This window comes from Solanum dulcamara, chromosome 4 (genome assembly GCF_947179165.1).
Source record: "Solanum dulcamara chromosome 4, daSolDulc1.2, whole genome shotgun sequence".
In the NCBI taxonomy this organism is placed as follows: Eukaryota; Viridiplantae; Streptophyta; class Magnoliopsida; order Solanales; family Solanaceae; genus Solanum; species Solanum dulcamara.
Genome location: NC_077240.1, coordinates 10760542 through 10814221, shown reverse-complemented (window position 1 = coordinate 10814221; position 53680 = coordinate 10760542). Strand labels below are relative to the sequence as shown.

General features: G+C 34.2%; 5 protein-coding genes across 8 annotated transcripts; 3 read left to right on the top strand and 2 right to left on the bottom strand.

Annotated features, from left to right (window-relative positions):
• The first annotated feature begins 14966 nt into the window (after window positions 1–14966).
• Window positions 14967–29813, top strand: LOC129886171 (acyl-CoA-binding domain-containing protein 4). Its single transcript, XM_055960745.1, has 18 exons — window positions 14967–15339; window positions 15776–15846; window positions 17918–17981; window positions 18058–18129; window positions 18247–18441; window positions 18520–18597; window positions 18887–18985; window positions 19170–19239; window positions 21043–21104; window positions 22207–22346; window positions 22719–22845; window positions 22941–23055; window positions 24473–24561; window positions 25325–25408; window positions 25574–25756; window positions 27603–27758; window positions 28404–28463; window positions 29302–29813. Exons 1-18 carry the CDS (start codon window positions 15178–15180, stop codon window positions 29482–29484), a joined length of 2010 nt encoding a protein of 669 aa, XP_055816720.1. The 5' UTR covers window positions 14967–15177; the 3' UTR covers window positions 29485–29813.
• A 2770-nt stretch (window positions 29814–32583) lies between these two features.
• On the top strand, window positions 32584–43171 carry LOC129886169 (PWWP domain-containing protein 1-like). The gene is made up of 2 exons (XM_055960744.1): window positions 32584–33819; window positions 40852–43171. Exons 1-2 carry the CDS (start codon window positions 32766–32768, stop codon window positions 42846–42848), a joined length of 3051 nt encoding a protein of 1016 aa, XP_055816719.1. The 5' UTR covers window positions 32584–32765; the 3' UTR covers window positions 42849–43171.
• Window positions 43172–46030: 2859 nt separating this feature from the next.
• LOC129886168 (protein SRC2) lies at window positions 46031–47054 on the top strand. The gene has a single exon (XM_055960743.1). The coding sequence runs from the start codon at window positions 46134–46136 to the stop codon at window positions 46947–46949; it is 816 nt and encodes a 271-aa protein (XP_055816718.1). The 5' UTR covers window positions 46031–46133; the 3' UTR covers window positions 46950–47054.
• A 460-nt stretch (window positions 47055–47514) lies between these two features.
• LOC129886167 (SART-1 family protein DOT2-like) lies at window positions 47515–50412 on the bottom strand. 4 transcript variants are annotated; one of them, XM_055960740.1, is made up of 3 exons: window positions 49403–50412; window positions 47973–48034; window positions 47516–47888 (listed from the first exon to the last, which is right to left on the bottom strand). In XM_055960740.1, exons 1-2 carry the CDS (start codon window positions 50189–50191, stop codon window positions 47975–47977), a joined length of 849 nt encoding a protein of 282 aa, XP_055816715.1. In that variant the 5' UTR covers window positions 50192–50412; the 3' UTR covers window positions 47516–47888; window positions 47973–47974. The 4 variants fall into 4 exon arrangements, with proteins under 4 accessions (XP_055816714.1, XP_055816715.1, XP_055816716.1 ...); XM_055960741.1 differs by having other exon boundaries at window positions 47973–48031; window positions 49403–50411; XM_055960739.1 differs by having other exon boundaries at window positions 47515–48034.
• Window positions 50413–51024: 612 nt separating this feature from the next.
• On the bottom strand, window positions 51025–52078 carry LOC129886166 (protein SRC2-like). Its single transcript, XM_055960738.1, has one exon. It carries the CDS (start codon window positions 51941–51943, stop codon window positions 51026–51028), a length of 918 nt encoding a protein of 305 aa, XP_055816713.1. The 5' UTR covers window positions 51944–52078; the 3' UTR covers window position 51025.
• Window positions 52079–53680: the final 1602 nt, after the last annotated feature.

Here is a 53680-nt window from a genome sequence, read left to right as displayed (position 1 = left end):
ATATTAGCCAAGCCTAGGATGGATCAGTTGGTGTGGGAGGGTGACTGTCTTTTCGCCCTAGTTTGGATTATCTCTTTTCTTCGTGCTAAGAGGTTGGTGAGTAAGGGTTGTTTAGCCTTCCTAGCAAATCTCAGGGATGATAGTTCTGAAGTGCCATCAATTGAGTCTATTTCGATAGTGCGTGAGTTTATGGATGTTTTCTCCGCAGACTTACCTGATATGCCACCTGATAGGGATATAGATTTTTGTATCGATCTGGAGCCCGGCACTCGCCCAATTTCCATTCCACCTTATATAATGGCCCCGGCTGAGTTGAGAGAGTTGAAGGCCAAACTTCAGGAGTTATTGGGTAAAGGTTTTATTAGATCGAATGACTCTCCTTGGGGTGCTCCAGTCTTATTTGTAAACAAGAAGGATGGTAGCCTTCGTATGTGCATAGTCTACAGGCAGCTGAACAAGGTGACTATTAAAAATAAGTATCCCCTTCCTCGCATTAATGACTTCTTCGATCAGTTGGAGGGTGCTTATGTTTTCTCAAAAATTGATTTGAGGTCTGGTTACCATCAGCTGAAAATACGGGCAGCAGATGTACCGAAGACGGCTTTCCGAACCAGGTTTGGTCACTATGAATTCTTGGTAATGTCTTTTGGGCTTACAAATGTGCCTGCTGCTTTCATGAGTCTGATGAATGGAATCTTTAAGCCATATTTGAACCTCTTTATTATTGTTTTTATTGATGATATATTGATCTACTCAAAGAGCCGAAAAGAACATGAAGAGCATTTGAGGACTGTTTTGGGATTGTTAAGGGAGAAGGGATTATATGTCAAATTCTCCAAGTGTGAGTTCTGGTTTGATTCAGTGTCTTATTTGATATAACCCCTCTCCAAATCATTTTTAATACCAAGCCTCTAGAGGAACAACCTCAGATATATCTACCACCAAATATATCACCAAATGTACCTTAAATATCAATCCTTCTTTTTTTGTTGATATAGATGAATATGGGGTTATTGAATCTGAAAATGAAATGGATAGGGATAACCAGTTAGAAGAAGAAAAGGACGAGGATGATGAAATTAGTGAACAGCCAATAAGAGCCTTCAGCCCCTCTAGTTATATGAGAGTTGATGATGAGCTTCAACAAATCACCAATAACCAGGGTCTATCACCTAGGGGAATTTACATAACCAGATTCAGTCCCAAGCCAGTTAGCCCTACAAATTCTACCCCTATTGGTAGACTAAATACTAGGCTCTTTCTATCCAAAAAATTTCAATGATTAGCACCATTATTTGGAATGTAAGGGGTATCAATACCCAAGGGGCCATGGAAAGACTCAAAAACCTTTAAAACATTCACTAGGTCTCTTTTATTACCTTGCTTGAACCTTTTTCAGATAACTCTCATCTCAATAATTATAGAATTCAATTCAATATGGACCATGCTGCTCATAATCCAAATGGTAAAATCTGGATCATGTGGACTAAGGATGTGGTGTGTGAGGTGTTAGACAAGAATGATCAATAAATAACTTATGAGATTAGCCATGTGTTGTATCTTCACTTATGCAAAATTACTTTAGTATATGCAAAATACAAAGACCTATTGAGAAGACCCCCATGGGACAAGCTACTGTAACACTCTAACACTACTCTCCCCTAGGAATCAGATGGTGACCTTAATGTGATCACAACTCCTGAAGAAAAGCTGGGAGGCCTTCCCTACAACATGAGAAAAAGCTTTGAAATCATCAATGTAATTAAAGCCTGTGGATTGATGGACGGTTTTAGTGGTCAAAAATTCACTTGATCAAACAACAGAGGTATTATGTTTAGAGTTTGGAAAAGATTAGATAAGGCTATGGTTAATGACAGTTGCTTAGAGATCATGCCTCACACTTCTATGACTCACCTACCGTCTGTGTGATCTGATCATTGCCCTCTTCTAATGGAAATGGAAAATCAGCATAATATTCCCATTAAATATTTCAAGTTTCTTAACTGCTGGACAGATCGAACCTCTTTTTTGGAGAAAGTGAAGGCCTGTTGGAACAAAAATATGGAAGGAGGTCCTATATGGATCTTTCACCAAAAGTTGAAAATAGTGGCCTCCATTCTTAGCAATTGGTCTAGAAATGAATTTGGGGACATTTATGCCAAGGTTAAGGAGTATAAGGATAAAACTAGAATGGCTAGGAGAAGCTCATCAACATGAATAATGAGGAGAACAAGATTAACCTCCATGCCTTAAATGCTGAATATATTAGATATCTAAAGTTGGAGGAGTCTATGCTCAAGCAAAAAACTCAGCTTCATTGGTTTAAAGAAGGAGACATGAATTCCAGATACTTTCATGTTTTGATTAGGGGGAGAAGAAGGAAATTATATATTCAAAAAATTCAAAATAAAGATGGTAACTGGATATAGGGAGATGAAGTTATAGCCAAAGCAGCCTGTGAGTATTTTCAGAATATTTTTACAGGGGAAGAGAATTATATTAAAGAGGATGCCTTACAATGTATTCCTAGATTGGTAGCTGAAGAACATAACAATGTCTTAAAGCTATACCTACTATGGAGAAGCTAAAGATAGTGGTTTTTTCAATGAATCCACATTCTGCAGCAGGGCCTGATGGGATGGATAGCAAGTTTTTTCAAGTTTGCTAGGACATTATCTGTAAAGACCTGCTAGCTGTTGTTCATTTATTCTTTTGTGGATGCACCATGCCTAAATATTTTTCTCATGCATATTTGGTTTTACTCCCAAAAGTGAACCATCCTAATAAACTATCAGAATTTATACCAATAAGCCTCAGCAACTTCACAAACAAAATCATTTCTAAGATCCTGAGTCTGAGATTAGTCCCTATTCTTCCCAATCTTATCTCTATGAATCAGTTTGGTTTTGTGAAGAATAGAAGTATCTCTGAGAATATTATGCTCTCACGAGAAATTATTCATCAGATTAAAAAACCAAATGAAGGTGGCAATGTTGTGATTAAACTGGACATGGCCAAGGCCTATGATAGGATATCTTTGTCTTACATATGTCTAGTTCTGAGAAAAATAAGCTTTGGAAAATAATTTATTGACATGACTTGGAGGATAATGGCCAATAATTGGTACTCAGTCATTGTCAATAGGGTTAGGCATGGCTTTTTCCATTCTATAAGGGGCCTTAAACAAGGGGATCCCCTTTCCCCAATTCTATTTATCTTGCGTATAGATGTGTTATTTAGACTTATGAATAGACTGCACTCACATCCTCAGTATCATGGTTTCTATATGGAGCAGAAGAGACCTCAAATCAATCCTTTATGTTTTGCTGATAATGTGATCATTTTTACATCTGGTAGGAAAGCTTCTCTGAAACTTATCATGAAGACCTTTACTGTGTATGAAGAGGTTTCTGGGCAACTCATTAATAAGAGTAAGAGTCATTTCATAGTTCTTTCAAATTCTTTCAGAGCCACTGTGAGGAGAATTCAGAAGGCCACTAGCTTTATGCAGAAGAACAACCTCATTAATTACTTGGGATGCCCTTTATACATTGGGAGGCAAAGAGTGATCTACTACTCTAAGTTAGTATCCAAGATCATAGAAAGAATTACAGGATGGAAATCCAGGATCTTAAGCTATGGAGGAAGGGTGACCTTGGTGAAGCATGTCATTCAGTCTATGCCTATACACCTTCTTTTTGCAATTTCACCCCCAGCACCATCATGAAACAGATTTAGGGCATAACTATATACTTTTGGGGGGGTTGGACAAATGATAGAAAGAAATATCATTGGTCTTTATGGAAGAATCTTAAGTTATCCTTACAATGAATGGGAATCTTACTGATACAACTTTTTTTCCCCAATACAAACAATGGTGGATATTTAGAACCAAGAAGTTTTTATGGTGTGATTTCTTAAGAGCTAAATATTTTCAAAGAGCCAATCTTATAGCCAAGAAGTGGGATACTGGTCAATCTCTGGTTTAGAAGTACATGATGAAAAACAAACACCAAATAGAAACTCATATACAATGAAGGATACATTCAGGTTCTAGCTACTTCTGGTGGGATGACTGGCTAGGGAATGGTCCCTTAGCTAGGCACAGAGAGGACAATACTAGGCCTAATAACATCAGAGTTACAGATTTTCTAATTGATGGCCAATGGGATGTAGAAAAAATTACTAGAATAGCTCCTCCTCAAATGGTGGCCAATATTCTAGCCTTGCAGGTCAACTATCAACCTGGTCTAGATGATCAACCCATGTGAAAACCTAATTCTAATAGAGAATTCACCTGGTCTTCAGCTTAGGATCAAATCAGGAAGAAGAAAGTTGGAACAATCACCAACTCTAACACTTGGCATAATCTGATTCCTTTTAAATGTTCCTTCCTCCTATGGAGAACTTTAAGAGGGAAGCTTTCTACAAATGAGAAGATGTGCAGCTTTAGATACAACCTTTTCAATTGTTACTATTGTTATCAACCAGGTCTGGATACCATTGACCACATATTTGTGGCTGGACACTTTGCTAGAAACACCTGGAGTTTCTTTGCTGATTCAATTGGCATGAATAAAGATTATACTTCTCTCAGAAACTTAGTGATGAGAAGGTGGAGTTCTAAGGCTAAAAATGCAGCTCACAAGCTTATGTTTCATGCTCTCCCCATTTTTATTTGTTGAAACTTTTGGAAGAATAGATGTCTTGCAAATATGGAGGGAAAAGCTCTAACCTCACTAGAGTTAAATACTCTATTTAGAGGGACATCAATAACCTGCTCCATACTGCATTCCCTTATATCAAATGGCCTAGTTGTTGAAAGGAACTGATGATACTGACTGAAAGATGTGTACATGTAACTAGGATTATCACTGTTAGTTGGAGTGCACCTTTAGAAAATATTGTGAAGCTCAACACTGATGGTAGCTCCTTAGATAATCCTGGAAGAGCTGGAACAGGAGGTATACTCAGAAATAGTCATGGTGAGATCATTTTTGCCTTTGCTGTACCTATGGGGTGGGACTAATAATCAGGCTGAAGCTCAAGCAACTTTGTTTGGTCTCACATAGTGCCTTCATGTTGGATACAAGAAGGTTATCTTGGATATAGATTCTGAGTTACTTCTTGAGTGGATTAAATAGAGTGCTAAACCTCCATGGTTAGTTAGAAGCCATCTGGATAACCTACATAAGACCATTGATCTTTTTCAATACTTTAGATGCTACCATGTGTATAGGGAAGCAAATTTTTTTGCAGACCTGCTTTCTAAACAAAATCACAAATGCACCAGTCCACAGATTTACTTCAATTCACATCAACTACCTAAGGAAGCCAGAGCATACTATGAATTGGACAAAGTTGGTTTGGCCAATTTCAGAAGAAGAAAACTCAAAAGAATAAAAGAACCTCCATGATTGCCTCTGCGGGATGCTAGAACTCTTCACTTAATTATCTCTTAGTTATACCTTTTATGAAGAGTTTATGGTATTTAAATTTTTTGTATTATAAGGGGAGAGTCTCCCTTATTTATGTATTCCTAAATATTTTGTATTGAGAGAAGTCCTCTCTTTAGAATCATAGTAGCTAAGTTTTTCTTCTTTGTATTGTAGAATGATTTGTCCCTATTCCTTTAGGCTATTTCTTTCGTGAAAATTATAGCTTTATAGAATTGGCCTTTTGTATTTCTTTCTCACTATTGTAAGGGGAGAGTCTCCCTTATTTAAGCATACCTAGATTCTATGTATCGAGAGGAGACCTCTCTAGGTGTTTAGTGTATTGGTTTGCATTTTCTAGTTTTTGAGGATAAGTCGGTTGACCGTAGTAGGTCGACAGAATTATGAACCATCATAGGGTCGTAGGCAAGATTTATGCCCCCTTCTTTGTACTTTTGCCTTTTTGTTATTAATGTTAAGGCCTAGGGTGTTGCTCAGCCCCTAACCCCCCCCCCCCAAGGGTCGTTAAAATAATAATAAAAAAATCTTGAATATCAACCCCATTTTGAACCCTAAAACATTTAGCCCTAACCTTAAATATCACCCTACCTTAAATCTCAAATATTAACCTTTTAAAAAAAACTAACCCTTAACCCTAAATATATTCTAACCGTAGAACCTCAAACCTAACTCTAAATCTTAAACTCTAAGCTTTGAATTCTGAATTCTAAAATTTTAAACCCTTAAATTGAACCCTAAATCTCAACCCTAACCTTAACACTTAACCTTAAACTCCAACCCTAAACATCAAATTCCAGCCCTAAATCTCGAACACCAAATTTTAAATTCTAAATCTTGAATCCTAACTTTTGAACCCTAATTTTTAACCCCAAAGTCCAAATCCTAACTTTTGAACCCTAAACTCAATCCAAACTACTTAAACTTCACCCTTCACCCTAACTCTAATGCTAAATATCAATCCTTTGAACCTTTAAATTCTGAACCCCGAACCTTAAATTTTGAACCCTTAAACCTAAAACCCTAAATATCATGTCTAAGCCTAAAACCCAAATCCCCTAAAAAAAGTTTTTGATGAATGACCTTCCTTCCACTTTAAAAAGAGTAAAAGTACTTGGTTGTCCCTCTACACCTCAAATGTCTTTAAAAATCTCTCCATGCTGAATTATTTTTCAACTTTTGTTTTTTTAAAATAAAATCTTTCTTTATTTTCTTTTATTTATTATTTCTTATGTTCTTTTTTTAAGAAATAAAAAATAAAAAATTCTTTTTTTCATTTTTCTCAAACTTTTTTGTATTTTTTTCTTTTATTTATTCTCATTTTTTTAATTTATTTTCTTTCATTTATTATTTTTTCTTGTATCTATTTTTAAAAAAAATATTCTTTTTTTCCTTTTTTTTCTTTTTGCCCATGAGACTTGTCTTGTTGTTTGAAAGTTCTTGGGCTAATAATTCTTGCCTCTAAAGCAGGAGTTATAGAACATCGAAATAATGTGTTAGTGTCAAGTCTTGCCCATGAGGTGTAAGTTATTGTTTTAAAGTTTTTCATCTAACTCTTGCGTCTATAGAGCATCTCATAAATCAAGACACAATAAGTTAGTGTTAACTCTTGTCCGTGGGACATAACTTGTTCTTTGAAAGTCCATGGGCTAAATAGTATTGTCTCTAAGACAAGAGTTATAAAGTATCTGATGAAACAAGACACAATGATGTAGTGTTAAGTCTTGCCAATGAGACATAACTTGTTGTTTTGAAGTTCTTGCCTTGAAGGTAAGAGTTATAGAACATCTCATAAATCAAGACATAATGTGATAGTATCAGGTCTTACTCGTCTTGCCCATGAGACATAACGTGTTGTTTAAAAGTTCTTGCCTCAAAGGTAAGAGTTATAAAGCATGTCATAAATCAAGACATAATGCGATAGTATCAAGTCTTGCTCATCTTGTCCATGAGATATAACGTGTTGTTTAGAAGTTCTTGCCTCTAAGATAAAAGAGTTATAGAGTATCTCATAAATCAAGACACAATAAGATAGTGTCAACACTTGCTCATGGACGTAACTTGTTCTTTTAAAAAAACAAAATAAAAAAAAGGAAAAAAGGAAAAAATATTTTTTTAAAAAAGAATGAAATAAAAAAATAAGAAGGAAAAGACAAAATATAGAAAAAGTAGAGAAAAAAAGATAAAAAGACAAAAAAAAACGAATTAATAGGAAAAAAGTAAATAAAAATTTAGTTCTATTTATTTATCATGACTATGATATAATATTAAGTTCTCTTTAATTTTTGTAAACTTTATCTAAATCCCATAATGAAAAGGTCTAATTACAATGTATCTTTTTTTTTAAATTACCCGATTTCCCCTTTTTTAAAAAATTTCTGATGCATTACTTACTATGCTGATACATCAGGGTTTTGGTGTAAAATAATTAATTTTGTTGGATTATTTATGGGTAGTAACGTAAATCAAGTTATAATTGGTTGTTTCAATTAATTACCGTGCTAATTAAGACAAAGAATTCTTTAAAAAAAAAAGAAACAATTCTGACTATGAAGGAAAACTCAAAAACAGAGCATAAGTTCTAACAAAAAATTCAATCCAAATTTTGAGTTTCATCAAGCGAATCCAGATTAATATCGCGATACTACTGAGACATTCTGGAGTTTGGCAATCCGAGGTGAGTTATGAACTATATAAAAGTTCTGACTATGAAGGAAAACTAAAAAATGGAGCATAAATTCTAGCATAAGTTCTGGGAAAATAATTCAAAAACTTGCTTTCAGAATGTATTAGATACATAACAATCTCTGTGTATCTGATACAGGTTAATATTTTTTTTATTTTACATGTCAAGATACATCATAACATTATGTATACAAGTCAATTCAATACGTTTTCTAGATATACTATTGATTTTGTAGAGTTAATTTTTGTTGGTTAATATTCACGATACATGCTGATACATACTAAGTATTATGTATCAAGTAAAACAATTCAAAAACTTGCTTTTGAAATGTATCAGATACATAACAATCTTTGTGTATCTGATACATGTTAATATTTTTTTATTTTACCTGTCATAATACATCATAACATTATGTATATAAGTTAGTTCAATACTTTTTCTAGATATACTATTGATTTTGTAGAGTTAATTTTCGTTGGTTAATATTCATGATACATACTGATATATAGTAAGTATATCTGATACATGTTAACTTTATTTTTAAAAAAATTAATGGATATCACTAAGAAATAAATATGCAAAAATATAATATTTACTTTAAAATATACAAGTTAGTTACATATATACAAACATCAATGTGTTTAACAGTCCTTATGCCTTAGCCCGAAAGTCATTAAGACTGATTTAGGCAAGTTAAGATTTTACACCTAAGGCATAAGGGTTGTTACACACATTGATCAGTAATTCAAGAACTGAACGATGCTATACCTAAATTTGTGTGTGTGTGTTTTGATCCATCATCACTAAGACAAGCTAATATTTCCAAAAGTGTGTTAGCATATTCATATATATAGTTTGAGATAGCTATCGACCGTAAAAAGTGAAAACATTGTTCTCCAAACGAGAGCTGACTATAATTGACTTTTTGGAGCAAACAAAATTGTTATTTGGTGCTTGGAACTGCAAAAATATGGAAATAGCAGCTTATACAAAACATACTTTGAGTAGGAAATTCAAAGATATTCTAGTATCAAACACAATGAAGTGTTCGCGAATGAAGGTGCACACCAGTTATTTTTTTAAGTAGATATCTACTTGATACATAGTTGCTTAATACATAGCTATATGATTCATTACTTCTGTATTTCCTGTGTTCATTATTTCCTGATACATCAGTTCTGTATTTGATACATTAGTTCTAATACATATCCGTGATAATTATTTACTGCAGGTTGTTGCTTCATCAGAATATCTTTATTCTGTTTATGAGTCGGGTATAAGATACATTGTGTCTTGAAAGAAAAATATGTAATTGTGGCAAGTTTCAACTAGACGAGATACCATGTCCACACACAATTGCAGTGTTGAAGAGCAAGAACATTATAGACATGCACCCATACTGTTCTGATTACTACAAGTCAGAGGCGTTGGCAAATACTTATGAATTGACAATGATTCCAATGTCAGATAAGAAAGATTGGTCTATTCCGAAAGAAATTTTAGAAAAAATTGTCTTGCCACCAAGATACAAAAGGATGCAAGGAAGACCAAAGAAAGGAAGAAAAAAGTACTCTAGTGAGAAGATAAGAACGAGCACAAATTCTTGTAGTCGTTGTGGCCATGAAAGCCACAACATAAAGACTTGTAATTTCATTCCCAAAGAGAAGTGATATTTTGTTATGCCATGATACATTCTATTTGGATCATGTACTTGCATCTACATAGTTTTTTTTATAGTGTGGGTTGTATTTGATACATATATCAAATAACCAGAATAGTAATTGAATATCAATAATTGATACAAGGATGGTTGGTAATTATTTTTATTATAAATTACTTGACATTGATAGTAATTTTGAACCTGATACATGAGAATAGCGGATACATAAACATTCAACGTATTAAGGGTTGATACTTTAAAGATGGTTGTATTAGTTTTCAACTGAATTGTGATTGATACATAACATGTTGTATTGATATAGGTTGTAGATGTATCAAGAGCTGTAAAGCTTGAAACATGATAATTTGGTACATAAATGTGGATGTATCAGAAGCATTATAGCTTGATACATGAGAATCTGATACATAAAGTAGATGTATCAAGAGCTGTAAAACTTGATACATGATAAACTGGTACATAAATGTAGATGTACCAAAATTATTATATCTTGATACATTATAATCTGATGCATAAACAATGTATCAGAAGCTGTAAAGATTGATACATGATATTCTGATACATAAATGTAGATGTATCAAAATCATTAAATCTTGATACATTACAATCTAATACATAAAGTAGATGTATCAAAATTTGTAAAGATTGATACATGATACAGAATCATTAAATCTTGATACATTACAATCTGATACATAAAGTAGATGTATCAGAAGTTGTAAAGATTGATACATGATACAGAATCATTAAATCTTGATACATTACAATCTAATACATAAAGTAGATGTATCAGAAGTTGTAAAGATTGATACATGATATTCTGATATATAAATATAGATGTATCAGAATCATTAAATCTTGATACATTACAATCTGATACATAAAGTAAATGTATCAGAAGTTGTAAAGATTGATACATGATATTCTGATATATAAATGTAGATGTATCAAAAATCATTAAATCTTGATACATTAAAATCTGATACATAAAATAGATGTATTAGAAGCTGTAAAGATTGATACATGATATTCTGATATATAAATGTAGATGTATCAAAATTATTAAATCTTGATACATTACAATCTGATACATAAAATAGATGTATCAGAAGCAATCAAGTTTGATACATGAGAATATAATACAAAAACAAGATGTATCATAAGTATTAAAGATTGATAAATGAAAATCTGATAAATAAATAAGAAGTCTTAGAAGCATTCAAGTTTGATAAATTAGAATAACAACAACAACAACAAACCCAGTATAGTCCTACCATGTGGGATCTGGGGAGGGTAGAGTGTACGCAGACCTAACCCCCACCTTAAAAGGTAGGACAGTTGTTTCCGAAAGACCCTCGGCTTAAGAGAGAAGAACAAGGGAGGAGAAACAAGGAAAACAAGACATAGGTCAGTAGAGCTAAGCATATAGAAAACAATATAAAAATATGAATAATGAGAGCGATAAAGTCCGGGTAGGAAAGATTGGGGATAAATGAGCATTAACTACTATAGATAAAATAGGATACCCAAAGTAAATTGGGCCAACTAATATAAGCAGTAATCTCATGCAAAAATCATATGTTAATAAACAAATGAGCGCAACTACGACTACTATGGAGAAAAGATAGGCCATCTAGCCCACTATCTTAGTCTGAGTCCTCCACACCCTCATATCTAAGGTCATGTCCTTGGTGAGCTGCAACTGTGTCATATCATGTCTAATCACCTCTTCTCAATACTTCTTCGGCCTTCCTTTGCCCCTCCTGAAACCGTCCATAGCCAACCTCTCGCACCTCCGCACTGGAGCATCTGTGTCTCTCCTCTTCACATGCCCAAACCATCTCAGTCTTGCTTCCCACATCTTGTCCTCCACCGATGCCACTCTCACCTTGTCTCGGATATCTTCATTCCTAATTCTATCCATCCTAGTGTGCCCACACATGGAGAAATTAGAATATGATACGTAAATATGAGAAAAACTTAAAAGTCTGTTAAATTATTGAATAGCCAAAAAAATATTTACTATTGGTGCAAAAACATAAGTGTACATTCTACTACTACAAAATTAAAAAAAAACTACACGACGTCCATCGGTTCTCCTTGACCAGGGGATATAAAATCTCTCTTAGATTTTTTGGATCGTCATTGTCGCTAACATAACCATCTTTGACCTTCCGACAACCATAATTTCACAATAGTGCAGCATATCTTGAACGGAAGAATTCGGCATGTAGTCCAGTAGTTAGAATAGAAATTCCATCACTAAGATATTCAGCGAAAATAGCCATGAAAACACCACAATCCCTGCAAAAAAAATGAATACACAACTTTAAAAAAATTTAAATTTGACACAGTAATGATTTAAATATGCATATTTGTTAATACTCACAAGCTATGCTTATAGCTTGATAAATGAGAATCTGATACATAAACAAGATGTATCAGGAACATTAAAGTTTGATACATGAGAATTCGATACAAAAACATGATGTATCAGAAATATTAAAGCTTGATATATACGAATCTGATACATAAACTAGATGTATCAGGAATCAGTAAATCTTCAAAAAAATGACATTTAAAAAAAAATAATATAAACAGGATGTATCAAATTCTCATGTAAGCTTGATACATGAGAATTTGATACATAAATAAGATGTATCAGAAGTAGTAAATCCCGATACATGAGCATTTGATACAAAACTCGATGTATCAGAATCATTAAAGGTTGATACATACGAATTTGATACATAAAATTATATGTATCAGAAGCAACAAATCTTCATAAAAAAGACATTAAAAAAACATCTTAGATGAACTCATACCTTTGGGAGATTAGGACGTGTTGAAACCTGTCCAATCTTCTTGTCGGCTTCTTTGGGTGAATGTTGAATTTGAGATTTCGACTTCAATTTCTCACGTAGCTTATCCATCACTGATGGATCGTTACAATGTTTGGATCTAACTTCGTCCGGTGAAACAAGAATTTCTTGATTTTTATTCAACTGAGTGAGACCAACACTAAAAGATGGAGCGAATTTCATGAGTATCAGTGAACAATACGAGTAAAAAAAAATTACAGAAGAAAACAGAGGATATCGAAGGAGGTGAGAATGAAGTGAGATACTAGTAAAGGAAAAACTTGAATATACCTTACTTAGAAGCTTGAAATTGAGTAATAGATGAACTGAAATTGGAAAAAAGAAACTGTCGACGACGAGGCTGAAGAATAAGCGTGAATTTAGGATAACTGATATAAGGTAAAAGTGATGTATCAGTGAAAGAGTGAGAGAGTGAGAGAGTTAAAAAAAATAGGAATTTTTGATATTTTTTCAACTAGTTGGGAGTATTAGTAAATATGATAATATAACATGTGTAAATGGGTAATTTTTCCTTTGGGTTTGAAGGAAAATTTTGTCTAAAAAATTTTCATTAAATAAATATAATTTTTATAAGACTTTTTGTATGGAAAACAAAATATTAAGACCAACTCTTATAAAATTTATGAACTCAACCTGAATGACTCATTGACAAAGCCACAAGTATACAAAGGGCCGACAGGCCAACAAATGAAAAGTTTGGGCCGTCTGGTGAAGAACTTTGAAGCCCAAGAGAAAATGATTCCACGTTTGAGCGTTTCGGCCGAAGCTATTTCTTGCCTTAGCCAATATAGACATAGAGCCCGTTTGGATGGGCTTAAAAAAAGTAGCTTTTATGTATGAAGTGCTTTTAGAACTTTGAAGTGCTGAAAGTTATTTTTATAAATAAGCAGTTGAGTGTTTGGATAAAAGTGCTTATGATGTGAATTTTAGGATTAAAAGAATAAAAAAAAGTAGTTTGAGAATTTAGTTAAACTATAAGGGATATAAAAGTAATTTTCATGGTCAAAGAAAATGACTTTAAGCACTTTGAAAAAAAAAGTTAGGAATCCTAACTTTTCATTTTTGACTGACTTTAAGAACTTTATGGCTTAAAGTCAGCATTAGGCAAACACGTCCAAAAGCTAAAAAGGAGCTTTAAGTTGGTTTTGACCAACTTAAAGCCAATCCAAACGGGCTCATAATATATATTTAACAGCTAATGTTCTGTTTTTGGATAGACGATTATTTATTTAAGTTATAATATAAAAAAAGAAGTATCTAAAATTTCTAAAAACATACTTATGAATATATTAAATAATATAAATAGTACAAATATTTTCTCACTTTTGGTTCGATTGTGTTTAATGTAGGATGATAAAATTAAATTCAATCTATTTAATTGTCAGTTGATCCGTTTATTTATTAGCTCAATCAACTCCGCCGTATTAAAAATTGATTTGGTATGTAGTCTAAACTGATTTATGAGGAATATTTTTAATTATTTTTATTTTATATGTTATATCTAGCTATAATAAAAAGAATATAATAATTTTATTTGGAATTAAAATTTTATAAAATATTAAATAAAATAATTATAACTTAGTAACAATTGTGCGGGTTAGGTTATAACATGCATTTTAGCTCATTTAAGCCTAAGTAGCTTTTGGGCGAATCAATAATTCACTTATTTATTAACTCAACTCAGTTTGATCCGCCAAAATTTAGGCCAAAGAAGGGGGCAAAGTGAACTGTAATTGTGAATAGATTGAAAGATCTGGCCAAATAAGGTGATAGCTTTGTAGATTTGTCTCATGGTTCGATCCTTTCCAGTAAAACACAGCGTGTTCGATCACTTTTATGCAAGAAAATGGGACCACCCTCTAATCTAAGTATTCCTATAGCGTACAATTATCGTGAGAAAAATGTGGCAAAAAGAACTATCAATTTGATCAGAAGAGCTTAAAGAGCTCTCTATCTTTTCTTGAATTTTGATCAACGCAATTTTTTTTCTCGATCAATTTGAATTCTATTTTATTTTGAATTTTAAGTTAAGTAGTCTAGTAAGATATTTCTAATTTAATATTTTTCATTTATTATGAAACTAAATCAAATACTATTAATAAATTTCTTAATTTTTTTAATCAAACCAAAGTAAACCAAAAACTAAATCAATTTATCTGGTGAGTTTGATTGGATTTTCGGTTAGGTGCAGGTTCTCTCTAAACACCTCTGACTACCGTATGCCAACCATAAGGGGAGGGTACAACTCCCGAACCAAAAGGTACCACACTAAAACGTGTGCCCCAATTTCAATTCAAATCACCCCTTTAATCTTCTGATATATGAACGGTAAACCAAAAAAAAGAAAAGAAATTAGAACCATTACTCCAAATCTTCACTTTCTTGTACAATTCATTGATCAAGATCTGGAATTGTGATCTGAACAAAACGCACAAAAGTTTCAAGAGGGAGAAAGTAAGTGTGTGAGAGAGAAGTGAAATGGCGATGGCGAGGGTAAGCTCTGGCCTCGCGTATCCGGAGCGATTCTATGCAGCGGCATCTTATGCTGGGTTTGATGGATCTTCCGACTCCTCTACCAAAGGTGTCAGCTCCAAGTTCTCAAACGATGCTGCTCTTTTACTTTATGCCCTCTATCAACAGGTTCTTAATATTTTCTGTCGGTTTCATTTTTTACTTCTTATGTTCTACTCATTCACGATTTCATTTATGTACTTTGAGTTATTCAAATGGCTTGATCTAGTTCTGCATTATGTGAATTACAGTTGTGATTTTCATTTTTAACGTTATGATCGTTTGGTTTGTTGATAATTCAATTGGAAAGCGTGTTGGCAGGTTCTTTTGGTTCAAATTCCTGTAGATCTAGAGAATTCATGTTAAAATCACATCAAAGTATAAGCAATGACTGTATGAGTGTAAAAATAAGGAAGACTGTATAGGAGTTAAGATTGCCAAGCCGTGGAAATTGGAAGGCTGAGTTGAATGGTTGTGTAATTGTGTTGTTTATACTAATTAGTGGAGTGGAAAGGCTCTAGATTGTTTTGTAAGGTGTAATTGTTCTCTGACGTTCTAATTGCAGGCAACTGTAGGACCTTGTAAGATTCCTAAGCCTAGAAGTTGGAATCCAGTAGAACAAAGCAAATGGACAAGGTTTGCTTTTCTTTCTTTTTTCCCTCTATGATTTGCATATGTATACCTGATAATTATTCTAGGATATCCTAGTTAGCTTTTCTTTCACTTGTTACTGCAACAGGATAAGAATAGATGCTGCCTGTTCTTTATCTCGTTGTAACTTGTAAAACCTGTAGCTTGATGCTATAATTAAACTCGAGAAGATGGTTTTTGGGTGTCCTTGTCTATAAAGAAACAAAAACTGATTAGACAGTTTTTTCTCTGCAATCTGTCTGCTAATCAATAAATTGTTACTATTTGTGTATTTTAAAGGGCATGAGCATGGAATTAAACATGTATATACAGATATATTAGAGAGAGAGTGATGTGTTAATTTATAGAGTTACCAGTGCAACAAAGTGGATATGTGGATCATTGTACTTAACATTAGATGTTGAAGCCTTTTCTTCTAAATGTGGACCCTATTGCTGAGGTACTTATAATTTGCATCGGTTACCGTCAGTCATGGCTGATTAATACGTTCAGATGACTAAAGTTCAGTGCTAATGGGGCGTGATGATTTGTATGATCTAATTACGGACTGAACCATTGTTAGTCAAACTGATGAGATATATGGAAATTGACCACTGAAATGAGAATGAAATCAATGATGGTAATATTTTAGTGAAAATCGTGAAATAATGACAAGAACCATGCGACTTTTAAGCAAAAAGTGAAGCCCATGTTTCCTCGAGGTGAGCCACACAATTTATCCTTGGAGTAACTGGTAAAGTTGCTGCCATGTGACCAGGAGGTCACGGGTTCAAGCCTTGGAAACAGCCTCTGGCAGAAATGCAAGGTAAGGCTGCGTACAACAGACCCTTGTGGTCGGGCCCTTCCCCGGACCCTGCGCATAGCGGGAGCTTAAGTGCACCGGGCTGCCCTTTTTTTTTATAACATATGAATTTAGTGTTATTGATCTCAACTGCATCTATAAGTACTAATTTAAGCATCAAGTACGTACTGATGAAGATATTAATATGACAATATTTAAATCAAAGGTAGGTGGAGGAAGTATTAGAAAGAGGTGATTAGACAAGATATGAACACCTTCAGCTTACCATGTACATGAACCTAGATAAGAGGATATGGAGGTTGAGGATTAGGGTAGAAAGTTAGTAGGTAGTCGAGCGTCCTCTAGTTTTCCTTTTCAGTATTGTTATTATTACTCTCCCACTATCATATTCTTCGTTTGTTATTATCTGTTGTTTCCTTTGATTCGGTTACTGTATTATATATTGTAGCCATCGTTCCCTTATCCTTATTTTTATCATGATTTCCTTACTACTGTTTTCCTTTTCATATTTGTTTTTGATATGCTTTGACTTGGGCCTAGGGTCTATCGGAAACAACCTCTCTACCTTTGCAAGGTAGGGAAAAGGCTGTCATAACCCATTTGTGAGATTACACTGGGTTTGTTGTTGTTGTTAAAATCAAAATCAATTTTTGACTTTCAATTTATTAACCAAGGAAAACAAGAAAAAAAGTGAATGAAGGAACAAGGAAAAGGAAGAAAAGAAATAGAAGTGGTAGAAAAACACTCAGTATGAACATGAAAATTGCAAATAAAGTCAACTAACAATATTGCTTTCAATTTTTTTTTAAAATTTACGTATACAATAATCGTTAAAGTTGAGTTGCATCTTATATACGTCCCATGAAGTATAAATAAATATATACAATCCCTGCATTGTGCGGGTACTTATACTAGTACAATGAAAACAAAGAGAGCACTTAAACATTAGCTATACTCAAATAGCCTTTTTGTTTCCTTCTTTTTTCATCTTTTAAGGCAATTGCGTTGAATGTTGCATATTCCTTCTGTTGAATTAGCTAGTTAGCTAGCAGTTTTGAGTGATAAACTGATAATGTATGTGCAACTTTGATTGGTTGATCTCTTATTCCTTCTCTTTTCTAATTTGATCTTCTGTTTTACGTATGGTCTTAGAGGTCAGTGCAGATCAGTTCTTTCCTACCTTTACTATACAAAGTATTTCATATCAGTGATGTGGCTTGAGCTGTGTTCTAAAAGGTTTTTGTATTTGTGAAGCTGGAATGGGCTTGGAAACATGGCTTCCACAGAGGCAATGCGTCTTTTCGTGAAAATATTGGAGGTTTGTGGAGAGCTAATTCTTCCCAATTCTTGATAAATTTGGAGTATGAATTAAACACGTTAACATGTTTTGGTAGGAAGAAGATCCAGGATGGTATTCAAGGGCTTCAAACTTTGTTTCAGAGCCTGCAGTACAGGGTGAAAAGAATGTTAGTGTATATTAGTTTATACAATTCTCTTCTTCAACACTTCTGTTTTCTTGTTGTTTCGTGCATCTGAACTTTTTTTTTTTTAATTTGATGTCCCCAATTTCTTCTTTCGTGCAGAATGAGACGATAGCGGAGCCAGTTACTGAAAATGGAAATGTTCTTCCTGAGATAAAAACTATTCCTGCTGAAAATGGAAACATGTCAGAACCTCAGGATAAAGATGTTGTATCAGAAGGCTTTGGTGCAGTTGGTGTGTATGACCAATGGGTTTCACCTCCTATATCTGGTCCACGGCCAAAATCTCGATACGAGGTAGTATTTGTTTTGCATTCTTTGCTTTTAATAATTTTCTTAATCTCCTTTCCTCAAATTCTTCATCTCCTTTCACAGCATGGGGCAGCCGTTATTGATGATAAGATGTATATATTTGGAGGGAACCTCAATGGACGCTACCTTAGTGATCTCCAGGTGGGTGAACTGTCTGCCCAAGGTGGTCTTTGATATCTCTAGGAGATCATTGATCATTTCTTGATCATCAGTTATCAAGTTTTTATCATGAATCAGCAGATTTTTTATATTCTGGCTATACCTTCTGGTGGTTGTACTTGTAAGCTTGCTGTTAGTCTTAAAACTATAGATGTTTGCATTTTTATATCTCATTCCATTCTGTGATTCCGTCTTTCCTGAGAAAAACTAGCTTTTCTTCTTTGGTAGCTGGGTACTCAAATTCTCTAATAAGGTTTAAGGGTCATTGCAGGCTTTGGATTTGAGAAGTTGGACGTGGTCGAAAGTAGAGGTTAAAACATCTAATGAGGCTTCTCAAATGCCAGTATCTCCCTTTGCTGGTCACTCCCTGGTTAGTACAGATATTGGTTTAATACAATGGTAGTCACACCCATTTATGCTCTGTATTTGCGCAAGGATTCAAACTTAAATAGCTTATTTAAGTTTGAAATTCCTCTTAGCTCATCAAGTTGCATTCTCTCTCTCTCTTTCTGCTTTTCCTTTATTATTTGGGGTTTCCTTTTTGTGTTTTGTAGATACCATGGGAAGGAAATAAGCTCATTTCAATTGGTGGACATTCAAAAGATCCTTCTGAAACTATGCAAGGTTTGTTCATTTTGTTTCAGATTGGTTTCATTTGCTTTGACATTGTACAAGAGGAGTGTATGACATGATTTTTAGTGGTTAGTAATATATTAGCAGCCTAAAAATTGTTCTGAAGTCTGATCCTACTGGGAAGACATGCTAATTGGTCAATTGGCAATATTCACTGTGGCTGTGCGCCTGTCCGCATACTCTTTTCCGGGCATACGAGGGCGAACTTACTGCAGAAATGCAGCAGTTTTTTGAGCTTATACTTTGCTAATTTAGGTCGCTAGCCACATAAGATATCGTTTCTTTCACACGCTTGTTTGAATTTTCTCATTACCCCTCAAATTACTTCCTCTGAATTCTTTGCTGGACCTCTGAGAGAAAATTGCTCTCTCCTTCTCTCCATCCTTTTTTTTTTATAATTTTTTTGGAATGATGCGCTTGGTAAATCAGTTTTGTGATGCAAGATGCACCCTCCCAAGCCCCTCCTTTTTGTTAACTTGTAAGAAGTGGAAAATTTCTGGTGTAATTTTATATCAGAAATTGTCTCTTTAAAAGTATCATGTACTTAGATGGTCTAGAAGCACAGAAGCTAAATTTTTTTGATAAGGTAATGTAATTTCATTTATCACATACCACAGAGGTACTTAAAATATAAAAAACACAGCAAAGCTGCTACATTTTCAGAGACTCAACAAACTCCAAGTATTGAGAAATGTTATCTACCTTGCATCTCCTGTACCAAAAAAATAAATTCTGAAGACATCTATTTCTTACAAAAGACATGACTTTTCTGATTTTCAAAATGTCTCTTATTCCTTTCTAACTAGATTATCCAAAAGATGCAAACAGGGACAATACGCCATATTATCTTTAAGTTTTTGCTGACTTTCTGACTCTAACATTCCGACAAGCCTCTCACATTTTATGGCATCACCCAGTTTACGCCACTGGTTAGAAGTACCACAGCTAACTATTCCTCAACTAGTTGTCATCTGCTATATGAAGCCTCTGTAACTGTTGTGCTGATCTGTTTGAGCCCATTTCATTCAAATACTCGCTAATTGGGCGTTCTTTAAGACGATAGATTTTCTTTAACCAGGTTCTAACGTAAGTGTAACAACCACTAAGCTTTTTCCAACTAGTTGGTTTCACCTATATAGGTTATTTGCTTCAACATTTTCTGCTTCTGGTGCATTGATTCTTAGAAATTTTATGTCTTTTGAGACAACTTTTCTCCCTGGGAGTTTAGTGTATGTCATTTCATGTTACCACTTTCTATGATTGTAGTTTTGCTCCTACTGTCTGGTGCATTTGGAAGTCTACATCTGACATGACAGATTCTCTAAGACAGCTTCTCTTTTTTTTTCTGCTCTGTGTAAACTTTGCATCCTCAGTCATATGTGATTATTTCTAATTTTGTATGGCTTCATGTCCATATTAACATGCTCATTTTTACGACAGCCCTGAAAAGGTGCAACATTCATATTGCTATAACATTGCTTCCACAATTGTCCTGTGGAACTTGCTTTCTACTTTGGTATCTTCCTATCACATAGCACTCGTAGCACTTCTCCATTTATTCTATTTGGTATTATGTTAGTTGACATTAAATCATTCAATAGCTCAGGTATTTGGCTGGAATTGCTTCATCTTGGTGTTTGTGGTGGTCTTACTTAATGACTTTCTTCATAACAAATCTTAATTGCTGGTTGTAATTAGAGAAATATTGCTGTCAACGGATAGACATCTATTTTTTAGAATCTTATTCACTTGAATAATTGTTTTGCCTAATGCTATGCTCCATTCATTTGCCAGTTAAGGTGTTTGATCTGCAAACACATACTTGGTCCAACTTGAAGACTTATGGAAAACCGCCGGTATGTCTGTTTATGCCATGATACCCTTTCCCCCTTGAGTAGCTTCAAATTTCATGTCATCTTTGCTTCTGATTATGATAACTTTTTCTTTTAGATGTTTCCCATCTAAAATGTTGTTTTCTTCATTACATTCAGTTCTAAGATTTGACCTCCTTCAGGATTACCATTTTTATGGTTTCTTTTGTCATTTTTCACACTTTCCACATCCTGGAACTTAACATTGTGTTTGGTTCTATGGCGGAGGGTAAAAGATGGGGGGGGGGGGGGATAATGAGAGAGAATTTAACTAGTCTACGTTCCAAATGAAGTATTGATGTTTTGGTTAAAGTTGTTTGGTAGGTTGGAAGGAAAGTAAATGTGATACACTTACTCTTGCTTTAGAAGGATGGGAGAATTGAAGACAACCCTCCACTTTTATTTCATTTTATCAAACACTAAGTTGCTCAGACTCTTCACTTTTGTTGCTGCACCTGTGCCGACGTGACGTGGGTGTTGGATGCGTACCGGATCTAGTCAACCGATTTTGGGTACTGTGACCCAAACCGTTGGAGAAATTAGGGACAGATAAAAACAAAAGCTAAAGTGAAATTGAAGAAAATGGAATACCTTGTATGTATAAATTTCTATGTAGTCCTTTTCCTTTTATCTCTGTTTGGATTCTCCTCTTGATCAATATTTTCTCCTCAGAATACCTTGTAAGTTGTCCATATAATGTCTCATAATTTATACATATTTTTATGACTAGTTTTAGATATTTGAGTTATTTTAGCCGAATCCCAGCACCCGTATCCATACCCCTGCATCTCAGAATTAAGATCATAAAGGATCCGACCTCTAGATCCGTACCCATGTCGGGCACCCGCTCCTGTACGAGAAACTTAGATCAAACAAGAGAATTTTCTTACCTCTTGACATTCACTCATTCATACAATCATACAACCCTTCCCCTTTTCAACCCAACTAAACTTAGAGCTGGATTAACATGTAATTGGTGATCTTCTGGTCTTATCCATTTTAAACTCAAGTATAAATGAAAGAAGTACACTAATTATTTTGTACTTTTCGTTTGACTAAAAAATAAAATTTCCTTTTGCTTTTGCAGTTATCGCGTGGAGGTCATTCAGTTACCCCTACAGGAACAAGCTTAGTCATATTTGGCGGCCAAGATGCAAATCGATCTCTTTTGAACGATCTTCACATTCTAGACTTGGAAACCATGACCTGGGATGAAATGGACACATTGTAAGATGTTTTCAGGAAGTTTAAGCATCTTTGTTTTCCCTTCATATTTTCTTGCTTGCCTGTTGAAGGAAAAACAAATTCATCCCTATCTGTGTGTCTATGTCACAAGCTTATGCTTTTTACAAGAGAACACCTTGCCAGGCTAGCTTGCTCCTAATGCTTGTGTGTGTAGGTACAATCTCCCAAGGTCAAAAGTCTGATAATTAAAAAAAAATTAGTATGTGTATAATATTCTTTATATCATCGCTTTGAAAGCTTATCTCCACAAGTGCTTAGCGGCAATATACCTTTATCAACATGCAATATCCTAGTGGTCTTACCATTTCATGTTATGTAGAATCCTTATTCATTCATCTAGCTCTTTTTTGGTAGGGGAGTGCCTCCTTCTCCAAGGTCCGATCATGCTGCTGCAGTACATGCTGAGCGATACCTTCTTATTTTTGGCGGGGGCTCTCATGCTACTTGCTTCAATGATCTGCATGTCCTTGATTTACAAACTGTGAGACAGTGCATTCTGTTTTTAGCTGTTGCAAAACTGCTCAAGTACGATTCTTTATTTATAACGGGTAATTGTTATATATTCTACCTATGTAGATGGAGTGGTCAACGCCTACTCAACAGGGTGAAATACCAAGTCCACGTGCTGGCCATGCTGGTGTGACAGTTGGAGAGAATTGGTTTATTACTGGTGGAGGCAACAATAAGAGTGGTATGCATTTGTCCTCTTAACAATTTGCACGGGATCACAACAATTCTAACTTCCAAAGTTTTTATTCTCGAGAATAGTAAATGGCAAGCAGCACTAAGTGCATGTTGTGACATTTGCATCAACAAAACTTCTCAGTGTTGTTTATGTTAGGAGCTTTTACTTTTCTCTTTTTTCCTTCAATAAGGGCTGATGATACAAGTGAGAATTTTAAATCCAGAACTGAGTTATTGTTGACATGCTTACCTTCCAGGTCTTATTTACCTTCTTTTTTTTGAATTTTAGAAGTCACATCTTAAATTCTGACATTATGCCTTGTAATGAAGAATCATGACAGACTTTTTTTTTTGGTAATATGTTATATTCATCAGCACCCTAAACAAGGCCTGGTATATCATATCTACAGATACAGCCTCAAACAAAACTTACAAAGAGGCCATAAAGTTTAGTAGTGATTCAACATCATCAACTAACTTTTCTTTCAGGAGCTCTTGATCTTCTGGATTGAACTGTACCTGCCTTCAAAACATCTTGCATTCCTCTCTATCAATACAGACTTGTGAACCTCTTTGTCATTACATTTGAAGGCCTTAATCTTATAAGTAACGATGAGAGTAACCAGTCTCTTTTTTATTTTTTGGGGAGGGGTAGGGGTGGGGGTGGGGTGGGGGTGCAAAAGATTATCATTCAATCAGATAAATTTCTTCTTTATGGGGGTGGTTGTAGTTTCAGATCATCTCATGAATCCTTAATGCAATTGTGTTATCTATACTGTTGCAATGTACTCCTGATAGTGTGAAGTGGCCTGCATTGCGGGAGAATAGCAATCAAGTGGTTCGAATCCTTGCTTAATTTCCATCTTAAAATATGTTTTCATCTATGCTCACCTTCACATCTTTTTTCGTTGTGTGATTCTTCCATTTTATAATTCTCTCCCAGGAGAAGGTAGAAATGGTTAATTGTGCAACCCTTTTTTCACAAAGTAGTACCATATGAAAGGAAGCTAATTCTAGTTTCAAAACATATAAAATGTCTGTTGAACCTGATTTATGTTAAAATTGCGCTTTTGTAATGCTATGAAAGTTAGCAGATCAGATTCAAGTGGACTTTTTTGGTTTCTCTGCTTGGTCTGTATAGGAAGTAGTTTGGTCTTTGTATGGCAGGAACTTTAGTCAGTGAGGAAGTCATTTGAATTTCTTGGTTCTGATTATTGGTGAATCTACTAAAGAAACGAGTGGTTCCATGATGTCTAACCTGGAGAAACTATGCTTATCCAGATAGGAAGACATACTTGGTCATTACATGATGTTGGCAATTCTGTGAATCACTTTATTGTTGCTTCAAAATTGTTAATTTTCGTTAACCAGTACCAAACTTCATGTATTTATGTTATTTTCCCACTCTCTTGTACTTACTACAGGGGTCTCTGAAACTGTTGCCCTCAACATGTCTACACTGGGTTGGTCCACCGTAACAACTGTTCAAGGGCGTGTTCCTCTTGCTAGTGAGGTATTTAATGTTCTGACTGGTGTTTGGGTTTTTAAATCACTTACTAGTTTTTTTTTCTTCTAATTAAGCATTTGGTGGTTAGGTTACAAAGCCTCCTTTTGTTCTATTATAGTGATGGTATACTAGAAGCTATCTTGATTGAGCTATCCTAATTTGAGCTTCTTGTCCGTAATATTGATATGCTGCATGTAGCTTTTCATCATACTTTCTTCTCTTCAATATTTGCTTTAGTTTCTGTTCTCGAGGTGTGGTCAACACTCTGATCTTATCTGCGATATGTATCAATGTGACTTGAGGTAGTGGAGTTCGCCTTGCAGAATTTATCCATCAGAATTCGTGAGCAATTGTATTGTCTGATCTCCTTCATCCCTTATATTCTGTGGGTGCTGAAGATAAGTTTGACTAAAATCCATATTGACCACAGTATCAAGATAGCTCACTCTTTAAGTGTTACCAGCTTACACCTAAACAGCTAAATGACTTGGTTGAATAGTACTGTTCTGAGCCTAGATTTCAGTTGTTGGAGACAACAATTAATCAATGCGGAAAATTGTTGGAACTCTTGATGAACTAGATCAAGACTTTTTTGGCCTCTCATCACATGAGACTGAAATGAATACAGACTTGAGATTGTATGGATTTATCATTAATAAATAATGGCATGTTAGTTTTGAGCATTTGCAAAGTTTGATAGTTTGTTTCTGTGTATCTGAAAGTTAAAATCTTATTAAATTTTGCATTAAAATAATTCTCTTGTCAACAGGGCTTGAGTTTGGTGTTGTGTTCATATAATGGTGAAGATATCCTAGTTTCTTTTGGAGGATACAATGGGCGGTATAGTAATGAGGTGAGGTTGCTAATGATTCTTCTTTTCTGGTACAAATGAACTATTTTCGTTCACCTTTCCACTCGCAGATCCGACCTTATATGACAGCTATTGGGTTGTTTAGTTTCTTTATCCCTGTTATGACTACTTAATATCTTTGTTGTGGCTTTGCTTTTTCTTTATAAGGTCAATGTACTGAAACCGAGCCACAAATCAGCTTTGCAATCTATGGAGACTCCTGTACCTGATAGTGTTTCAGCAATGCAAAATGCTACTAATGCCACGAGGGATTTGGAGTCAGATATTGCAACAGTCCAAGAAGGAAAAATCAGGGAAATCGTGGTGGACAACACTGAATCTGAACCAATGGTATTATGATTTATCAAATATGTTATCTTGCATCAATTGTTAGTGATATGGACGTGAGTTTGGTTGCTTGGATTTAGAAAAAAGATCTTCAGTTTAGTTTGGTTAACGTCTTTCAAACACAGCAGGTATCTTGGACTATAAAGCTGGATTTCGACGTCTAGATACGATTTGTACTCTGATTAGAAAATAAATACGCATGCCTTAATCTAGTGCTCCCTCTGTCCATCTTTACTTGTCCACTATACTAAATATAGATGTCTAACAATACTTGTCCAATTTATGAAATCAAGAGATAATTTTACACTTAGTTCCTAATTTACACTTATCATTAATTATAGTCATTTCCCTATTACATTTTCAAGACATAATATTTATTATATTCAAAAGGTGATGTGGTAAAATTACCCTTCTATTTATAATTTCTTAAGAAATGTGCAAAGTCAATAGTGGACAAGCATTGTTGGACGGAGGGAGTAGGTGAAAGGATGTGCTTTTCAAGCCATGAATTCCATTGAAGTGCTCATCTGATTGATTGAACTACTCTTAGCTAATTAGAATGGCAATGACTATGAATTCATTTTGGATATGTAGCTTGGGCTTGGATAGTTACACAGACATGAGTCCAAGTCTGTATGTCTATACATGACCTAAGCTGATTTAGAAAACATTAAAGGCACAGGTGGCCATAACAATTTTTATATGTTGTACACTATTGTCTATTAATGTGGGCTATTTCAGTGCTTAGTAACATAAGTTTGGCTCCTCTAGTATCTTCTGTTTTCTCTTCTTGATCGATTTAACAGTTTCAAAACTTGTGTCTTGCATTCTACAGAGAAGTATATTGGAGAATATAGTTCTGCTACTACATTTAGTTAGATTGTGCATTACAATTGATACTGAGAAAATATAAGCTGCCCTTGTATTAGATATAACTTCCAATTTCCAAGTAAATGTTGATTTATAATCAATGAACGTCAATTATTTCCTTGTCCTACCTCTTATCATTACATAATCATTTAAGATGCTTCTTTTTCCCTTTAATTGTGTTATCATACGACCTTGTTTTGGCTTACAAAATCAACTTAAAAAGATCTCATGCTAAATGCATGTCTGTAGATATAATCTAAAATTTCAGTGGAATAGCATTATGATGTCTGTTATTACGGATCACATGTCACTTTATGTATGGACTACTTGACAACCAAAAGTATGTATATTTAATCATGTTTATTTTACCTATGGTATATCTAAAATATTAAGATCTATTAGTCATAATGTGTGTATTAAGAGAATGGACCTTAGGCCTGATGATAATTGCCCAAGACCTTAATGAGTCAACAACCCATTTCCTCAACTAATATTGGAAACTTAACACCCTCGAGCACACCCAAGGTTGGATTTGGTGCATGGACAATATTATACGGGCATCCAACATTGGGTAAACCAAGAATTAATTTGGGTTAGAGGTGGTACCATGTTATGAAATAATCTTGGATCTAAATCATTCTCAAAAGCCATATAAATAGACAACAATTCTGTCCCTTAATTAATGTGTGACAGCAACAATGTGACAAAGCCAATACAGCCAGCTTCAACTTCCACTTGAGTTGTCACGGAGCCATTCTTAGCCTGGCTTTGCTTTACTTAATGCTATTGATACGGGAACTTCAAAATTTCCCCCTTCTCTTATTTGTTGCGACTGACAATCTACTACATTGTCACGTTCTTTTTTTATACTTTCTTCAGTCATAATACTTGTTCTCTATGATCATACTCTTCTCTGCTATCATTTTGTTTGTTTTTACCTTGTCTTTCCCCTGAGACTATCTTACATCTCATCTTGCAGGTGAACAAAGTTGAAGAAACTAGTGAACGACTTTTAGCTGCTCTCAAAGCTGAGAAGGAAGAGATAGAGTCATCTCTCAGCAAAGAGAAGTTGCAAACGCTTCAGCTGAAGCAAGACTTGACTGATGCTGAGGCTCGCAATACAGATCTTTATATGGTAACTACTCCTTCAGTTTGATAAGTCTGCTTCTTACATCTCTTTGATGTTGTTGCTTCTTTCAAATTTGATGGAACTTTGGCTTACATTTTTCATCTTGGTTTGGTTGAACCGCTAATCGATAGTACTTTCGACTATAGAAAGATAAATTTATCTTTTGCATTTTAATGATGCTTTGTGAGTTAGTAGGGTACTTTGTAATTTATGGTTCCCTTCTGCAAAAAAAGTGAGTTTGTCTGGAACTCTGGTTTTCAACTATTCTTCCAAGGAACCTTTTCATGTTTCATCTGTCTGTCTTCCATTTTTCATTGTAGTTCCTGGTGTATCTAGATTAAAAGCAATTACGAATTTTCATTATTACCCCTGAAGAAATAATTGAGTCACTCCCCAATTTTTTTCTTCGGTTTCTTAGTCATAATAAAAGCAATATCAATTAATGTGCTGAAGTAGTGTCAAATAAGACATTTGGTGATCGGGAAAAATATCTGGCATTATGCATCCTTTTTGTGATTTGTTGTTTCATGTGCAATCGTCTCTTTCTCCTTCCTGTAGAGGTCCTTAAGTTGCTTACCGGCAATAGGGACACCACGGGGCACGATCCAACAGTAACCTTCAGTTTCAACTATGATTCTTTTAATTATGCAGGAGCTCCAATCTGTACGTGGTCAACTTGCTTCTGAACAATCAAGATGTTTCAAACTAGAGGTATGGAATAGTAAAAGTAATTACAACATATTAAAAAAAAATCCTGTATACGCGTCTTCTTTTTAGAATACTTTTCTGGTGGGTGGTGGTGGGATATGGATGATTTTGACCTAAAACCTCTAAGGATTTTCCTGTGGTTAATAATTGGATATTTTGACTGGAAACATCTAAATTAGTTCAAAGATCTTGCAGTTGGCCTTTTCTTTTTGTGGTATTTCAGTTTTCATTTCTAAACTTTTGCATGTATATACTGATGTTACGAAATGACTACCTAAGTTTTCTTGTTATGTATTCACAGTGTGATTGTTATCTTCCTTCAGCATGTTGACACTTTTGGCTGTCCACAATTATTGGCCATTTCTTAAAAGTAGAAAGCTAAACCGATTACATGACGGATTACATGATTCATTCTTGGAGACCTCCCAAATATAAGATTTGATAAGACAGTGTTTACCGAGTTTATTACCGAATGTTAATTGATTTTGCTTACATGAAATCTTTCTGGTTCAGTATATGCATTCCATTTTAGCAGAAATAGATCATGTTAGGAGATGTTATTAGCTCCTATCGCCTGACTCTTATACAATGGAGAATTCCAAAACTGAGAATATTATGTGGTATTGTAACTAAAAGATGAAGATTTACCGGACATTCTTAGCATGTGTCGATGTACACCCATACCCATAATACATGCATATTGCAGATTTAGAACCTTGGAGTAAGACAATAGTTACTAAGCATGGAGCTGTAGTTGCTATAGTTGCTAGAATTATTCAGGTATGTGGTTTATCTTTCTTAATTAAGATGGGAAGTAACCGAGTGTAAGCTATTTCAACAGGTGGATGTTGCGGAGCTAAGACAAAAGCTACAGACTCTGGAAAGCTTAAAGAAAGAACTTGAGCTACTCCAACGACAAAAAGCTGCATCAGAGCAAGCCTTGAATGAGAAGCGAAGGCAGAGCTCTGGAGGAGTATGGGGATGGATTGCTGGAACTCCTCCTAATCAACAAGACGATGCTTGATACAATAACTTTGATAATAGAAAATCAGTTCTTCATTGATAATTTTTTATTAAAAATAATTTTATTTTGTTAGTTGTTCTTTTCACAAATAGAATAAGATATGGAGTCGGGTGGAGGGGAAGTAAGGTCTTTGTATCAAGGCAGGCGAGACTTTTGTTGTATAATTATGAGTGGCTACGAGTGCTACTTATTTTTTGGTCGAGTATTTACCAGGACTATTCTCAGAAAGAGAATTAATTGTTGACAAAGTATAGGACGACTTGTTATGAGGTTTTCAGGTATTTATGGATTTTTGTAATGCAATTGATCTTACTGTATTCGTCTCCTGGGAAAATAGTTATTCATAGAATGATGTATGAACTGTAATATTGTTTTAGCCTATGGCTATATACAGCTACTACTTGGTTATTTCTCCTCCTCGAAAATCGACAGAAAATGTTAAGGGAAGGGATATGACGTCACAATAGAATATTTAAGGGTAAATTGCCAGCTTCTAAGCAGCTGTTGGCTAGGCTTCAGTTCAAGTTAATTTGAAGTTCATACTGTCATGTAAGAACCATTTTGGGCCTGTTTAGCTTATCTAATCAAAAGTACACTAATTTTGTATTTAGATAAAAATGTTGAGATTTATAATAACAAATAGTTGACTTTTGGAGAGGATCGACCTGTGCAAAACATGTTTCAGATTAAACAGTACTTGCAAATTTTTTTTGTCACAATTTAAGTCTTAAAAACCAGAAGTTACAAGTGATAAATTTATGATTCTCTTATTAACTTTCTTTCACTTTTACTAAATACTTGGAGAAGATTGCTTATAAGTTGGTGATCTCTTTAACTTTGTTGCTTTATGGTGTGGCACACTACTTAGCTTATAGTTTTTGATTTATTTTTTTTGTTTTCAAAATAAGTTATTAAAACTTATTTTTATTTTATTCAAATATTATAAAAATATTTAAAATTTATTTTAAAATACTTAAAATAAGTCAATTCAATTATCAAACATAATTTTGTGAAGTCTTCTGAGGAAAAAGTCGCTCCTCCAAATTCTATTGTCTGGGTGTCGTGTATCTATAAGAGGGCAACTTATTTTGACGCCGCTATTTAATCCATATCTACCTTCTATATTTTTTTTTATTTTTTTTTTGTATATATCCACTCCATACATACATTATCTAAAGTTAATTAGATTTGATAAAATCAAACTTTACATATATTTATAATTATATATAATTGAAGTTGGGGTTCATGTTAGCTTGAACTTCAGTTATATATAATTAAAGTTTAATTAATTTTATCTAACTTCAATTATATGTGTACGTGCTTCAAACAAAAATAATTGAAATCAAATAAATATATATATGATTAAACTTTCAGCCACATAAGAGTATAGTTTAGATAGAAATAATTAAACTTTGGTAATAATCTAATTTCAAACACAATAAATTTAAAGTTATTTCGAAGTGAATATATATATTAAAAAATAATTAAAAATTTGATATAAATAATTAAATAGCGACGTCACAATAGCGTACCCGTTCACTTCGCCCTTTGGCCCATAATCTTATTTTTAAGTTTTTGACAAGTTCCCACAACTATTAGGAGTTATTTGGTTTGAAGATAAATTATGATGTGATAAGTTATAATAGGATTAGTTATGTTGAGGTGATTTTTAATTGGTTGTTTGATTTGTCATATTCAAATAACATGCATGACATAATTTTAAAAATAAGTTGTTTGTTTACAAAAATACTCTCCATTTCTTTTGATTTTTTTACACTTTCTTTGAAAGCTTTAGTTATTCTTTCTTAAAAATAAAATTTTCATCTTATTTAACTTAAATAATTTTTTGTGTGCATTCTCATAATTATGCCGTGTGTTTTTAAATATAAAACATACATCTTATTTAGCTTAAAAATAAATCTTTCATTTTAAGTTTGTTAAAATAAAGGAGATTTTATCTTTGATGTCACTTCATTTAAACACACATCACTCATATATTGTAAAATATTAAAGTCATCTTCATTTTAATTGATATATAAAATACAATTTTTCAAGTGATTACAAGACTATTTAATTAAAAATATGTAATTCAATAGTGGAGTGAACATTTTAAGAGAAATCAAAATATAAATAAATATATAAATTAGTTAAATTAATTCAACGTATAACATATTCATAAATAAAAAATATATTTATATAGTGTAATTTTTAATGGAAAAATATATAAAAAATAACAAGTAGTGAAGATTGTGAATGTTATTATAAATGGTATTAATTTTTTTTAAAATATAAATGTATGTAAAATGATGTATAAAAAAAAAATTAAAGGGTACTTTTGTTATTTTATATTTTTATCTCGGAATAAATTATCTCAGAATTAGTATTCCACCACAAGTAAAAATAATTTATCATAATCATAATTATTAATCTTGAGATAATTTATCCCACATTTTGTAACTAAACAAACTATTGAGAGATACTAAAACTTTATTCCATAATTATTTTACTTTATCTACCGCACCAAATGATCGTCTTTATACTAATCCTTTTCTTCTCGAATCTCGACAGTTTAACCAGAAAATTATGAGCCTATTTGGATAGGCTTAAAAAAATAATTTTTATGTATGAAGTACTTTTAGAATTTTGAAGTGCTGAAAGTTATTTTTATAAATAAGCAGTTGAATGTTTGGATAAAAGTGCTTATGTTGAAAATAAGTATTTGAATTTTAGGGTTAAAAGAATAAAAATGGTAGTTTGGAAATTTAGTTAAAATATAAAGGATATAAAAATAATTTCTATGGTCAAACAAAATAGTTTTAAGCACTTAAAAAAAAAGGTTAGAAATGCTAACTTTTCATTTTTGACCGACTTTAAAAACTTTATGGCTTAAAGTTAGCATTAGGCAAACACGTTCAAAAGCTAAAAAGGAGCTTATAAGTTGATTTGGTCAAACCAACTTAAAATTCATCCAAACGGACTCTATGCAGAGTTAATCATTTGTACGTGGCGTAAAAAAAGAGTGGTTAACACGTGGTGTCTTCCATTTACAGCTGTAAAACTGGGCCTTAAACAGGTTAAAGCCCACGGGCCGAAAGTAATTAAGCTCCATTCTCTCTCAGGCATCAACAATTCAACATTTCGGCTTTCGGGGTTTGTACCGTAATATCCAGAATTCTCACTGTTTCCGTGAGTTTACTGCATTTTCCTTGGAGAATTCATCGGTATTCTTCTCCCTGAAGGTCCATTTCAAGTCGTATGGAAAGGGAATTTAGCTCCAGGAGATGATTTCTGTGATGAGCAACAGATTCGAAGCAAATCGAAGTAACGATTCAGTAGAAGAGACGAAAGTTAGGGTTTCCAGTAGCACCCCCGCAGATGATTCTGAACAAGCGACGGTTTCTATGGACGTAAAGAATTCTAGGGTTTTGAATTCCCAAACAGAGGATTCTAGGGTTTTGAAAGTGGAAACCGAGGGAAATGAAACTAGGGTTAAGGAAAGAAAAGACGAAGAAGATGGTAATTCGGCGAAGTCGGGTCGCGTGAAGTTGGAGCACAAAGGGAAGACAGCATTGGTTTCTAGTAAAACTGATGCGAGGAAGGGGAAATTGGAGCCCGTTGTTTCAGAATACGATTTAATGCTCTCTAAGTTTGATGAGTTTGCTGGAAATGGTAAATGTTGGTCAGTTGGTTATGGGTTTGAAATGGGTGATATGGTGTGGGGAAAGGTGAAATCACACCCTTGGTGGCCAGGTCACATTTTCAGTGAGGCATTCGCTACTCCTTCTGTGCGAAGGAGTAAAAGGGAGGGTCACATTTTGGTTGCTTTTTATGGTGATAGCAGCTATGGATGGTTCGATCCAGATGAGCTTGTACATTTTGAACCAACTTTTGCGGAGAAGTCTATGCAAACTAATGTGAAGACATTTATAAAGGCAGTGGAGGAAGGAGTTGATGAAGTGAGCCGGAGGAGTGCTTTAGGTTTGGTTTGTCATTGTAGGAAGATATACAGACTGCGTGCTGTGTCAGTTAATGGGTTCTTTGCCGTAGATTTTAGTGATCTTGAGAGGAATTGTACTTACTCTGCTAGTCAGATTAAGAAGGCTAGGGAAAGCTTTCAACCAAAAGAGAGTTTTGCTTATGTGAGGAAGTTGGCATTGAAGCCTAGGAGTAAAGTGCGTGAGGATCTTAACTTTGTTAAGAAGAAGGCAACCGCGATGGCTTTCAGGAAGGCTGTTTTCGAGGAAGATGATCCTACCTATGCAGAAGCTTTTGGTATTGTTCTTTCTAAACAAGCACGAGAAGTGGCTCAGCCATTTAGACAACCTTCTTCAAGAGGTACTATCTTTCCCTCCCCTTGTTCTGTTCAATGCTCTCCTATCAAAACCCCCAAAAATGTGGAAAATCTTTTACCCTGTTACTGTGTACTTAATTTTGGAGTATTCTGTAGCTCATTATTTGGGATGATACATCTAGAACACTAAAGATGAAGGGATTGCAATGTTTTAGCCTCTTTGTTTCAAGTTACTTGGATAGAAACTACTTTTTTTGGATTGTGTAACTAGGTATTGGTACTGATGTCATGCTGCAGTTCCACAAAAGAATAGTGGCGCATTACAGTTCTGGTGAAGATTGAGTGTGAATAGGAAGGTTGTAGATGAGGGAAAGCTAAAAGAACCCCCCCCCCCCCCTCCCCCATGTATCCACTCTACTCTTCTAGCCACCCCCAAAATATTGTGGAATGTTAAAATACGCTGGCCAAAGTACCAATATCTCACCCAAGCATGAAATTTCACCGTTGGTTATGCTCAATGAGGGTGAATCAGCCTTAATCTAAAGGAATTGAAAGAAAAGGAAGAAAACACAAGATGAGTTGCACATTAGCGCATAATACCTGTCTTATAAAAGTTTACGTGATTAAAGACATAACTGCCTTGGACTTTTTGTCCCTGCTATTAAGTGGGGAATGAAGGGTTTAATGTCAATGTTGTAAGCTTCCTCTATTGTTATAGAGGGACATGTGAACTAGAGCCTAAAGGTGAATTCAACTGTTTTTCAACTGTATAAATAACTAAGGGTTGAAGCACGTGTTTTCACTATATGTATGAGGGGTCGTTTGGTAGGGTGTGTTAGAGAAAATAGTGCATGCATTAGCTTTGTGATTAATACCTTGTTTGGTACATTTTTTCAACCTATGTATAACATTAGTTATATTTGGTATTATGCTATGTATAACTAATACATGACAAAATATGGTATTAGCGATCCAAGGATCATGCATTAGCATGGTTAAAGATACCATTGCCCTTAAGACCCTTTCCGTTGTATTATACATTGGAGGGTATTTTTGTCAACAAATATTTTTTTTAGAAATTATGCAAAGCTTGTTATTTTTAATACGCCAAAATTATAAGAAATAATCTCAGTATAATTAATGTTAGTATTACTAATACATCCTATTTAGAGCTATTTACACCCTACCAAATGATTCTATTTAAGGCTCGTTTGGTAGGCAGTACTAATTAGAAAAGTCCCTTGATTAAAGTTTAGTCCAGCAAATCATTGTTTGGTTATTCTATTTAACTTAATACATGGATTAGTTATTCCCCATATGAGGACTTATTTTATCCCTAGAAAATGGAGGGATAACTTATCCTGGATTTAACAGATAAACTATCCCCCAATCCCTTTTCCTAAATTTCTTTTGTAATTTGATGTCCTTTTTAATTATATTGGATTGGTTTTAATTTTTCTTTTTAATTCTCCAAATTCGTTTCAGTGTAAATTATGATTTCACAGACTAATATTTTTTCTCCATGTTTGGTTTGCTATACTGGGTCCATTTTTTTTAATTTTTTTTTAATATAGTTCGTTGATTGACCACTTGAACTATTTGTTTTCTTTTTAAAATAAGCTTAAGGTATTTGAACAATTTAAGTAGCCTTAAATCTATGTTAAGTTTAAGTTATATTTGACCGACAAAAAATTAGATGATTTATTTGATTTTACTATTGTTTACCGTCTTTTCGGTTTTAAAAGTAGATGGTCTATGTTTTTTAAATTGAAAATTGTTGTGTGATCAATTTATTAAAATGACAATTATTTACCCTCAAATAATTTAAGTGAGAATATCAAAATGAAAAAAAAAAGCGTTGCAAAGATGGATGGGTCTCCATAAGGGCATAATTGTAAAGATTTTTTTATGTAGAATTTTAAATCAAACAATATACATGATATATCTAGTTTTTAACACAATGAACCAAACACTTGATAAACAAATAATCCCTGCATAACTTGTCTTCGTACCATATGACCCCTAAATGTATGAACTCTATCCCCCCCCCCCACCTCTCCAAAGAAAAATAATAATAGTTTTGTTTTAGCATTAATGATAATTGATAGTAATTAAATCTTCAACTAGTACTGCACATAAATTCTTTTTGAAATTCTTTTAGCATTGTGTCGGGGCATCTTTAGCGTCTAAGTCAGTGTTTTGGAAGGTATCAACCCCTTCACGACCATATTCCGAGGAAGATAACAAACCTTTTGTTTTTGTTTTGTAATATTCAACTCACTGCAAATTCCTTTCACTCTTTATATGATGTACCACACAAAATTACCATTGCCAAATAATCTCATCTCATATTACTATATCACAATTTATTTCAACCCTTCATATTACAATTGTTTCCTAAGAATGGACGATTGCATCTCTTGTTGGGACATTGTCATATCATCAGTTCTGTTTTAGTTGCTTTCTGTTGGCTTTATCTATATTAATTTGTTAACTAGCACAAAATCTTTGGTTCCATCACGAACGCATAAATCTAGTTTTAAAATTGGGCATGTGTTTGCAAGGAGAAAATTGAAATACAGATACAGCCCTGTAGCTGCAACAAGTGGAATTAGATATAACAACCGGAAAATATACATATTTAATCACTAAATCATATTTGGCACATCCAGTTAGAAAACTTGTACTTTCCTTTCGCTTTTGTCATTTTTCTTTATTCTGTTCCTCAAAATTGTCTCCTATTTGGCAATTAAAAAATTGAACTGTATGGTCTCAACGAAAGTTTTCCCTTATTATTTGAACATTACAAAATTGATAAACTACATTCAGTATTGCATCATTGCTTCAATTAATTGAGCATCATTGTCAGTATTTTTGGTACAATTCTCATTCGTCTTACCACAAGCTACAGGACAAAAAAATTCTTTCTATAATCGAGAAAAGCCAAAATGAATAGAAGAGGAAGATGTAGGCTAATGAAAACTTTAAAAAGGACGCAAGCATATTCCTATCTTTTCTCTTTGTTGCGCATAAAAATGTAGCATTACCTATTTATGAGTCATAACAATCATTATAACAGATTATCAAAGAGGGAAATGATCGTTTTGGGTTTGGATTTAGGTGGGGTGGGGTGGGGGTGGGGGGACAGAGATGGGCAAACGAAATGAGGAAAAACAAATGCATGCTTAATACAAGTAAAGAAAACTTCGTAACTGTAAATGTCTAGAAGTGACACCAAAATTTCTTGTGGATTCATATCAACAAACAACTGATACTACAGTCCCAAAAAGTTGGGATCGACTATATCAATTCTCACTTATTCATCTAAGCTCATTTGATCATCATAGATAATAAAATAAAGTAAAAAATAAGTGATCTCTTATGGGGAATGTGTAATTGGATTTACTAAAGGGATCCCTAATACTACTAACCAACATCATAGCAACTTTATTGCAGGGACTTCAAATTGTTGTCCACATGCGTTAACTCCTTTGGAAATTGAATTTGATTCAACAGAGGTACTCCATATGCTTCAACAAGGCCATGAAATTTATAATGCTCTGATATATGAATGCGTCTTTGATGACAAGCCTAGGGGATCCTCAAGCAAAACATATGTATTGGGAGCATAACCAAGCAACTAATTCTTTGGCCAATGATGGAGAAAGGAAGAGTTTTTTTTGATGGACTAAGAGTTTTGCTTGTGCCTCCCGTGTATGTCAACTCTATTTTATGGACAAACATCGTAAAAATTTATAATAGAACAATTTCAATTGGTATTATTAACAGGATGGTTGACAACCATGAACTGATTTAGAACACAACTCCAAATGTTTTGTAAATCCATTTAGTTTAATGCATATTTCCTAACTACCCATAATAATAATAATAATAATAAAATAATAGATTCATGTCGGCAAAATACGACGTGTTATATGGTGTTATAATAATAAAATAAGGTTGGATATAGAAGGCACGAGGACATGTTGAGGTAGGTTTAAAAAATATTGGGGAGATGTGATTAAACTGAACATGGGGCAACTTCTGATTACCAAAGACATGACCTTAGATTGAAATGTGTGGTGGTCGCATGTTGAGGTAGAAGGTTAGTAGGTAGTGGAGCGTTGTCGTACTTTTTGAGGGTTCAGGCTTGTTGGTCTTTGTTGTTGTACTAGTTGTATTTTTGTAGTTCTTGCTTTTCATATATATTATCATTTTTTACTGTATTTTAGTCACCACTATTTTGTTCTTATTTTTTTCTTCCAGTCTTTGAATTGCTTTTCTTATTAGTTGTTATGTTTTCTTTATTGTTTTCTTCTTTATACCTGGCCGATAGTGGTTCGAAAACAGTCTCTACCTCCGCGAGGTAGTGGTAAGGCTCGCATTTACTCTACCCTCCCCAGACTCAACTCATTGGGTTTCACTAGATATGTTGTTGTTGTTGTTGTTGGATGAAATCAATTATTATTTTCTTAATACTGCAGTAAGAGGGGGACTTAATTGAAGCGACGTGGACTATGAAGATTCGTATAGTAGATACCTGGCTGGATGCATAGCTTTTTTTATTGTTGTATTCAAAACTGATTATGAATTTTATTTTAATTTTCTCTAGTTGTTGTTCCAATCCATAAGTGAAAATATGCATATGCAACCCATAATTTTGAAGTGATTTTATTGACATGAATCTAATATTTTTTTATTATTAATTATTATTATTATTAGGAAATATGCATTAAACTAAATCAATTTACAAAACATTTGGAGTTGTGCTCCAAATTAGTTCATAGTTGTCAACCACTCCGTTAATAGTACAGACGGGAAGTGTTCTATTGTAAGGAGTTCTAACGTTTTTTGTCCAAAAATAGACTTGGCATACACTATACACATGTTTTACTTGAGGATCCCCTAGGCTTGTCATCGAGGATCCACATTCATATATCGGGAAATTATAAATTTCATGGCTTTGTTGAAGCAGACGGAGTGCCTCTATTGAATCACATTCAATTTCCAAAGGAGTTAACTCATGTGGACAACAATGTGAAGTCCCTGCAATGAACCTTAGTAAATCCAATTACCCGCTCGCCATTAAAGATGACTTATTTTTTACTTTATTTTATTATGTAGTCGATCCCAACTTTTTGGGACTGGGGCATAGTAGCAGTTGTTTACTGATATGAATCTACAAGAAGTTTGGTGTCAATTCTAGATAGCTTTACAGTTAAGAAGGTTTATCTGTTGTATTTTAGTATGCTTTTGTTTCTTTGCGCTTGCCCATCTCCATTACCCCCCCCCCCCCCCAAACCCCCAAACCCCTGCCAGAAAAACAAAAAATCCCTCCTTAATAATCTGGTATAATGACAGTTATGACTCATAAATAGATAATGCTACATTTTTATGTGTAACACGGCGAAGGGAATAGGGATAAGCTTGCGGCCTATTTGAAATTCTCATTAGCCTACATCTTCCTCTTCTTTTCATTTTGACTTTCCTCTATTGTTGAAAGAATTTCTCGCCTTGTAGCTTGTTGTAAGAAGAATGAGAAATTTTACTACAAACACTGACAGTTATGTTTAATTAATTGAAGCTATGGTGCAATACTGAATATAGTTCATCAAGTTTGTCATGCTCAAATAGCAAGGGAAAACTTTCGGTGAGACCATACAATTAGATTTTTTAATTGATAAGTAGGAGAAAAAAATGAAAAGGAAATTACAGGTTTTCTAATTAGATGTGCCAAATAGGATTTAGTGATTAAATATGTATATTTTTCTGCTACTGTATCAAATTGCACTTGTTGCAGCTATGGGGCTGTTTCTTTATCTCAGTTTTCTCCCTGCAAACACGTGCCCAAATTTAGAACTAGACTTGTGCGTATGTGATGGAATTAGAGACTTTGTACTAGTTAACTGTTTAATGTAGATAAAACCAGTAGAAAACAACTAAAACTGAACTGTCAATATGAGTCGGTGTCCCAACAGGAGATGCAGTCTTCTATTCTTAAGAAACAATTGTGATACTAAAGTGTTGAAATAAATTGCGGAGTAGCAACCCTTCAGTGTGGCATTGTGGTTTGGGCTTGGGACTTCCATGTTGGAGGTCTCAAGTTCGAAACCCCTTGCGAGCCCAAGTAAGGGGTTTGCCTTCTGGGTCGAGCTCGTCACACCGGGCTTACCTAGTGCGGGTTACCTCTTCTGTGTGGTTTGTGAGCTATTATTTGTCAATGGTAGTATTGTATGATACATCGTATAAAGATCAAAAAGAATTTCCATTGAGTTGAATGTTACGAAACAAAAAGGTTGGCTATCTTCGTTTGCTGGAACTTGCAAACATAGCTGAATTTATCTTAAAGCTCCTAGAATTGCTATAGATTTAAATAGGGCTAATTTGTTATCACACTTTTGGCATAATTCCAGCATATTCGTAGTGTTGTTTATGAATAAAAACTTACCATTTAAAAAAATAGAAGAAGGGTGTCAAGTTGTAAATATTGTATTTGCTGGTGAATAATTGAATCTGATTAGGAGCTTTTTAATTGTATTATTATGAGCACTAAAGAAATGTGGCATAAGAGTAAGAGAATATAGCGTTTTGGGGATGAATGTAATTAGCAAGTGCCCAAATAAAAATTGTAACTCCTGCCTTGTGTTGAGTTGGCCATATAAAATATGATGGTTTATGCGAAACCCTGCTTACTTGACTTTTGATCCTTATTTTTATCTGGTGAAACCCCAGATGTTAAAAAGAGATTTTTGTCTCTTTTGGCTGTATAAGTCATCTACATCACAATGCCTTTACTCTTCTTTGCACATATGGACAAACCTTTTTCTTTTAATTTGTTGGCTTCCATCTGCATATTGGTTATGTTACTGGAGTCTGAGTCTTTAACGTGTCTGAAGTTTTATTTTCTAATATTATCTTGAAGTCTTGTTGTTTTTTTCCTTCTAATTCTCTCTTGAATCGTTTTGCATCATTACCTTTTGGAAAATAAATGTTTATACATTTTTAGTGAAAACAAAGTTCTCAACTAGTGATCAGATTTGCTGACATTTGTCTTCTGTCCTTTTGCAATTTTACAGCTCCTTTGAGTGGCCCATTGGTGCTTGCAGAAACTCTGGGTAAGGGGAAGGGTTCTGCAAAATCTAATAAAATGAAGGACCAAGTTGAGAAAGACAGGTATCTGTTTAAACGCAGAGATGAGCCTGTTAACCTGAAAGTCCACCAAGTTGGTCCAGCTCAAGCAGGTTCTTCTGACCAGCCCGTTCATCTAGACGGTTCTTCCTTAGCAGGAAAAGATGTATCTCCTAGTGCTGATGATCACCTGCCTGATGTGTCTGGTTCCACCTTGATTGAAAGCTTTAAGCAGCCATCAAGTCAGGCAGCTAATGTGGAAGAACTGCATGGAGAGAGACAAGCTGAACATGGTGGTACTGATGTTGTGAGGCCTTCAGATAAGGTCAAGGTTCGTAAACGTTCTGGTGGAGAAGTTAGTGGTGGAAGTAGTCCGTCAACCGAGAGGAAGAAAAAGAAGAAAAAGGTGGTGTTGGGCTTGAATACCAACTCTAATCATGTTGCTGGACAAGCAGCTGTTTCTTCAGATAATGCGGTAATGGAAAAAGTTGCAAGAGAATCTGTCCAAGTTCCTTCAGCTTCCAGGGAAGAACTTCAAATGGATATTGAGGAAAAGGGTGAGCCTACAGACAGTTCTGTATCCGACCCTGTGGTAGATAAGGTTGGGATTAGAAGCAACGATATTGATCTTCGTCAATTTTTAAGTGATTTACATGCGATTGCTCTTGATCCCTTCTTTGGTGCCGAGAGCTGTAATATAGATGCGATACGAGAACTGTTTCTGAAATTCCGGTCCCTTGTCTATCAAAAAAGCTTGGCCTTGTCTGCCACTGTTGAGAGTGAGTCAAGTACCCCCGTCAGCAAGTTAGCTGTTGCTGCCCCTATGTCAGACACTGGCCCCAGCAATAATGTGAAACAAACATCAAATCTGAAGCCACAGAAGAATTCTGCCAGGCCTGATGATCCTGCTATTAAAGGAGGACGAAAGCGGGGTACTTCAGATCGGCAAGAGGAAATGGCTGCCAAGAAAAAGAAGAAGATCAATGATTTGAGAGCATTGGCAGCACAGAAGAAGGCTTCCGGGAAGACTTCAGAAGTTCAACCAGGTGAAAACAAGGACATACCTGCAAGAAAACTGGTTTCAACACCTGTGAAATCATCTAAGCCAGATAGTGCCAAGAAGAAGGACCTGGCAGAAAAGGTACCTGATCCAACCATGCTTGTTATGAAGTTTCCACATAATGGATCTCTTCCCTCCATTTCTGAGCTGAAGGCAAAGTTTGCCCGTTTTGGGGCTCTGGATCATTCAGCTACTCGGGTCTTCTGGAAGTCATCCACCTGCCGTTTGGTCTACCAATACAGGGATCATGCAGTGCAGGCCTTTAGATTTGCAACTGGTAGCACGAATTTGTTTGGGAACACCAATGTGAGATGCTATATTCGAGAAGTGGCGGCTGAAGCACAAGACGCAGAAGCTACCAAGGACACCAGCGCCGGGACTTCTGCACCAAAAGATGGGGCAGCTGATTCGAGGTCCTCAGCAAAGCCTGGGCAGCTGAAATCATGTCTAAAGAAACCCCCAGGTGAGGAAGGGCTGACGACAGATGGTGGTAATGGTAGTAATAGGGGAACCCCACGTGTAAAATTTTTGTTGGGTGCAGAAGATAATAATAGAGATAGAAGTGAGCAGATGAATGATATTAAGAACGTCAACAACACTAGTAGTATTGCTGATGGAAGTGCATCTTCTAGTTCTAATATCAACAATTATACATCTCAGTCGTCCATGCTCCCTCTTCCTACTACTGCTCAATATGCCAATGCACCAAATGATATTCACTTTGCTCATCAAGTAGCCCTTAGAAATGTGCCCCATTATAACAATCAAGTGTCTCCTTCTGAAGTTGACATTTCACAACCAATGCTAGCCCTTCTCACCAAGTGCAGTGACATTGTGACCAATCTGACGAATTTATTGGGCTATTTCCCTTATCATGGCATTTAATAAAATAGGTTCGTCATTTTTGGAAGGCTTTTGGGCTAAGCCACCAACTCATCGAGACAATGCACAACATTTAGTGGTGCCAAAGGACGTAGATCAAAATCTGCATATGCTGAAGGAGTTGTCACCTGCTGGATATTGGAATTGCTTCAAAATCTCCCGATTGTATACTTTCAGATGACATGTATCAGAAGAATGCTGATAGTGATTGTGCCATCTTGTTTTTTCTGTTTCTTTTTTGTTTGCTCTTCTACCGTACCATCCGCCCCCCTCTCCCCCCATCAATGAAAATCTCACCGCCTGAGCTCTCCTTGAGATTCTCAGAATTGACATGTTATAATTTTAGAAAATGGAATTATGTAAAACTGCTTACAAGTTGTTGGCATGCAGGTTCTGAAGCAAAGCGAAATCTTAACAACTAAAGAGAGTTGAATAAAACATCGGTGGGCATTGCAAGACTGAAAAAGAAAGTAAAAAAATTATCCACACCGTCCAATGATTGTATGACATGTTTTTGAATAATATACAATTATCACAATTAATATATATTTTTATTTCACTTAAATTTGGTTAGTTATACTCGCTCCATATTTTTTTACTTATTCAAAATGGACTTTGCGCACTCCTTGAGGAAGGAACAATAAATCAAGCACATATATTATCATGATATCATATTAATTGGTGTACAGTTTTTAATGAATTTGGAATTAGTAGTTAATGTTAAAGGTAAAACATGAAAAAGAATTCTCTTGCTATATTGAAGTAAATAATCAAAAGTGAAAATATATTTTTAATATAGTAAACATGTACTTAAAAACAGAAAGGGAGGTAACATTTGTTTGGTTGTGTCATTTTGGTTGGACGTGTGACTAGTAAATAAACTGGAAAAGAGCAAACAGGTGTTAAAAGAAAAAGGAAAATACAAAGCTTTTTTTCTGGTGTAGTTGTAATAAATATTCCCTCTTATCACAATAGATCACTGAATGATGTAGAATTCACATTTACTTTTACTAGAAAAAAATAAATTAAAGAAAGATTCACTAATGAATGTAATGGAGGGTTGACTAGGTAGGATTCGATTGTTACCTGATAAATAGTTTTTCCTTATATTACACCCAAAGTTTGCATGAGTCAAACAAGATGGGTCATAAGCCAATTCGCTCACATAGAATCCAAACTTAACATGTAAGAAAAAAGGTAATTAAGAAGGTAAATCAACACATAATTAAGATTAGCTTTTGATCTAAGCTAATCTTCCAGTTTGTTTTGAGATCCAATTCCATTAGCTAGACTATAAACTATGGGTGTAAAAATTGCTCTTTAGTGCAAGTGAAGAATCCAATTCCACCATTTAATAATGGAAGACTTTTATAATTTGACCAGACATATAAATCTCCCAAAGATATCATCATACTTTAATTACATAGATACGATTTTAGGGCATCTAATATAAGATTATATTTTAAAACAAAGCGTTTGAACCTATTCTGTTTATCAACTAGTTGTGTGGTTTTAGCTAGGCAGAAAAAAGAAATTCTAGAAAATGGCATTTTAATGTATCGGAGCGGATGCTTGGTAGAAGTTAACAGGTACTCAATAATTTTAGTTCAGATTATAATAAGTACTAAAAAATTAAATATGTAAAAGTAGCAATTCTCCGATGTCCTACCTCTTTCAAAAGTTTTCTTTAGATTTGATCTCTACGTGTTATCTTTTGATACATTTAACCATTAAACTCAAATTTTAAATCCCATACAATTTTATGATCCATTCAATTTTCTTTTAGTTATTATTATTATACAAGTAATTTTATGAGGAAAAAAATATTTATTGTTGGAGTAGTTATTTCTTAATTTTATAATATAAGTGATATAATTTCTTGGAAATTTCGTCACAAGTGCGTAGATTATTCCATAAGGTCCGTTTTGTAGTATATTCTAAAAATCTGCTTGCACACGCAGTAGACACGACGTTTGTTCGAAATTGGTTGCTTAATATTATTATAAGGTATGAAAAGGGATCAATTCTATTCTCTTTGGATAATAACGCGCCTACTATTTTTATTTATTACAACTACACTTTACTATACTACACTTTTCTCTCTTTTTCTGGAAATTAAAAGCCCCCTTTAATAACGAGCATCTTTATCACTTATCCCGCCGTAATGTAATTTAACTTAACATAATATTCAATGTACTTTTTGTTAAATAATGAAATACTTATAATGTCATTAAATAAAAAATGGTGTAATTCTTGTTAATTGCTTTTGAGAAAAATGAGTATTGCGAGAATATTTATTTAAACTGTTTTATCTGTTTATTAAATGTTATATATACCAAATCCTTTAATACTTAAAACAAGTTTGTCTTTCCATTAAACCTCAAAGACAATTCAAATCATAGTCAATGGCTAATATTCCTATTTGATTGAGCAAAGAGACAAAATGAAAGAGTAGTATGATTATAAATTTTTGGTACTACTTTTTAATTGAAATGATTTAACAAATAAACCGAGCACAAAGAATCTTTTAACAACTAAACTGTTCCTTAAGAAATATCTTGAATTAAAAAACGGCACGATAAAGACTCCTGAATTTAATGTATGCTCCGCTCCATGTTCACTTTTATTTATCTATTATTTTTAAAATATTTTTTATTTTTATTTTATTACTTTTAATATATTAAGTTGGTTTATTCTTAACATAAATTACTAATTTTTTAAAATTTAATATTAAATATTAATTAATAGAAATAGTATAATAAAATGATTATGTCAATTATTATTTTTTAACGAGTATATCAAATCCAAATATAACCTATAAAAGTTAACAGAGAAAGTATTGTATAGTCATTGGTTACTTATAAATTAATTACGTGATTTATTTTTTTGGGCTAAGGAATTCTTAACTTAAGTGCAATAAAATCAACATGAGTTGTGATGCAGCGGTGTGACTGTTTTATTTTTAACTAGATATTTCGAATTTGAGTCTTGAATATAAAAAAAAAAAATATTAATAGCCTCATTTTCATTCGGACGCTACAATATGCGATTCGAATTTAATCAAAATTCCACTTATGAAAAATCAACAAAATAATAAAAACTTTAGTAAGTCGGTTTGTTTGAACCTTCGTCTTCTTTTCCTTTTCCCGTTCCTCTTTATCCTTTTATCTATAAATTCATTCCCCATGAACAGAAACACAACAAATTCTCTGATTTAGTTTCAACGAACAGTTTTCATTCTCCAAATTCCCTTCTGAATCTTTTAGCTAGCATCCAATATCATCAACAATGGAGTTACGTCCATTAGACGTCAAAGTAATCTCCGCAGACGGTATAAAGAATGTCAATACTTTCTCTAAGATGGATGTTTATACACAAGTCTCCATCTCCACTTACGCCAGCAACGCTCATAAGCAGAAAACCTTCGTCGACAAGAACAGCGGCACAAATCCAAAGTGGAATCACTCCATGAAATTCACTCTCGATGATTCTTCTCTCACAAAACCAGGAGTTTACCTCGTCTTTCGTCTCAAATCTGAACGAACTCTTGGTGACAAAGAAATTGGTGAAGTATCTGTTCCTATTCATGACCTCTTCAATTCTAATGGCACAGCGGAGAGGTTCGTTGAGTATCCAGTAATAACAGAGAGCGGAAAACCTAAAGGTACTCTGAAATTTTCCTACAAATTTGGGGAAAAATTTACAGCGCCTGAGCAAAAGAGAGATGTATATCATGAACCTGTCACAGCTTATCCTGCTCAAATGCATCCTGGTATGGCTTATAATCAGCAAAATTCAGGATACGGATATCCTCCCCCTCCGCCGGCTCATCAAGGTGGGTATGGATACCCACCCCAAGCTGGTGCATCGGGTTACGGGTATCCACCCGTACAACCCGGTTACGGAGGATATCCACCGGTGCAACCGCCTAAAAGGAAGAACAAGTTTGGAGGAATGGGAGGTGGACTAGGATTGGGGTTAGGTGCAGGATTGCTTGGTGGTTTGTTGGTGGGAGATATGGTTTCTGACGTCGGAGAAATGTCTGCTTATGGTGATGGGTACGGTGATGCTATGGACGATGTGGGTGGTGGCTTTGATTTTTAGTTTAGCTTTTTATGTTTGTAAATTTTCTCGTGTTTTTTTTTTTTTTTTGGATCTTTTGAGATGTAATAAACTTGGTAGATTTGGAAAGGATTTTTATTTTATAAACTACTTTTATCCATCATACTGCATTTCTTAATTCGTTTTTGTTATAAGTTATCTTATATATATATGAGATAATATTCTAATTGATGGAACAATATTTGTCTCTTCTATTTTTCATACCCTAACAACCCGATATAATACTTCCGGATTTTAATTTTATTTAGGTTGTTTTGACTACTCTTGTTAGGATTTTTCTAGCAGAATATGCCTAGGGAACCGTATATGGGTTTCCTTGGACCAACTATTTTGATTTTTACTATTATATTTGGTGGAGTAGGAATTTTTTTATGGGAGGAACAGTTCTGTAACAAAATAGCAAAAGGAGAAACGGTGAACATTCTTAGTGCAGGTTTACAGCGTCCTACTGAAACCTAAACTAAACAACCTTACTATTTGTTGCAAACTCATGTAATTGGTCATCGATTACCATTGAGAAAGTCTTAAAATGAAGGGTTCCAGCAAACCCAATACACTTCACTATGAATTAATTATACAATGTCAACTGATTTTAAATACAATCAACATGCCATTTAGAGCTTACATTCAAGAATCGATTGCTGGTAGTAGCACAGCCTACCACTTGATGACATCACTCTCCGACAACGTTGTTTGACCGTACAAATAGGTTATTTCTATTAATGTTTGATTGCATACACCAGAGATTTCAGTACAGATTTGTTGCTATAATCTAAAACTACTTCAAGATATTCAAACTTATTACACTGATATTGATTCTTATAAATTCAACAAGAACTCAAATGACCTACGAAACAAAAACTTGAGAATTACTCAGAATGGGCCTTTTCCAGTCACACATACACACTTGACATGTATGCCCTGCATCATTCAGTAATACCGTTAAGCATCTAAAACACAGCTTAAGCAATCATAACAGGGAACAAAATTATTCCGATCACTGACCTTCATCTTGTGCAGTATTTTTCATAACAAGGAACGAATGATGATACATAAATCAAGATCTGCTAAAAATATGGGAACGCTGAAGGGTTGGTGATGAGATAGGATAGGACTACACTAATTTAAACTGAACTTTGATAAAACACTGAATAGCACAGAAGACGTGCTGCAATTTGTTCTTGAAAACACTAATAGAAGTTATGAGTCATGACTTTCTTCTTCACTCAAACTCACAGGATCAAACATGGCCACCGCATAAACCCAACAAAAAAAAAAGATTTTTTGAATGAAACTTTGATATATAATCCATACAGATGGTGCATTGAATGAGATCGCAGAGGAAAAGAATCAAAGAATTCCACGATGAAATCACAAGTAAATTGGACATCATTCATCGAACAAAGACAAACACATACAACAGTCATAATATATACCTCTTCTTTTTCTGCATTCTTTGAGTGCCTTGAGGCATTCAACTAAATCTGCAGTTCCAGATTGTAAAGATGAAGCTATTGTATGTAGTACCATTAATAAATTCCCAATTTCTTAGAATAATCTATTGGTTTTTTGGTCTATCCTAAATGTTAGATTTGCCCGTAGGTTCCCAATATTAACTTCAATTAGAGTGCTAACTAAGCTTACTCATAGAGCTAAAGGACAGCACGCAACTTTTGAGTAAAATTCTGGAGAGAAGATTAAGATGAATATGCATTAGCGTACATAATAGGATTACAGTAAGTTTAATAAACATATCTAAATGAAAAACATATCGAGAGATTCTTTTAAAATAGTCACAAGGACACTTTTTTTTCTGTAGTCATCTGAATGTCAATTAACTTCGACGACTGTTTCGTTCATTTTTTCACTATATTCTGATACAAAGTTGATATTGTTGACAGAACTTGACATCATGGATGTGAACAACTACATTAAAAACATTTAACAATTTTCACGCAATAGTACTCATTTGAGTTTTATGACCATCAAGTGCATCTTATTTGTTTTTTTTAGTATATCATCTGTTCCATGGTATAGTTCACAAGCAAAAAAGATCAAATAAAGGGATGACTCAAAGTAATATGGTTGAGAGATAAACTTGAAATCACAAAGGCCATTTTCCTTTTTGCCAATATAAACAACTCTATATATATCAGACTTATCAATGATATTAGAGATTATTTGGAAGTACAGCATGGCAAGGAACGTAGAATAGAATAGAACAAACAAGAAAGGAAAAGGAATATCCAAAATGTAACATGGGGTGACATGCCAAATCATATAATCAATTAGCTGCAATTGTAAAAGTCCAGGTGACTTAAAGAAGAAGCAACTATACAACACTTATTTGAAAGTTGTGAGCAAGCGTTAAGATGGAACAACAATAATCAACCTTGGCAATAAGAAACGTAATATGAATAGAATATAAATCATACATTACGGAATTTACGGCAGCGCGAATATTGTCCTGAATCAGACTTGCGTTTAATGCCACTAATTTGCCCTGGTTGAATATGTCCACCTAATTGAGCCTGAGATTTTGTCATCCTCTCTACAGATAGTGATGGATTTTTCATCTTCAGTTCCTCCTGGTGTTGCCGTATACGTTTCTCTTGCTTCTTCTTTCCAGGCCCCTTCCCATGAAATTGATGTGAAAACAACCGAAAAGACTCCTTTGGAGTTAGATTTCGCCCAAATTCATCTGTCCTGTCAATGTGTATCTCTTTTCCCCCTTCCTCATCACCACCACGAACGCCGACGAGCTTGCTTTTCTTCTTATCCGTGTTTCGACCAGCCAATTCAATATCTCCCTCCTTGAGTGTACCTCGTTCTCTCAAAAATCTTAGTGCCTCTGACAAAGCCTTCCCAATTGGAACTTCACGTATCGTCTTATATGGAATTATTTCCGATTTCTCCTCTTTTACAGAGGGTTCCTCTTCCTGTTTTGGCAGCACATCAACACTAGGTTTTTGTTCTTTTAATTTATCAAACTGAAGACCCCAGACAAAATCTCCCATCTCTGTGAAGACAACTTGTGACTCTCCAGATACAGAAATTGGATTTTTATCAAAGGTTGAATCACTAATTAGGGAAGCAATTGACTCTGGAAAAGTTTTGGTAAGGCCCTTTTGCTTTTCCTTAGAAAGCTTTCTGACTCTTTCATAAGATTTTCTCAACTCTTCGTTATCATCATCATCAAATAATACTGCATCATCTCGGTCCATCTTCTCTTTCAACGATCACAAAAAAGGTTGCGAGTCTGAGCTTTGTTAATTGGAGAAAATATGTGGCTACTTTTATGATGTGGATGTCTTTTTCAACTAAACCAAAATTGAACTTGGCAAACAAGTATTAGAATTGATTAAGCACACTAAACTACAATTGGGTGCTTTGTATATGGCACAATTGGTAGCTAAAGTTACTCAATAAATTTCAAAACAATAAGTGATTTATTCATCTGTCCTAATTTTAATAGATAAAATCGTATTAATAAAATTAGCATGCATTTTATAAAATTAATCAAGACACATAACTTATATAATAGTTATGAAAAAACTTAAGTCCACCTACAATAGTCAAAAGGAACACGTGTTTCCAATTGCAGTCATCCTTTTGTTTCAAGAGGCATATATCTCATTCTTGCTTGAAAACAAATTGTTAAAGTAGTAGAACAAAATCCTACTTCAACCACCAAATATTGTGGTGCTCATTAGGTTTCGGATTCGAGTCTTAATTATAAAATAATTTTTGATAGAAAATGCTTTCTTCAAATGAAGCTCTATACTCGAATTCTAATGCGAGTATATCGAACATTGAATTTTTTTTAAAAAAAAGTACTTCAAAATTCAAATAATAAAATCAAGCATGATAAGACATCACATTATATTTCCAAAAACATATACCAATTAAACTTATTTGCAAAATCATGGAAATAATCCTTGCAAAACCAAATAAAATAATTACAATAATAATAATGTATTTAATCAAATCCCAAACACCAAATTCATATATCTCCAATATAAACAAAAGAATTGCTCAAAATATATAGAGACCTCATTTTAATAATCCATATCGTCCATGGCATCATCGTATCCTTGATCATAGGCATCCATATCATCTCCAACATCAGAAGCCATTTCACCAACCAACATACCACCAAGCAACCCTCCAGCCAAACCCAATCCCATTCCTGCTCCCATCCCTCCGAATTTGCTCTTTTTTGGTGGCTTTTGCACTTGTTGCACCGCAGGTGGATATCCTCCGTAAACTTCTTGTTGTTGTTGTTGCTGAACATATCCATATCCAGATGGTGGATATCCAGTTGGCGGATATCCTGATGTTGGATATCCAGCTGGTGGATATCCACCACCGTTATAACCAGCAGGAGGGTATACTCCTCCTGCTGGTTGCTGATACGCCATGCCAGGTGGTGGAATATTATTATTATTAGTCCCAGTCTGGGCATATGGATAAGCCGTGACAAGCATATTTTGATTGTAATTACTATTAGGTTGATTTACATTTTTGTACATTGGCTCAATAGGTTGTCCATATTTCTTCCCAAATTTATAAGAAAACTTGAGGGTACCTCTAGGTTTACCATTAACTGGAGTAAAAACTTGATACTCCACAACTTTCTCTGCGCTTCCATCAGGGCCGCAATCAGATTGACCGAAGATATCATATATAGGGATTGAAACAATTCCGATATCCTTATCACCAAAAACGCGTGAAGATCTGAGACGGAAACAGAGGGAAAGGCCAGACTTTGTGAGGGAAGGTTCATCTAATGTGAATTTCATTGGGTAATTCCATTTAGGACTTGTTCCACCTTTTTTATCAATGAAGGTTCTCTTCGTATTTTTTGCATAGCCTAAGATTGAAATTTCGACATAAACATCCATGGTAGAGAAGTAATTGACATTCTTTATGCCTGCGGCGGAGATCACCGTGACATCGAAGGGACGCCAATCCATTATATTGTTGAATTCAACAGATTCAGAAAAGGGAGGAAATTGATAAAAGAATTTCTTCTTTTTTCTTGTGCTGTTGGATGAATTTAATGGGGGGATAATGTGAGAAGTATGTTAATGTTGAGGAGAGGCAAAAGTAACCGCTTAAAATTGAATCAAATGTATGAACTAGATTAATGGTCTCTGTTAGTTTGGGCATTTTAATATTTTATTAAATTGCAATTTTAGCAATTGTCCTGACATTTAATGTCATCTTTATTCTATTTTTCATTAATGCATAAAATGTCTTTCATTATCATCTTTAGTCAGTGCAAGACTAAATCATTCCATTATGTATTTTTAACATAATTATCACTAATAAGTGGTGCACTAAATGATGATAATGATGGCATTCCATTATTTTTTCATCTTTGTATAATTTTCTCTCCTATAAATAGAGAGGTCTTCTTTGATTTGAAATGTAAGATAAGAGAAGAAAAAAAAATTGAGAGAATTAAGTTTGTCTAAAAAGAGAGTTCTTATTAGTTGAAGGGAGGAGTTTTTTGTGTGGAGCTTTAAACTCAACTCTTGTCCAGAGTTTGTTGAGTTACATTTTGTGATAAGGCTGTTGTATCCTGGAGGGGACAAGTCAAGAGGACTACTGCTGGACCAGTGAAACGATTTACTGCAGTGGGCTTGAATATCCTTAAAGAGAGCGAGATATCCGCGCCTTAGCCAAGAAGTGAAGTTAATTTCTTCATTTTATTTTTCAATTGTAATTTGTAATCTTGTAATTTCACCAACAGTGTCTATCTTCTCCTCCCCTCTTTCTCGCTAATCAGAATTTCAGCTGATGTCATACAATTTCTCCTTCATCCATACGTATAATAGGGGTGGTGGACATGCTGCCATATTGAAAAATTTGATTCTGTAATTTTACTTTTTCATTTTTAAAAATATTATGTTTATTATTATTGGATAATCTACTCAAACACATAGTTTGTAGGATCATTGAATTTATTTCACTAGTCTAATGGTATAATCACATTCAAAGACAAACTACACCATATAAAAGTCACAGTCTATAATCATGTACATGTTACAGCAGTCTGTTCCTTTTTGGAGAATAAATCTTCACAAGAATCTTCAATAAAACTTTCAAGAATTGGAGAAGGAACAAGAAGGAAGAAAGAAAAAAAAATGTCTTTTTCTTAAGACTGCCCTTTTATAATTATAAAGAGATACAACTTTTCAGAAATATTTTGAATAGTTGTGTTTCTTCTTTTTTATTTATTGTAAAAGGATATATTTTTCAGAACATTCTAAATAGTTGTACATCTTTCTTTATATATATATATATATATATATATTATTTATTATTTAAATGAATCCGAATTGACTCACATGGGCCTCAAATCTAATTCCTTCCATTATCATACTATATTTGAATTAGCATGGTTCACTATTTTAAATTTTGATTTCGATATTTTGTGGTATAGTAGATTGATAATCATATTTTATTCGATTTTGACTTACGTATGTTCGTATAAATATAATAGAGAATTATGACTTCGATTTTTCAAGAAACGTCTCAATTTTTATATCATACTAACACCTTACATATATAAAAATATTCAAAAGAAAGTACATGCAGTTCTCTTTGTTAACCAATGACACTAAAAAATACTTCAATCAAAGATATAATAATCTAAGTTTCAATGTCTAAATAATTAGTTTTGTACTAATATTATTTTAGATTTT

Bases quoted from the DNA above. Each gene is read 5' to 3' on its own strand.
- LOC129886171 (XM_055960745.1), top strand. From the start codon at position 15,178: ATGGCGATGGCGAGGGTAAGCTCTGGCCTCGCGTATCCGGAGCGATTC. The intron at 25,757-27,602 runs GTATTATGATTT...CTCATCTTGCAG, and splicing joins ACACTGAATCTGAACCAATG to GTGAACAAAGTTGAAGAAAC. The intron at 27,759-28,403 runs GTAACTACTCCT...TTAATTATGCAG, and splicing joins GCAATACAGATCTTTATATG to GAGCTCCAATCTGTACGTGG.
- LOC129886169 (XM_055960744.1), top strand. From the start codon at position 32,766: ATGATTTCTGTGATGAGCAACAGATTCGAAGCAAATCGAAGTAACGAT. The intron at 33,820-40,851 runs GTACTATCTTTC...GCAATTTTACAG, and splicing joins TAGACAACCTTCTTCAAGAG to CTCCTTTGAGTGGCCCATTG.
- LOC129886168 (XM_055960743.1), top strand. From the start codon at position 46,134: ATGGAGTTACGTCCATTAGACGTCAAAGTAATCTCCGCAGACGGTATA.
- LOC129886167 (XM_055960739.1), bottom strand. From the start codon at position 50,191: ATGGACCGAGATGATGCAGTATTATTTGATGATGATGATAACGAAGAG. The intron at 48,035-49,402 runs GTATGATTTATA...CCATATTTTTAG, and splicing joins GCTGCCGTAAATTCCGTAAT to CAGATCTTGATTTATGTATC.
- LOC129886166 (XM_055960738.1), bottom strand. From the start codon at position 51,943: ATGGATTGGCGTCCCTTCGATGTCACGGTGATCTCCGCCGCAGGCATA.